The sequence below is a fragment of the Brassica napus genome, chromosome C4, assembly GCF_020379485.1.
Source record: "Brassica napus cultivar Da-Ae chromosome C4, Da-Ae, whole genome shotgun sequence".
Lineage (NCBI taxonomy): Eukaryota > Viridiplantae > Streptophyta > Magnoliopsida > Brassicales > Brassicaceae > Brassica > Brassica napus.
The window spans coordinates 13,308,802-13,369,749 of NC_063447.1; the positions used below are offsets into that span (position 1 = coordinate 13,308,802).

At 36.6% G+C, this 60,948-nt stretch overlaps 4 protein-coding genes across 4 annotated transcripts; 1 reads left to right on the forward strand and 3 right to left on the reverse strand.

The window, feature by feature from the left end:
- Positions 1-12,607: 12,607 nt before the first annotated feature.
- BNAC04G54210D lies at positions 12,608-13,284 on the reverse strand. Its single transcript, XM_013873089.3, has one exon. It carries the CDS (start codon positions 13,078-13,080, stop codon positions 12,721-12,723), a length of 360 nt encoding a protein of 119 aa, XP_013728543.2. The 5' UTR covers positions 13,081-13,284; the 3' UTR covers positions 12,608-12,720.
- Positions 13,285-31,475: 18,191 nt separating this feature from the next.
- On the reverse strand, positions 31,476-32,142 carry BNAC04G54220D. Its single transcript, XM_013873093.3, has one exon. It carries the CDS (start codon positions 32,051-32,053, stop codon positions 31,622-31,624), a length of 432 nt encoding a protein of 143 aa, XP_013728547.2. The 5' UTR covers positions 32,054-32,142; the 3' UTR covers positions 31,476-31,621.
- An 11,959-nt stretch (positions 32,143-44,101) lies between these two features.
- Positions 44,102-47,835, forward strand: BNAC04G54240D. The gene is made up of 4 exons (XM_013873091.3): positions 44,102-46,028; positions 46,353-46,616; positions 46,691-46,782; positions 47,008-47,835. Exons 1-4 carry the CDS (start codon positions 45,450-45,452, stop codon positions 47,699-47,701), a joined length of 1,629 nt encoding a protein of 542 aa, XP_013728545.2. The 5' UTR covers positions 44,102-45,449; the 3' UTR covers positions 47,702-47,835.
- A 113-nt stretch (positions 47,836-47,948) lies between these two features.
- On the reverse strand, positions 47,949-49,678 carry LOC125585431. Its single transcript, XM_048754476.1, has one exon. It carries the CDS (start codon positions 49,217-49,219, stop codon positions 48,245-48,247), a length of 975 nt encoding a protein of 324 aa, XP_048610433.1. The 5' UTR covers positions 49,220-49,678; the 3' UTR covers positions 47,949-48,244.
- Positions 49,679-60,948: the final 11,270 nt, after the last annotated feature.

Genomic DNA, 60,948 nt, shown 5'->3' on the forward strand with positions numbered 1-60,948 from the left:
ACAAGATCATATCGAAAGTTTTGTGTCAACGGCTGAAAATTTGTCTCCCACGGCCAATATCGGAAACTCAATCGGCTTTTGTGGCAGGAAGATTAATTTCGGATAATATTCTTATCGCCCAGGAAATGTTTCATGGACTAAGGACAAATAAATCTTGTCAGAACAAGTTTATGGCGATAAAAACGGATATGAGCAAGGCTTATGATCGGATAGAATGGGATTTTATTGAGGCTCTTCTTTACAAAATGGGTTTTGATCCGCATTGGATTAAATTAATGAGAGAATGTATATCTTCGGTTCAATACAGGGTTCTTATTAATGGACAGCCACGAGGACTGATAATTCCCCAGCGGGGATTACGTCAAGGGGATCCTTTATCTCCTTACCTTTTTGTTATGTGCACGGAGGCACTAATTGCAAACATAAAAAAGGCGGAACGTCTGAAACAGTTAACGGGACTAAAGGTAGCGAGAGCTTGCCCAGCAGTTTCTCATTTATTGTTTGCAGATGATAGTCTTTTCTTTTGTAAGGCAAAAAAGGAAGAGTGCCAGACTATTCTTAGGATTCTTAAGGAATATGAGACGGTCTCAGGGCAACAAATCAATTTCCAGAAATCTTCAATTCAATTCGGACATAAGATTGAAGAATCTTGTCGACAAGAATTGAGAGATATCTTGGGGATTCAGAATATAGGTGGAATGGGATCTTATTTAGGGTTACCGGAGAGTCTTGGAGGATCTAAGGTACAAGTGTTTGGGTTTGTACAAGAGAGATTGAACAATAGAGTGAATGGATGGACTTTTCGTTTTTTCACGAAAGGAGGAAAAGAGGTGATTATAAAATCAGTGGTTACGGCTCTACCAAATCATGTGATGTTTGTATTTAGATTACCAAAGGCCACTGTGAAGAAGCTCACAAGTGCCGTAGCTCAGTTCTGGTGGAGCCCAGGTGGAGGCACGAAAGGTATGCATTGGAAATCATGGGATAAATTATGTGTCCATAAAGATAATGGTGGCCTTGGTTTTAAGGATCTCACTGATTTTAATACGGCGATGCTTGGTAAGCAATTGTGGCGTTTGATCGAGAAACCGAATACTCTATTTTCTCGAGTTTTTAAAGGTCGGTACTATAGGAATGCTTTACCCCTGGAACCGATCCGCTCGTACTCCCCGTCATATGGCTGGAGGAGTATTACTTCTGCTAGATCTCTGGTTTGTAAAGGACTAATTAAACGGGTGGGGACAGGGTCATCTATATCTGTATGGAATGACCCCTGGCTCCCATTCACTCGCCCGAGACCAGCAAATAAAAACCCTAATCACTGTTATCCGGATCTCACCGTGGATTCCTTAATACATTCGGCATCTCGTACATGGAATTTACAGGCTATAAGCACTTTGGTTTCCCCGGAGGATATTAAGATCATTACAAGTATACCCTTGAGTACAAATCAGATGGATGATAGGCTTGGATGGCATTTTACTAACAATGGAAAATATACGGTCCAATATGGGTATCAAGTGGAAAGAGTCTATCCAGATAAGGAAAAACCACCAGATTTTTATGGACCCACAATTGATGTTCTTAAAGCCTATTGCTGGAAATTGAAGTGTCCTCCGAAGATAAGGCATTTCTCATGGCAACTACTTTCAGGATGTATAGCGGTTATGAAGAACCTAAATGCAAGAGGAATACATGGAGATATATTTTGCTCACGTTGTGGTGATCAGGAGGAATCGATAAATCATGTGTTTTTTTATTGTCCTCCAGCACGACAGGTGTGGGCCTTATCTAAGATACCCTCGAATCCGAATAATTTCCCTCTAGACTCTTTCTTTGCGAATATGGATCATCTTTTCTGGAGAGTTAATCCAAAGATGGATGACCATCAGTTTGCATGGATCTTATGGTATATTTGGAAAAGTCGGAATAAGAAGGTGTTTAGTAATATTGATATTGATCCGAGAGATACACTTAATCTGGCTGTACTAGAATCAAAACTTTGGGCTGAGGCTCAGGTTTTAAGGAATCAGAGAGTGGCACCAGTTACACAGAATAGTTCCATCCAAACGAATACAGGACGATGGTGTTTTATAGATGGTTCTTGGAAAGATAAGGATGTGTTCTCGGGGCAAGGATGGTTTAGTACTTTACCAGGCTTTGATGGTTTGTTAGGGGCACAAAATGTGTGTGCATGTCTATCACCTCTTCACTCGGAGGTGGAGGCATTGATTTGGGCAATGGAATGCATGAGAAATTTAAGACAATTTCAGGTTACGTTTGCAACAGATTGTTCTCAGTTGGTGAAGATGGTTTCGGAACCTGAGGAATGGCCTTCATTTGGAGCCTATTTAGAAGACATCAAGCTTTTGAGAAGAAGCTTCCACAACTCAGACATCGTTCATGTACCAAGGACGGCGAACCAAAAGGCGGACAGCTTAGCACGTAGTGCCCGGCATCAACCGTCTTTCGTCGTACACATGGATGCAGAGTTTCCAAGTTGGTTCACAGAGTCAATATGAATCTGTGCATTGTTTGCTGTCAAAAAAAAAAAAAGCAAAAAAATATCAGTAAATTCAATAAATAAGTAAAATTACATAGTTACCTACATCATACGTAAAATACTGGTAATTTTAATTAGATGTATACAAGGATGAGATGTGAATGTGTTTTCATTAAAAACGACATAACAGGAAATAAAGGTAACATCTAAAATAATCAAGACCACAAATTCTAATAGACAACAACTAAAAACGAAATCGCATTAGAAAAATAAACAAACATCAAACGTTAAACAAAATAGATATTACAAGCTACAAATAACGTACCGAACATGGGATCAAGTTTTTATAAAAGAAAACAAAATGAAGACCATTTGAAATCCTAACAACATATCAAAACCACATCTCTTTAATATATAAACAATTATTGTAAACAAAGAAAACATATCTTATCATATATAATTTATGTTCAGCTAAATTTTTCTAAAAGACAAAAATCATTATCATAAATATTTTTTGCAAATGCAAATCTAAAACACAAACCACAAAACCATATAAAAATAAAAACCTAGATTACAACACTACAAGAAAACAGCGGTATTCTGACGGACATTCCGACGGAAAATGAAATCCTCGGAATATCCCGAGGAAACACAAAATTGGGTTTCCTCGGAATTTCCTCGGAATATACCGACGGAATTCTGAGGAAATATCAATCCGTCGGAATATTCCGAGGAAATTCCGAGGAAAAATGGGTTCCTCGGAAAAAACCGATGAATTCCGAGGAAATATTATAGCCGTTGGGGGATTTTACAAAATTCCGAGGAAATTCTGACGAACTAGCCTTTTCCGTCGGAATTCCGTCGGAATTTTCTCGGTCTGTCGGCAGGATTTAAACTATAAATACAAGCACTCCTCTTCCTCTTCATTCACTCCATATCTTCATCCTCCCTCTTACTCTATTTACACACGAATTTGATTCATAAAAAATATGTCTTCTTCAAATTATTTTCGTTCTTGGATCGATCGACCTCATTTGGATCCGAACACGAGATTGCTTATGGAAGAATACCAACGAGGTATAACCAAATTCATGGGGTTAGTTCACCGACAACCGGAAGAAAAAACAGGTATGTTAAGATGTCCTTGCTCTAATTGTAAAAATAGAAAGGTTATTAAAGAGTGGGATGTTTGGACTCATCTATATTTGAGTGGGTTTACACGAAGTTACAAAATTTGGTATCATCATGGGGAAACTGATTATGAACATGGTAGTACTAGCGAACCTCAGCCAGCGGTTAGATTAGAAGAACCAATTAGAACGGATGTAGATTATGGTGTAGGTACTGAGCATATGGTAAATGATCATTTTAGAGGGGAAGATTTACCCAATGCAGAAGCTAGGAGATTTTATGATATGTTGGATGCTGGAAAGCAACCATTGTACGAAGGTTGCAGAGATGGTCATTCAGCTTTATCATCTGCTACAAGATTGATGGGCATTAAAACAGATTATAATTTGGCTGAAGACTGTGTAGATGCGATTGCTGATTTTGTAAAAGGTATTCTACCCGAGGATAATGTAGCTCCTGGTTCATACTACGAGGTTCAGAAACTCGTAGCTGGTCTTGGTTTATCGTATCAGGTAATAGATGTATGCAGCGACAACTGCATGATTTATTGGAGGGCGGATGAACAACGGGTTACATGCAAATTTTGTGGAAAGCCTCGTTATAAAGATACGAGTGGAAGAGTTCTAGTGCCATATAAAAGGATGTGGTATTTACCTTTGACGGAAAGGTTGCAGAGGTTGTATCTGTCTGAACGCACAGCGCAACCAATGAGATGGCATGCGGAGCACTCAACAGATGGTGAGATCAGACATCCTTCAGATGCAAAAGCGTGGAAGCATTTCCAATCAAAGTATCCCGACTTTGCGTATGAGAGAAGAAATGTCTACCTTGGATTATGTACTGATGGTTTCAGTCCGTTTGGCAAGAGTGGAAGACAGTATTCTCTATGGCCCGTCATTCTTACACCATACAACCTACCCCCAAACCTGTGCTTGCGACGAGAGTTATTGTTTCTCTCGATTCTCGTTTCCGGACCAGAGCATCCTAAGAGATCACTTGATGTGTTTCTTCAGCCCCTAATATATGAGTTGCAACAACTATGGGCTCAAGGTGCTGAAACATACGATGTTTCGTGTAAAGAAAACTTTCAAATGCGGGCAGTACTAATGTGGACAATAAGTAATTTTCCAACATATGGTATGTTGTATGGATGGACAACGCATGGAAGGCTATCATGTCCATATTGTCAAGATAACACTGATGCTTTCCAACTAAAACACGGAAGGAAAACGTGTTGGTTTGACTGTCACAAGAGATTCCTACCACCTGATCATCCATATCGTAGGAGTAGGAATTTGTTTACGAAGAACAAGAGGGTGTTTGACAGTCCACCTCCGAAAATTTGTGGGAAAGATTTGAAGATACAACTAAGAGATTTTGGTGCAGAAAGGACGCCAGACGTCGGTGGACATGAGCGTTTTCCGGTAGATGCTGTTGGAGAACTACATAACTGGCACAAAAAAAGTATTTTCTAGGATCTGCCATACTAGGAGGATCATCTGCTAAGGCATAATTTAGATGTCATGCATATTGAGAAGAACTTTTTTGACAATCTCATGAACACGATCCTTAATGTTCAAGGTAAAACAAAGGATAATTTGAAGTCAAGACTGGATTTAGTCGATATATGTGCTCGTTCAGAACTTCATGTTGATGAGAATGGTAGGGCTCCTTTTCCCATATACCGACTTGATGCAGCGGGAAAAGATGCGTTCTTTGATTGGATTTCAAACGATGTGGAATTTCCAGACGGTTACGCATCAAATTTGCGTAACTGTATCGACAAAAAGGAAGGAAAGTTTACTGGCTTGAAAAGCCACGATTGCCATGTAATGATGCAGCACCTCCTTCCGTTCGCCTTCAAGGAACTATTACCACGAAATGTTCATGAAGCAATTGCAGGGATAAGTGGTTTCTTCCGCGATTTATGCACGAGATCAGTGACTCTTGAAGGTATTGAAAATTTGAAGACTAACATAGCCGTGATTCAGTGCAACCTTGAGAAGATATTTCCTCCCTCATTTTTTTATGTTATGGAGCATCTTGTTATTCACCTGGCAAGAGAATTGGAACTTGGTGGTCCTGTGCAGTATAGATGGATGTATCTGTATGAGCGGTATATGTTCCATTTGAAGAAGATGGTGAAAAATTTAAGTAGGGTGGAAGGTTCTATAGTCGCACAGATGATCAATGAAGAAACTTCAAACTTTGCCGAGTACTACTTTCCAGCAGAAGTTCAGACCAAAAACAGAAGACCTGCTCGGCATGATGATAGAGGCGAACGTGCAACATATCATGTTACGGTTCCAGACATTCCCCTTGTATCCTGCTAAGTTTGCGGCCAGCACCGCTCCCATGTTGAAGGCAGTAGCAGGTGGGAATGTAGAGTTTCCAAATGCCGGTAGCAAATGCCTCACACCTTGGTACAGGAGGCACAACTCCCATTGCGTGACTGATGCGGTTGTGGTTGTCCCGTATAGCAATGAGCCAATGAGGCATGTGGCATATCTCAACAGCTCTGAAGTCCAATAAAGACCAGATGTCCTCTCCCCTGCACTCAATCCAAATAGTCTGTAGAGGTCTGTGAAAGATACCTCAAAGTATACTTTCTGCACTACGAATGCCAGAAAACCTTCCTGATGGCTATCATCGGGACGGCTGACGTATGCGGATGCTATGAACAGGCGTACCAACTCCGGATAAGTGGGTTCGTTGAGGTTGCATAGTTGGCCTAGACCCATGTTCTGGATCAGCCCTTCAATGTCTGATTTGATTCCCAATATTGTCATCGTCTCAGGACATGCTAGTTGTGTAGTCGGAACGGTTACCTTCTTCATGTTGTTGTAGTGGGTGGTATCAGACTTATCCCACTTCTTTGGCCTTTTATTCTCTCGCTGAGACGAACCCTCTTCTTGTGTGTTCTTCTTTGCTGATGTTTTCGTGCGCTTCATTCTCTACAAAATAGAATCATTGCTCTCAACATGGTTATAATCAATTAAGAACTCAAAGCAACATGAAAATGAAAGGCGAAATCTAATTGTGATAAAAAAAACCAAATTGAAAAAAATTCTCAATCCCTAAATCATCTCAAATCCAGTTCCAAACTCGTTGATCACAGACAATTGTGTTCTATTCCATGTTTAAACATCTGTTTCATGCATATTTGATCAAGGAATCAACACGGAAATAAGAAATTCACAAAACCCAAAAAATTGCTCAAGAACACGATTTCAGAATGTGGAGATTCGCGGAGTATACCTGTCTTAGGGTGAAAACGAGTGTAGGAATCAGGTAGAGCTCGAAAAATCAAGGGGAATAGAGCCCAAAAATGTTCAAATCGGATGATTATCGAGAGAGAAAGGGGGGGCGAATTATAGGGGAAATCGGAGGGGATGAGAGTTCTGAGGTTTAGATCCAAAAAAGGTCGGGTTTTGCCTTATAATTATGTTTCCTGCACACGCGTCGATCGATGCGTTTTTGAACAAAAACGGATCGATCGATCACATTCTTACGCTTTGGTCCATCTTAGTGATCGATCGATCCGTTTTTGGACATATATCCATCGATCGATCCGTTTATAAAAAAACTTACAAGATTTTCCGAGGACATTCCGAGGAACATTTGAGATTCTCGATCGATCGATGGGATAATCTCATCGATCGATCACATTCTTACGGTCCGGTGCATCTTAGTGATCGATCGATGCGTTTTTGGACATATATCCATCGATCGATCCATTTATAAAAAAACTTACAAGATTTTCCGAGGACATTCCGAGGAACACTTGAGATTCTCGATCGATCGATGGGATAATCTCATCGATCGATCACATTCTTACGGTCCGGTGCATCTTAGTGATCGATCGATGCGTTTTTGGACATATATCCATCGATCGATCCGTTTATAAAAAAACTTACAAGATTTTCCGAGGACATTCCGAGGAACACTTGAGATTCTCGATCGATCGATGGGATAATCTCATCGATCGATCACATTCTTACGGTCCGGTGCATCTTAGTGATCGATCGATGCGTTTTTGGACATATATCCATCGATCGATCCGTTTATAAAAAAACTTTCAAGATTTTCCGAGGACATTCCAAGGAACACTTGAGATTCTCGATCGATCGATGGGATAATCTCATCGATCGATCACATTCTTACGGTCCGGTCCATCTTAGTGATCGATCGATGCGTTTTTGGATATATATACATCGATCGATCCGTTTATAAAAAAAATTGACGTATTGAAACCCCAAACACTAGTTCCTCGGAATTTCCTCGGAATATTCCGAGGAAATTCCGAGGAAGAAGAGGGTTTCCTCGGAGTTTCCTCGGAATAATCTGAGGAAATTCCGAGGAAATAGGGTTTTTAAACCGAAAACAACGTTTTGCGGTTTGAATAACACCTATATAACCCTTATTAAGTGTTTTACGTTCATTATGAAGTCAAATATTTGTTCCTTACCGTATAATTAACACTTTTCCGATTGTATGAACGAAACCCCACAACATAAGATAAACACTTATACCTTTTAATGAACAGTAAAGGGAATACTTTCAATTAGTTTTGAAATTTGTTATTTCATGGTTTATGCTCATCTATACAAACAATCCTCAATGGTATGCATTACAATTGTATAAGAAATGAAATACGGCAAAAAAAATTGATGTTTTGAAACCCCAAACACTAGTTCCTCGGTATTTCCTCGGAATATTCCGAGGAAATTCCGACGGATATTTTACTATCCGTCGGAATTTCCTCGGAATATTTTCATTTTACCGGGCAAATATTTCGCGAAAATTAAAATTAGAATTCCGACGGAATTCCGACGGATATTATCCGTCGGACCCTAGGTTTTATAACCACGAGCCGCTTCTTCTTCCCCATTTCTCTATTTTTCCTCTGCGCGACTCCTCTCTCCTTTCCGGCGATGTCCCCCTGAAATCCGACGATATCTCCGGCGATCTCCCCCTTCTCTTACACAAATCATGTAAAGACCCTATCCCACTCTCTTAGGTTCTATTTGTTAGGTTTTTGTGTAGTTTTGATAGATTTTTGTTAGGGTGATTGGTTAGGATTGTGATTTGGTTGTATAATAGGTTTAGAATTATGATTTGATTGAATAATTTGTTTTGTTGAATTGATTTAGAATTTTTTTATTATTTTTTTATTTTTTTTTATATTTATAAAATCAATTTTTGTATATAAAATCGATTTTTGTATTTTACAAATCGATTTTTCTATATAAATTCGATTTTTTGGATTTTACAAAAAATATTTTGTATATAAATTTGATTTTTTTGGATTTTACAAAACATTTTAAATATCTATAAAACTTTTTTTGTGATTAAAAACTATTATTTGGGATTTAAAAATATTTTTAATATATATATATATTATTAAAACTATTTTTTTTGTAATTATTAAACTATTTTTATTTATTAAAACTATTTTTTGTTTATTAGAACTATTTTTATATATTTATTAAATATTTTTAATATATATAAATCTTTTTTTGTGATTAAATTATTTGAGATTTTTTTTTTTAAATTAATTTATATATTTCTCTATTTATTAAATATATTTTTTTAATTTACAGGTCTCATGATGATCAGACCCGGCCTCGACAGCGTCGTGGTCGTGGTGGTACGGGGAGCCAGTCTCGGGATTCCAGCCATTTTCAGGATTCCCCTTCGCCCCACAGCTCCAACCATACATCTCCCTCTGCTACACCCGCTCCTGCTCCTCTCGCTCCCGCTCCTGCATCCGCTCCTGTTCCTCCGGGTCCTCCGGGAGTGATGCGTGTTGCGGAGTTGGTTCAACAGCCCGGTCGTGACCATCTTCCGTATCTCACTCCGTATCCACATGGACGGGGTCAAACATGGTAATTAAACATTTTTTTTTCTTTAAATTTGGATTCATTATTAACCGTTTATTCTTTTTATTAGGTTCAACCGATCCGGGAACGGGATCAGCGCATGGATCAACCGTATGATGTACTCGGCCCTCGACAGTGGACATCCGACTTTCACTCACTTCCCTACCGACAAGCAGGTTCTGTGGTTTCGTTAGTTTGCGGTAAGTATTCTAATTTTTTACTTATATTTTTAATCTTTAATATAAATTTTCTACTAATTGTTTTTTTTTTCAGCAAGAGTTCAACTGGAATTCCGATGAGACGCTCTTTATCTATCACCACTTCGTCCATAAAGTTATGGACAACTATGGGAAGCAGATCCACGAGTGGAAGAAGAAGTGGGAAATCAATAAGGTTCGATTTAATTTATTAAACAATTTTTTTAATTTATTAAACTATTTTTTAATTTATTAAACTATTTTTTAATTTATTAAACTATTTTCTTCTTTTTTTTTATTAAAAGGTCCCAAAGTCGATGAACGACACGGTCTGGAAGGAGTTGTGTGCGCATTGGGATAAGGAAGAGACGAAAGAAACTTCTTCCACTAACTCCACCAACCGCAGGAGCGACCGTAAAGGGAAGGGCATCTACAAGCATAACTTGGGTGCTCAATTTATTGCCACTCTGGGAGATCACATGGTAAGTTCAACCGCTTTTTCTTCAATTATTTGAGTTTCAGAATTTTAATTTATTGTGCATTTCTTCTAATTTCTGATGTATCTTTAATTTATGTTTTTTTTCAATGCGGAAGAAAATGATGGCGAGCCGGTTGATGATCTCGCCCTAATGAGGAGGGCGTATACCAACAAGAAGACCGGCCAGATTGATGACGGTCTTGTGAGGGACGTGGTCGACCTGGTCCAAACTCAGGTGGTAGACGAAATGTCTCAGCTTCAAACCGAGGATGACGCTTCGACGGCTTCGACCAACTTGTCCCGGTTTCGAATCAACGAAATCGTTGAATCCGTAAGTTCTTTTTTTTTTAAAGTTCAATTCATTTATTTCTTGGTTTAAATTTGTAAATTTGGCTATTTTCTATTCAGTCGGTTCCAAAGAAGAAGGGACGTTTGGTCGGTTTGGGTCGTCGCACCCGGTCGGTTCCTCCTTCTTCTGCACCACCGCCCTTTGTTGATCCAGAAGTACTTACGGCTCAGTTGAAGGACAAAGATGATGGTATATCTTTGTTGGAGACCCAGATGGCGGCTCAACAGGCGGGCTATGAGGCACAGAGGAGGCTGAACCAGCAAATGATGGAGATGATGCAGAGGATGTACCCGAACGAGGTGTTCCCGGACGTGCCAGACCCGTAGTTTTTTTTTTTTTCCAAAAACTCGGAATGTTTTATTTTTATTTGTGAAACTTTGAATATTTATTAATATGATTTCAATTTTAATTTTAATTTCATATTTTCGAATTTAAATTTCAGAAATTTTATTTTTTTGAAAAAATTAATATTTTTTACATTCCGAGGAAATTAATTATATTTTTTACTCGATCGATCGATGCGTTTTTGGACATAAATCCATCGATCGATCTGTTTACAAAAAAACGTTCGGAATATACCGAGGGACCTATTCCTCGGAATATACCGAGGAACTGTTCCCTCGGTATATACCGAGGGACATTTCCCTCGGAATATTCCGAGGAATATGTCCGTCGGTATATTCCTATCGATCGATGTATATATGTCCAAAAACGCATCGATCGATGAACGTCCGAGGAAATATCCCGACGAAGTTCTCCCTCGGTATATTCCGAGGACATTTCCGACAAACTAGTGATCCTCGGAATTTCCTCGGAAGTTTGTTTCCTCGGAATTCCGGCGGAAAATTCCGAGGGATTTCCGAGGAAAGAAAAAATTCCGAGGAATTATTTCCGACGACTTGTTTCGTCGGTATGTCGTCGGAATAACGAAATTCCGACGAAATTCCGACGATTTTTTCCCTCAGAATCCTTGCTGTTTTCTTGTAGTGCAAGTAAAGTATATCCCGTCCGTACGGTGGCCGATCCTAGTAATGATTATACTAATGTTGTGTCAACCCAGAAGTAAAGTTCATGAATATGAATGGCATCGCGTAGATATATACGGACCTCGCCAAAATTGGCGTTAGCCCAGCACTGAAATAATGGAGGCAGGGCGTCGAAAATGATATAACTGTCACACATTCCGGCAACAACTTTTATTTTATTTTTGTGCACGTATTCCGGCGACAACTTGTTGCCAAATAAGGAGTGTAAACTTTTTTTGTGATTTAATTTGTATTTGAGCTTGATCCTGCGGATATTGATTTTTACTATTTTTTTTATAAATTGTCTAACAAAAATTTCAAACACATAGTTTTTTTTGTTTTTTTCTGTTTTTATAAATCAGAACCGAACCATCCGAGCCAGAAAAAAAACCCGACTAAAACTCCACCTAAAATTTATAATATACTAGAACAAAGCTTAATTTCAAAATCCAAAAACTCGATATCCAAAAAAAATTATCAGTACCGAACATATATCTGATACCCATACCTAATTGATCATGTAAACAAATAAAAAATTATTTGTTAACATGTTTAAATTCTTGTCACGGACGAAGAAAAACATGTGAAATTATTATAGCTAACATGTAAAATAAATTATGTCGAATTATTATGGTAAAAATAATTAATAAAATAAAGTAGTTAATAAATTTGAAAAATGAATTTAAAATATATAATAAACACTTACAAATAGGTAAGTTATGTTTTATAATTCTATAATAAATGATATCAAATTATTTGGAAAAATAATAAATAAATTAGTTAAGAGTGAAAATAAGAAATGAAAAGATGTAATAAATCTGTTTAAAATATGGTTAGTTCTATTTTGTACTTTAGTTTTAATGCACCCCTAGTATTAAACCAATCATATTACAAAAACAATTATAATTTGTCCGACAACTATTTAGAAAATATTTTTTTCATTGACATAATTTTTATATATTTCACTGCCCATATTTATTTGTGCTGATACCAAAAAGCCTATATACTATGAGACAATAGATTTAAAAAGTACATAAAATGGTATGGTAAATAAGAAGATCATATAAATATTAAACATACATTATCATGAATCAATTATACTAGATTCAATGAGAAAGTCAAGAAAGTGAAATAAAAAGACACACGATTCCTTTTTCATCTTAGAGGAAACCAACGTTCTTGAAACTGAGATTGATACGAAACCATGAAGAAGAGGAAGACAAGCATGAATGCCACTCCCCACGGCGTTCCTCCAGCTCTATACAAAGACTCTCTCTCGTTCAAAGGTATCAGTGACGTCACCATCCCTCCTCCTTCGCCGTTGGATAGAAAATGAACGGCCAAGAGCAACAACAGAGGAGAAGCCATGAGAGCAAGCTTGAGCTGGTCCGTAAAACCTTCTATTACTGGCTCGTAACTCGCATACCACGAAATCGTTACGAACATTAAGAGGATGAGGACGAAGACGCAGAGATGTAGTGGAACTGGAGGGCTTCCTTCGTGATCTCTTCCCATGGCTTATCTCTTTCCTTCGATTCTTGAGTGTTTGCTTTCTTTTCTTTTCTTTTCTCGTGACTTCTGAGTTTTTTTTGTTTGTTTGAGTTTTGAGATTTTGATGAAGAAGTTGAGGGATGAGTTGGTTTTATAAAGGGAAATTGATTGTTTGCTTAGGATCCTACAATACCTGTGTTTAATTTTATGCACATTGTACCATCTGACATCTGATATAGTATTATTTAAAGTTACACTTAGGTTTGTGGAGCAAACTGAACTAACCGAGTTTTAACCGACATTGCCATGACAAACAATAAAGTAACTAGACCAAACCAAATCAAACCAACTAATCAGATAATTTATTACTTTACGTATTAGTTGTGTATGTACACCACAAAATAAAGTAATGAAAAGAGCTGATTTGGCACTTTAATTAAAGATTCTTGCTTTTTGACGGTGCAATAAAAAGGTTCCTTCGCAAGGTCGGTGAAGCCATGCATCTCCAGTTTTATTGGTAAAAAGCTACCCAATGAAAGTCCGCCATGTACAGCCGACCCTTTCCTTACGTCTGAGGTCTCCTCGTACTTTCTCATTTATTTATTCTCCATGTCCATGTTGTATATTGAATAATAATTTGTTTGAAAATAATATATTGAATAAACTGCATTCAGTATGGCAGTAATAAACTATTTGTAATACGTAATACAGTAGAACTTGATTAATCAGGAATTATATTATTAAAATATAATGTTTTAACTAAAGTTATTTTGCCAGAATTATTAAAAGAAGTCGTTAGATAATGTTATTATATGTTATCTTCTTACGAAATGAGGCATCAGTAATTTGGAGGTTAGGTATACAATTACCACGCGTCGTCAGATTCCATAATAGAAAATATATGTAATTTGGAATGACCATACATAAACTTTATTAATTAAAGAGAAATTGCATCGAGTTGAAAAAGGAAAAACAAAAACTGTGCTGTATATAATACTCGACTTAGTCAGTATCTGACTTTACGGACCAAGTATATATCAAATAGCAAATATGAGATGGATAACAAGAGTGCTCAACCCTATATATATGACAATATCTATATATATAAAATAGACTTTGTTCTAGACATGTAGAAGAGGGCTTTGTTGACATGTGTCTACATATTTTTTCTTTTTTCTTTTTAGATTTTTTTTCTTTTAGATTATTACAATTTGTCCCATCACTTTCTAATTGTGCACTATCTAATCATTATAGTTTGAGAATCTATTTTATTGGTCACTAAAATTTATAAAATAAGTAAAATAATATAAATATATTTTAAATATTTAATTTATTCACAACTTAAAATAGCATAAACTTTCATCATTTTATTATTTTTACTATTTTCTATTATTTCTTTTACAAATTAAATATTTATTTTACTATTAAATTTATAAAATAACCAAACTAAAAATTCGAAACTAGAGCACAACACAAAATTTAAATCTAAAACCTCCATTATCGCTGGGAAAACAAAATGTCATAGTAACCCTAATTCAATAGAGGTTCTAGAGCTGAAAAGAAATCAAGAACGAAGATTAACTTACCTCATTGTACCGTCAAGTGTCTTGGCGAGAACAAGTAAAAAAAAAAAAAGATAGAAAGATAAAATCTGAAACAAAGCAATCCCCCAAACAAAAATAAGCGCGATCAAACACCAACGCAAAGAACCAAAAAAGCGGACCAGAGGGAGAATAATAATCGGAAGCCCAAAGTCACCAAGGAGCAGGAAGATACAAACCTAAAGTACTGGAAGCACAACCACTAGCAAAAAAGTAAGAAACACCTCACAAAGTAAACAAGAACAGACAAAGCACCCATGCAAGTGAAGAAACACAAAGCTCTGGATAGAAGGGACCAAAGTTTTAAGAGACTAACTCCGCACACCTATACCAAAGGAAACATGGGAAGAAGAGAAAAAACCTGAGGGAGGGATAATAGAAATCAACCACCGTGAAATTAGAATAAGCTTGAGACCAGAATAACCTTCAAAGCCCACATAGCATACACACAAACGAAAACATTATCCAAACCTAGAGTGGTAAGCATGGTGAAAGGGAGAGCTACAAGAGATGCGAACAACGATGAAAGCTGCAACGACATGAGAAAACAGAGAAGGAAATGGAGACAAAACAAAATTAGCAAACTGTGGAGCTGTCCTCGAGTTATGAAAGAGAGAATAGAAGTCAGATCCTCAACAACTAGATCTTAAAAACCAAGACGAGCAAGGACTATTGACTGTAAACCAACGACGAGGAAGACAACATCAAACATGACTAAAATCTGACGCAACCCAAGGAGATGCAGTTCTTAACATCAGCCGAAATCTAAGGAAGAATAGGAGCAACCAATATTAACTGGAAAAGCCTACAACATTGTGAGAAACAACCACACAACTGGGAACTCATAAAGTCGATATACAACAAATTCCGTATAATCTCACCGACGAAGAAGGCGAGGAAGAACAAGAGCAGAAGATGAGTTTTTCCGGTGATGGTGAGAAGCACCACACACTAGAAAGGTAAACGAAAAATAGAGATGGTGACGGCTCAAGGTCAAAATATGGGGAGAGGAAAAAAACATCTTAAAAGTTATAATGTTCAAAAATATGAAAAAAATAAAATACAATTTTGACGTTGAAATCATTAATCTTAAAATCGACAAATGCCTAAATGCAAAGTTATTGAAATTCAATATGCTTTTACATTATATGCTCAATTCACTACTAACAAGTTCTATACACACAACAATACATTAGTGGGAAAAAAACACAAAATATATTAACCTATCACCCACTACTACATAACACACTAAAATCACTAAATAATGCTCTTAACAAATAAACGACCACAAAATTACAATATCCAAAAAGTCATACTGTTAATAACAATAAAATAAAATAATTGTGGACTATCTAATCTTTTTCGCACTAACTATTATTATATAAAGTTTGATAATCTATTTTATTGTTCACTAAAATTCAAGATGAATAAATAAATAAATAAAATAATAGAAATATATTTTAAATATTTAATTTATTCACAACTAATGAATAACATAAATTTTTATTATTTTATTGTTTTTACCATTTTCTATTATTTTATTTTCAAATTATATATTTATTTCATTCTAGAATGAATTTACTCAGTAAACTTATTGACATAAATTTACTCAGTAAACTTATTGACATAAAATAGAAAACATAGGTATTGTGATATTGAAACCAATAATTGCTAGGTTTTGGACGGAACAAATACTAAAAAACCATATTGATATATCATATTATATTATTAACCATCCATTCTTCGGTTTGAATTATATTTACATTTGACTTATTTTTAAAAAATAATATTATTTAAATATGATTTAAATCTAATAATATGAACTTTACAAAACGAACAATCTAGTGAATTCCTAATTGTAACATTTATTGATAGTGTACAATACCACCTTTAATAAAAATGACATTAAAATGACAAAATAGCACACATAAAAATAAAATAAAAACATTTTTTCAAGAAAAATAATTATGAACAATCCCGCGCGTAGCACGGTCACCTCCCTAGTATAATATATATGCAAAATGGAAAGACTATTTGATTCACTAGCAAATTAGTTACATATAATTAACATTTGGAAATTAACAGATCTTGCAATTATTCTACTGGTGAAAAGAGAGACGAATGGAGTCGCAGTCAGACAGAGTCGGTTATACTTAGGCCTGGGCGTTTGGGTACCCGTTGGTATTCGGATCGGGTTTTTTGGGTTTTTGGATTTTTGGGTTTACGCTTCTAGGTCCCATACTAAAATTTTATTAGTACGGGTCGGGTTCGGATAATAACACTTCGGGTTCGGTTCAAAATTGTATTGCATCATAAAACCCATAAAGTAATCATATATCGTACGGATTCGGGTTATACCGGTTCGGTTCTGATATAACCAAAGTAAAAAACAAAATTTTTGAAGTAAAACATAAAGAAAAACATCTAAATTAAATAGAAATTAATTTATCACATATAAAATTGATAAAATAACAATAAAATGTTAAATCAAGCATGAAAACAAACATCATTTGTAAACAATATGTATTGCCTTATACAGAGTAGACTTTTTATTTCAATGAGCAAATTATAAAATAATTATTTATAACTAATTGTGTACTTAAAGCATTTATTAGAATTTTAATATTTATTATTATATATAATATTACCACAAATATTGAATTTAATAATTGGAATACTTATATATATTTCAAAATATTTATATTGACTATTAATTTTGGATTTTTCGGGTTACCCGTTCGGGTTCGGTTAATAACACTTCGGGTTCGGATATTTTTTTTACCACCCTACAAGACCCGTTCGGGTATTTTTATGTTTCGGGTCGGATAACGGGTCGGGTTTTTCGATTTCGGGTTCGGTTCGGATTTCGGGTTCTGGATGTCCATGCCTAGTTATACTGTCCATCTATGTCACAATGTGTCCTTCAAACAACTACCTAGAATATTTCTATGGTATCTTTAGCTAGCGTTAACGTCTATTTTACATTTTGGAAATTAGAGTGCATATACATAAAAAAAAAAGATAAATTAAGTTTATACCCATAATTAGTTTCAAAAAAAAAAAAATTTATCCATAACACCACTTTGGCTATGATATATTATATATTATTATGAAAAGTATCAAAAATATCCATTCATGCACATGTAAACATAAATGAGTGCTTCTTCTCTTTATTCTGGAAACTGAGAAAATTGTTTTTACTTTTCAAACTATTGCTAGCGACAAAAAATAAGGGTTTGAAGAGAGTGCGAGGAAATCTGAGTTCATAGGATAGAACGGTTAGCGATGAACAGTTCGGTCGTGTGGCATAAGTAGGATATTGAAAGTTAGGGTTCTAGTGGCTCTTTCAATTTCACGCCGGCGCGATTGAGTTTCCAAAGCCAATGAATCAAGGTAAGTTTGGTTTGATTTCATATAGTCTAAGTTTCGAACCGATCTCGTTCTGTATTGAGAAAAAAATAAATTGGTAACACCTTTGTTTTTTTCAGATTTGGTCAGTTTCAGTGTTTTCTTCGTTTTGTTCAGCAGAAATTTATGGGTTAGGGATTGAGGAGACAGTGATGTTGTGTGATGATAGGAATATACTATATGAGAGATGTTCATAGTATAGTTACCCAAAAGAATTTAAAATAGTATGATCTATATATGTTGTGCTTCCATAATTGTGTTGAATGGTGTGAATGCTCTGCCTATAATAAATTGAAAATGTTAGTTGTCACTTGTATAGCTATGGATATGTCTTTTTTACTCGTATTGGCTATAGTAGACATGCTTACTATAATCTTCTCTCCATTTAATTATGTATGTCTATTCTATATGAGATAATGTAATAGTATAATTTGTTATATATATATGCGTGCGTGATTGTGTCGTATTGTGCATGTTGTCTCTATAGTAAATGATAATGTTAGTTGAAATAGTTGGTTTCGGCATTGTGAAGTTTGTTGGGCATGCTATGTCTATCGTACATGAAAACTATTAGTACTATCGATTACTAGTATTTTATCATATTTTCAGATATGTTGCACAATTTATTAATTTAGTAGAATAACGTCTATACCATAAGCCTAATTGAAGTAGTATAGACTACGGTTTGTTTTGTGTAATTGGTATATTATAGATTAGTTACCAGTGTATTTTGTTATTGGCATACAGTTTCTTTTTTTTTTTCTGACAACGAAAAACTATTCTATTACCCAAAATTGAGGTGGTCTGGATAGCGAGACCGGAATTGAACAACCAATAAAACATAACTCTCTATAGAAAGACCTCGCAATCTTAGCTAAAAAGTCTGAAATACGATTTTTCGCTCATGGGATATGAATGATCTTGAAGTCCAAAAAGCATATCTTCAGAGTCTCTATCCTTTTCAATTATGTTGCAAAGCTTGGCCAAACATGGGGCTCCTTAATCACGGCGATCAAATCTTTGCAATCCGTCCCAAAACACTGACATGTTGAATGCTGAAGCATACTCTCCATCGCCCATCGTAGTGCTTCCACTTCTGGATGCAAGGCAGACTCTCGTTTTAAGTGATTCCGGGTCCCTATAAGTTGAACCTTCTTCAAACTATCCATCCAAACGCATCCACACCCACTGAAATGTGATGTAGATGTCCAAGACCCATCTATCATGCATATATTACCCAAACTTAAGACTTGGGGTTCCTCAATAATGTGAACTTGTGGAATAGGTGACACCATCACATTTGCGTTGAACCATGCTTGACACTCACTTTCCGCATAACGAACTAGCTCCAGTGGATCCCTGTCTATTCCCCTAAAGAGCTTGTCATTTCGGGCCTCCCAAATATACCAGATTATCAAGGGATAAGGATCCCTATCTAATCCTGGCTCGACAGTTTGTTTATGTGGTTGACATATATGATTTACATTTTGCAGGGTAATATGTGTGGCAACTTTGTGCTACTGGAATGCCATACAATGCCTGAACAATTGTGTCTCATTCACATGTGAGTAACTTGCAACGAATACATATGCAGTTGTAGCCTTCTCAACTTCAACCCCGACCAATACTCGTAATGACCTATTGGATGAAACCCATATGTTGTGCTTTCTCTATTCATGCGTTACTTATGAGTTATCGGTTTTACTAAGCTTTGCGACTAATATCCTTTTGTTACTGCGGCAGACAGCTCAATTTGTGTATTATTTTGGAAGTTATGTATGGTCCATCATATTACTTTAATGCACCGCTATATTAATATGGTTTTACATATTATTGTTTCGCATGTTTCCACAGACGCCTAAACACATTATTTTCTGGAAAATGTTGAATGCATGTATAGGTCACAACAACTACAATACTATAATGTTTGTAATCTAGTTTAGTTAACAAAGGCACTTTTCAACCATTTGTTTATTCTCGTGTCTCCTAAAGCACCTTTCTCCATCCATTTCCATATTGGATCTACTTCCCTTTCTCACAACAACTACACGACACCACTTGGAACTTATGCAACAACACATAGGAGAATATAAACATATTGTATTGGAAGTCATTTGTGTTTTTGATAATGTGATCATACTACATTGAATATAATATAGCCTATTGTTTGCGTTTTTTCATACACAACTATTCCGTCATATATGTTTGGTTTAATGGAACCACATTCTTGCTTATTATGTTGCACATGTTACACCTGCACCAACCGTGCAATAATGTTGGAGGATTGCTTTCCAGATCTAGAAATTCCATGTTACATCAACCATTGCTGCCCCCATGTTATGGTAAGAGGTTGTATCACCTGGCATCTGCCATGTCAAGTGCATCCGTTTCCAAAGCTCCATGGCCTGTCGGTGCGGATTCCTCAGACAAGTACCGTCTTATAGTTCAAATACTTTTCTAATTCCCCCTAAATGAAGCTTTTCTAGTTTCCATCTGTGGGACAACCTTTTTGGACCCAAACTTACGCATTTCTTTGTCATGCAACACTCAAGCTTTTGTTTATTCTCTTGTCTTTAAAAGTACATGTCTTCCTTAGGTTCCCTATTTGATATGATTCAATATCTTTCATGCCAAACACTCAATACGTGGGAACTTATTCACCATCACATAGGAAAGTGGAACCTAAACAAAATTGGTGGCCAATAGTTTTTTTGGCAATATGCACATACTAGATTGACGATAGTATAGTCTATTTTGGTGTTTATTCACAAACCAAACATGGGGAATTATCTGTTGCGGTGACTGCCACCCCGTTATTCGTAACTCCGCTGCACTTCTTACTGCTGCTTCTACACTACAAGAAAATAATGATATTGCGATAAAGAAAAAATATTGCAATAGGTCAATATATTGTTGCAAATGTATATTTGCAATGAAACCGTAATGAATTATACGGTGTTGCTGATTGATTGTTGCAAATTCCTTTTGTTGCGAAAATATTGCAAATTTTGTAATGGATTGATTTATTGCTAAATCCATCGTAATAGTGCAATAACATTTTTCTTGCAAATTTGTTGTATCTTTACAACAGATTTTGCAATTCTAACCTCACTCAATTTGTTGCTGTACATAATACATACTACGACAATATAATTCTAACGCAACTTTGTTAAATTTTATTTGTTTTGGAATTATATTTGCTATGTCACAATATTCCAAATGTGATGGTTATTTTCAAATTTAAAATAATAAAAATAAAAATATGAATTAATCAAATAACTAATTTTATTAAATAATCAAATGTTACAACAATATTGAACAATTATTAAAAACCATGCTTCTAAGAAAAATGAACAATTCTATATTGTTATATTTTCTTCTTTTGATGGATTGGAAACACAGGAAAAATATGTTGATTTGGCTGCCATATATATTGATTCTTTGACTCCGTTTTTCTCCATCCTCTAGCACATCGACTAGGATTCATCCTGAATCTGAAATAAAAAAAAGTAATAGTAAAATTTTTAAATGAATATCAGAGAACAAAACAAATACAAAGTATACACCACCAAATTACCAATATTAAACACTTTGAAGTAAGGGTTTTGTTTGTTACCTTCGTTAATTAACTGGCATGCGCTATGTGTAATTCTAGTTTCACAATCTCTCTTTCGTTGAAGAGGAAGCAGAACATGGAAACTTATATAATTCTCCACAAGTATAACAAGAAATTGAGAAATAATATTTATAAAGAACCGAGAAAAGAGAAAATCTTAATTGCTCAAGAATCATATCCCTAAGTTCACGTATATGCTGGTATCCTATTTTAGAAAATTTCTGGCGTGGTGATATACACTGAACTATGAATAAAATGATATATATCAGTTACAAAAAAAGATATATTAGCGTGTTGGTTTCATTTTATAACAAAATGATACTCTAGAATTATAATTCAACAAACTGTCAAAAATATATAGTGAAATTTGAAATATAAGATGAATATAACTAAACAATTAAAAATCTAGTTTACTTTAGTTAGTTAAGTTTTCGTTATTCAGTATAAATTTAATAAATTTTGGTTCGAAATTATATTGATGAAATAATATGTAAAAATATCTTTTAAGGGGGATATATATTAACTTTTAAATTGAAAAGAAATATCCTAAAATACATAAAGATGTTGCAAATACAGTGATAAACGTGTCACATATTAAAACATGGTACTTTCCTTCCTTTCTCCAAAAGCCACATCTCATTTTCTTTGAATTTTTCATGGAAAATTTGCAAGAAAATTTTTATAAGTAGTAAAAAATTGCAAACTGGTAACGGAATTTTGTAACGAATTTCTTTTGTCGTTGGTTTGTGGTGAATTTGTATTTAACTGTTGATATGTATTTATCATTGAAAAAACATGGTAAAATTTGTTACCAAATTTCAAGAAAAGATAACGTTGCAGGAAATATGTTACAATATCACCATTTTCTTGTAGTGCTAATGCTTGCAATTTGCAGCTTACATTCAAACTGGGCGAAAAATTACAGTCCTTTGAATAATTAAGTTTAGTGTTAGGTTATAGAAATGGAAGACTAGTCTATGCAAAATTTTAGTATAACGAAATTAAGCACATGGCTATTACCTTTCGTCGGCTTTTAAACGCTCACCCGCTTGCAGAATGATTTTTGTCAATTTTGGACGAAACCTGTCACTTCAGTGGACATGTACTGTAGCATAGCTATATTATACATTTTGTTACCTCTTATGAATATACCACAAATTCTCCATTTACATTTTCCCACTTGAGATGTGAAAATAGCAAGTGGAACATACAAACAAAAGCTCTTAATCCCTAGAGCCATATTCTTTGCTTGTTTCATCATGTTTTGTTTTTGTTTCTTTAAAAGATTTTAGAATCGTAAACTACTAAACTAATTTTAAAGTTACAAACTTACAATCATAAACCGAATGTCCACCTACAAGTAAGCAAAGATCTACTATAGCACCATAAGATCTCAAAAAGTAGTCGGACAAATAAAAATCTAATAGGAAAATGTTATAAATCATTATGTGGATGGCCATAACCAAATACAAAGACAAGGCCCAGCCGTGTCCAAGAGGAGAGAGAGTCGGCGGCCAAGATCCTAGTCGGCCACGACTTAGGATGTTTTCCATTTATCTGTTTTAGATCTTTTCCTATTTCATGTTGTATTAGGTTTTGGATAATTTCCTTTTTCCTATACTTTGTAATCCTTATATAAGGAACCTCTATTACTCATTAATAATACACAGAAACAATTCCTCATTCTTTTACAACACGTTATCAGCACGATCATCTCTAGATCCCTGAGACAAATCGAAACCTCTCAAACCCTAAAAGCCAAAACCGGCAACCACAACCCAAAACCATAATCTCGTTCTTAGTTCAATCAAGAACTCAGAAGATCCCTCTTGAATCCTTGACGTTCTCAGATCACGTTCCAGCTCAGAAGAACCGTCCAGCTCGCGATCAAACCCGAAGACGCGATCGACCCGAGACGACCCGATCTCCGCGCAGCTCGCAGCCGAGACGCCTCCAGCCCACGATCGTTCCATCCGCGACCCGATTGCATCCGATCGTTCTCTCTCTCTATCTAAAGGTGGTCCGGTTGTAAACCCCTACAAACAAAGGTATAACTTAATCTGAGAACCTAGATTGATCAGAAACCCTAATCCATAATTATGGAAACTTTGATCTTGATCAAAACCCTAAAACCTACAAGATTAAAAATCGGCAATCTCCTAACTAGAAATATAGAAATCGATTCCTTAGAACTTAAATTGATTGTTCCTGATTTGATTTTGAGAAACCCTAATTTAGGAATCGAAACCCTAAACCCTAAAGAACTGAATTCGATTTTTATTGAGTGAATTGATTGATTTGAGGTTTTAGGATTGTTAGATTGATTGAACTAATCTGATCTAGAACTTGAATCCTAAAGGCCTTGAAACCTTTAATTAAAACCGGCAGCCTTAGTTTTAAAGTTGAAACCCTAAATTCATAAATTAAATTGCTAAGGTTGTTTTGCATACATATGAATCTGAATTGAATTGCATTCATACTGTTTGAAATCGACCAGCATGTAGAAACATATGAATTCGAATCTGATTGCGTTGAAACTCATATGGCCGTGTGGCCTTTATCTCTCTAGCACATGTAGAATCATATATTAGGATTGTTCGCACCATGGTCAATTAGTTTTACATGTCTGATCCTATTGCTTGACTACATGGCCGTGCGGCTTGTTTGCTCGCACCATGGTCGATTAGATTGATTGTTTTCTCATAGATGCGTAAGACAAGTTTGTGGCCGAGCTTGTTATACCATGCGGCCACATGATCACATTGTGAACCTAAATTGAAATGATGATGTGATTCAGATGTCGAAAATCTCAAATAGAGACTACGCAACCCTTAATCTCTCTGGAGATAACTACTTGCAGTGGGCGCTAGATACAAAGATCAGCTTAAGGTCAAAAGGACTTGGTGATACAATCATCAAGGGCAACAATAAGACCGATAAGAATCGGTATAGGGCTATAAGTATTATACGCCATCACCTCATTGAAGGTCTAAAAGATCAGCACATTACGATGGAAAATCCACTAGAGCTTTGGGATGCTTTACAGCATAGATATGATCACCAGAAAACGGTGTTACTCCCAAAGGCCACAAATGACTGGAAGAATCTAAGATTCATGGATTATAAGTCAGTGGATGAGTACAATTCTGTCTTGTTTAAGACGGTCTCGATGCTGAGACTTTGTGATGAAGTAGTAACCGAAGAAGAGTTACTCGAGAAAACATTCTCTATGTTTCATTCCTCAAACATAATCCTGCAGCAACAGTACCGAATGAAAGGCTTCCCCATACACTGATCTGATCTCGTGCCTGCTACTGGCCGAGGCAAACAATGAGCTCCTGATGAAGAACAGTGAAGCTAGACCTGTCGGATCTGCCCCATTACCAGAGGCCAATGAAGTTGAAAAGAAAAATCCCAACGAGTGCAATTACATCCAGAATGATAAGAGATCACATGGCAAAGGCCATGGTGGATACAGGAACCGTGATAATTACTCGAACGGTCGAGATAGGTACTTGACCGGCCGTAAAGGAAACCACAATAACCGTGGTCGTGGTTCCAATCTCGACCGTGGCCGAGGCGGTTATGGCTGAGGTCGAGGCGGTATATCCAAACCGTCTTACTCGACCAAATCCGTTTGTCACAGATGTGGGATGAGCAACCATTGGGCCAAGAATTATAGAACTCCTAAGCACTTGTGTGAGCTCTACCAAGAAAGTCTTAAAGACAAGAACCCGGAGGCTCATATGGTCCATGATTCCGGATATGAGGCTGATAAAGAATCTGATGTTGCAAATGACGACCTTATGAACTTTGAGACTTCTGATTGTCTCAAAGACTAAAATTTTCGATACGACTTGTTTTTATTGCTTTATGATTGTTTTATGATTGATTTGGTGTTTTTAATTTTGGTGTTTTGCAACTTTAATAAATGTAAATTTTGAAGTCTCTGAGAAATTAAATCTTATTTATAGAAATGAATGACGAAATGAGCATACTCGTGGTGGATAGTGGCACAAGTCATACAATTCTTAGAGATAAAAGATATTTCTTAAATCTCACAATGCAAAGTGCAAACGTACACACCATTGCAGGTGTAGCCGGACTGATTGAAGGTCACGGCCAGGCTTATGTATTGATGCCTAAGGGCACTCACCTAGAGATCAAAAATGCCTTGTATTCCCCAAGCTCTAAAAGGAGCCTATTGAGTTTCAAAGACATAAGATTGAACGGTTTCCATCTTGAAACATGGGAAGAAGGAAATAGAGAATTCCTTAACATAATTTCGATCACCAAAGGCTATAAAAGGATCCTAGAAACCTTACCTGCAATGTCTACTGGCCTATACTATGCAAAGGTCAGTATGATCGAGGCTAATGCCTGCGACAATTTCACTTTATGGCATAACCGGCTTGGCCATCCCGGTACTAACATGATGCGAAAGTTGATGATGAACTCACAAGGGCACACGTTCAAAGGAGTTTTCCCATACAATCTCACATGTGCAGCATGTGCACAAGGGAAACTCATAACCAGGCCATCACCAGCCAAAGTCAATAAAGAGATCATAAATTTTCTGGAAAGGATTCAGGAAGACATATGCGGACCAATACACCCACCTAGTGGGACGTTTCGGTATTTCATGGTCCTGATTGATGCATCGACCAGATGGTCGCATGTCTGCCTACTGTCCACATGGAACTTGGCATTTGCACGCCTGCTTGCTCAGATAATAAGACTGAGAGCACACTTTCCAGACTTTCCTTTAAAGACTATACGACTAGACAATGCTGGTGAGTTTACGTCCCAGACGTTTAATATTGTATGTCCATGGGGGTAAGTGTAGAACACTCCGTGGCACATGTACATACAAAGAACGGCTTGGCCGAATCATTCATTAAACGTATCCAGCTGATAGCCAGACCATTCCTCATGCGGTCTCAGCTCCCGGTATCAGCGTGGGGACATGCCGTATTACATGCAGCAGAACTGATTCGCATCATGCCATCTAGTGAACATAGATATTCGCCATCCCAGTTACTCACGGGTCATGAGCCAGACGTGTCCCACATCAAAACATTTGGATGTGCCGTCTACGTTCCAATTGCTCCACCACAGAGAACTAAAATGGGACCACAAAGGAGGATGGGAATATACGTAGGATATGACTCCCCAAGCATTATAAAGTATCTAGAGCCAACAACCGGTGATTTGTTTAAGGCCAGATACGCAGACTCACAGTTTGATGAGTCCACATATCTGACCTTAGGGGGAGATAACGGCCGGTTGAGCAAAGAATTGAGCAAAGAAATCGAATGGTCTCGACCATCAATATTTTGGCAAGATCCTCGGAATAAAGAATGTGATATGGAAGTCCAAAAGATTATACATCTTCAAAAGCTAGCTAATCAACTGCCAGATTCATTTGCTGACCCAAATCGAGTGACAAAATCGTATATCCCGGCTTGTAATGCACCAATACAAATAGATGTCCAGAAGGGACAAGGTCAAGTGGCTACAAAGTCTAATCAACGTCTCAAACGTGGCAGACCTATTGGTTCCAAAGATAAACAACCTCGGAAGTCCAAGAGAGGTGCGGGATCCGAGAGCATCAAGGAAACCGTCCAGAACATTCATGAACCGGCCGAGCCGACCCAGACGGTCGAGCCAAGTGAGCCGGCCATGCCAAATGATCCGACCGTTCCAAATGATGGGGTTCGGGACGCCGAACTTCATGGGACACAAGGGCCGGACAATCAAGAGATCTCTATAAATTATATAATGTCTGGAACGAAATGGAACATAAATGATATCGACGTCGATGATATTTTTGCTTATAAAGTAGCACTTGAGATCATGGAAAAAGATGAGGATCTAGAACCCACGTCCATATATGAATGCATGCAAAGATCAGATTGGATCAAATGGAAAGAAGCTATAAATGTGGAGTTAGAATCATTAAAGAAAAGAGGCGTTTTTGGCCCTATAACCGTGACACCTAGAGATGTCAAACCAGTGGGATACAAATGGGTCTTTGTGAGAAAGAGAAATGAGAAAGGAGAAGTAGTGAGATACAAAGCACGGCTTGTAGCACAAGGATTCTCACAGAGACCAGGAATAGATTATGAGGAAACTTATTCCTCTGTGGTGGACGCAACTACATTACGATACTTGATCAGTCTGGCCGTGAAAGAGAAGATTGATCTGCGCCTAATGGATGTAGTAACTGCGTATCTGTACGGTCCACTGGATAATGAAATTCATATGAGAGTTCCAGAGGGTATTGAGCTCAAAGATAAGAAAGGTTCTCGAGAACAGCATTGTATTAAGCTGATTAAAGCCTTGTACGGTTTGAAACAATCAGGTCAAATGTGGTACAACCGATTATCAGAGTACCTAATGAAAGAAGGTTATAAGAACGATTCAATAAGTCCAGGTATTTTTATAAAGAGATTTGACAGCAAGGGCTTCGTGATTATGTCTGTCTATGTGGACGACCTGAATGTGATTGGAACCCCTGGAGAGATTTCCCAAACGGTCGAATGTTTAAAGAAAGAATTTGAAATGAAAGACTAAGGAAAAACTAAGTTCTGTTTGGGACTGCAATTTGAGTATGTGGATAATGGAATCCTTGTGCATCAAAAGACATATACAGAAAAGATACTCAAGCAGTTTAATATGGACAAGGTTCATTCCTTGTCAAGTCCTATGGTCGTGAGGTCCTTAGACCTTGAGAAGGATCCATTCGGACCAAAGAATCCGGACGAGGAGATGCTCGGGCCGGAAGTGCCTTATCTAAATGCCATTGGAGCCTTAATGTATTTAGCTAGCCATACTAGACTGGACATTAGTTTTGCCGTGAGTTTACTGTCTAGATTCAGTTCATGTCCGACAATTAGGCACTGGAACGGAATAAAACATCTGTTCAGATATCTGCAAGGAACAACCGATCTCGGTTTGTTCTATACGAGCCGACCAGGAGATAGCTTGGCCGGGTATGCTGATGATGGGTACTTATCTGACCCACACAATGCTAGATCTCAGACATGTTACGTGTTTATACACGGTGGGGCTGCAGTAAGTTGGCGGTCCACGAAACAAACCTTAGTGGCAACATCATCTAATCATGACGAGATCATAGCCATGTATGAAGCAAGCCGAGAGCTTGTGTGGTTGAGGAACATGACCGGCCATATACTTAAAGAAAGTGGCTTGGCCGTGGGAAAGGAAAAGGAAGAACCAACGATCATCTATGAGGACAATGCAGCCTGTATAGCTCAGCTCAAAGATGGATATGTTAAGGGAGATAGAACAAAACACATCTTGCCTAAGTTCTTCTTCACCCACGACCTGCAGAAGGCTAAAGAAGTTAAAGTGGTTCAGGTTCGGTCCAGTGACAATTCGGCCGATCTGTTCACTAAGTCTCTGCCGACCTCAACATTCAGGAAGCTGGTTCATCAGATAGGAATGCGCCAGTTGAAGGATCTTCAGTGATACCTTCATCAGGGGGAGTGTCATGTGTTGTACTCTTTTTCCTGTCTACGGTTTCCATTTTTTCCCACCTTGGGTTTTTGGTTTTCCTAGAGAGGTTTTAATGAGGCAACGTCGTGCATGATACAAACCCATATGGTTATGGCATCCAAGGGAGAGTGTTATAAATCATTATGTGGATGGCCCATAACCAAAGACCAAGACAAGGCCCAGTCGTGTCCAAGAGGAGAGAGAGTCGGCGGCCAAGATCCTAGTCGCCAAGACTTAGGATGTTTTCCATTTATCTGTTTTAGATTTTTTCCTATTTCATGTTGTATTAGGTTTTGGATAATTTCCTTTTTCCTATACTTTGTAATCCTTATATAAGGAACCTCTATTACTCATTAATAATGCACAGAAACAATTCCCCATTCTTTTACAACAGAAAACATTTTTATTTATTTATTTTGGGTGAAATAGGAAAACATTTATTAAGGCTCAAAACACAACAAAACTAATGTAATGAGATTTTTAGAGCATTCTCAATTATGAAGTTTTCAACAATTTTCTCACAATTTAAATAATAAAATAAGTATAAAAGTAAGAAAACCAAAAAATATTTAGCAAAAAAAAAGAAAGAAAACTAAAAAATGTAGAATCGAAGAGATAATTTTTTGTATGCAAGAAATTCAAAAAGAAATCTGAAAAACTGTTAATGTGTCATTTTGTCGATTATTCTTTATAGTTATTTAAAATTTATTTATTAAATTATATTATATCTATATTATTAAAAGAGAAGTACCCATTAAAAGATACCACTAAGTTTTCTAACTTATTAACACTTCCATGCCACTGAGAATTAAATTAAACTACATATTTTAATGCTTGTCTTTTTCAGTTAAATTAATGAGTTTTCCTTAATCAAATTTAAACTTAATGTCATTAAATGAACCTACCTATTTTAATGCTTGTATTTTCCAGTTAAATTAATTAGTTTTCCTTAATGAAATTTAAACTTAATGTCATTAAATGAACCTAAAAATACTTCATATTTAACGTAGCTTATTACGGACGAGTACGGCCCAATAATGAACTTGAATTTTATTTTTACGAAAACGTGAATCACTTGACTTATGTAATATTTAAAATATATTAACTACAATATAACAAATGCATATAACCTACCTATACTTTAGTTTGAAATGAACATGCTCAAGTTTTATATAGTCAACTTACATCATGCATCGATCGATGTACAATAGTCAAACCACCTATAGTTTTTGTTTTCTTTATAGGATGTATCAACCAACCAATCATCCCACTGATTTTCTAAGCTTTATAAGAAAACAAATCAATAAATACAAACTCAAAATCCAATATCTTCTATTAATCAAAACATAATATCTTCAATGTCGTATCTTTAATGTACCTATTAAATATATAAATTGTAACCATAATTACACTAATTATAAGAATAGATTTGATTCCAACCAATTGATCTTTTACTTCGGTAATTGATTTGCTTGCAGAAGAGGAAACAATAAATTTAAAATTTATAAGAATATAAAGATATAGAGATTCCAACCAATTGCCTATATTTACGTATGATTTTCGCATAATAAGCTTCAAATTGAACATTGAAAAAGATAGAGAGATTTTTTTAAATCTTTTACCGACACAGAACTTAAACAAAACGAAGAGTTAAAGGTAATTTTTTTTGTTACACTTCCCGGAAAAAAACGGTTACAACATGGGCTTTCATAATATGGCATTTTAACATATTAATGTTATGGACATTTAATAATTATCTTGACCAAAAACAAAGACTATAAATAATTAATTATTAACAAAATTATGAAATTATTTACAATTTGATGACTAATTCATCACCCTTTTTTATATGTTAAAATTTTCATAGAAGTTTAAAAATCATTTTATTTTCTTTAAACATGTATAACTAATTTATATTCTTTTATGCCATACTAAGTCATGATATAATATTTCTTCATATTTTACATTAATAACTATTGTTTTTATATATCGTCTACAATTCTCTAATTATGTCTATTTGTTCAATTTTGTATATGATATCGAATATTCATCATAAATAGATGGTTTAAGATGACAAAAAAAATTATTTACTTGGTGAATATAATACATCAAATATTACAAATACATCATTTAGTTAAATAAATAGCCAAAAAGCGAAAATTCATATCCGCGCTCAGGGTCTAGTTAAAATTAAACGATGAGAAACCTTTGTTGAGAAATAACGAAAAACATGCAATGATATTCAAAACCAATTAAAAAGCTGCATGTACGGATGTACAAATAGCGGCTATAATTACATACTCAAAAGTCAAAACAAATATGCAAAACAACATATGTGCTCATCAATAATACGTACGTACGCGAAACATTTTTAAACTAAATACACGTATTAGGCACATGAATGTACGTATATTCGAAATCATGTTTTAAACCGCAAGGCCGATGTTTTGCGGTCACGTTTGGCCTTCATCAAACCGCTCAAAACCTTAACATATCGACCCATCATACCTTTAAATTTAACACCACTTTCCCCACCTTGCTTCTTGACCACCAGTTGCATCGTCTGCTTGATCCCTTCGTCTTCCCCGAAATGTTGACCTAGAGAGTTCTTGTTTTTAACATTAGCTTCTTCATTCGGTTCTTGCTCGCTTCTCATCAGATTATTCAAACTCTTACGATCAATCTCTAGGTCTTTGTCTTGCTCTTTTTCTTTATCTGGTTGTGCGCTTTGCGTGGACAGGTCTTGGTGTTGCATCTCGCTGACGAGACTTGACGACCATGGTTTTCGGGTTCTTCTCGACATGCTCAGATCGAACCGTGGTTTGATCGGATTTATTACTTCACTTCCCATGTTTGATCATACAGAATGATAATCTATTTCTCATGAGGAGATAACTATATATGAGGAGTAGCTAGGAGTAGTTGTTGGTCCATTTATTTTCCTTTTAAAAATATTTGCTTGTCTATGTTACTCTGATTTGTACCGCAAGAGATGAGGTCGGTGAGTTTTGAGGTTAGTTTGCTTTATTAATAAATAAAGAAATGATTTCGATTTTGACACATATATGTTTAGTCTGTAATCTAGCTACATCATCATATTTTCGATTGATTGCCTACTAATATGCATAAAAAACACAATGGTTATCATTTGAATATAACTACTGTAAACTTAATTTGTAAGTAATATAGTATATATTTACTGAGTTACAAGTATATGAAGAGAAGAGAAACCACTCTAAATCCTATATCTTATATAATCTTAATCTCTTGTCTGAAATTTTCAATACAAAAAGAAAATGACGGAAGAAGAGTGGTTAGAGTGAGATATCAATATGAAAGGTAGAATCAAAGCAACTTCACAAGTTTATAAGAAGTTTTGACAGGAGACCCAATAGACAAGTTGGAGTGTCAACACAAACAGAAGTGAATGACTATTGATCGGCTACTTCATTTGTGCCCCCTATTTCAAGCATCGCCATGAGTTTGACATGTTATCAATATTTGTTTTCTTTTCTTTTATTTTGAACAAAATTTAATTATACTCAAGTTTTGTGTGTTTCTGAATTTGATTTTTGCCCAACCGTGAATATTAAGAATATTGATCAAGGGTCGGAAACCTAGAAAGTACACCTTCTTCCATAATGCGAGTAGAGGTACAATTTTAGAGACACCCCCAAATCTACTATAAGCTATAAGAAATTTTTCACTAATACTCAAAATGAAACACAAAGATAAGACAAAATACATAAAGATAGAGGTGAGAAATCTTTCATTAGTTGTGTGATAGGCCATGGATTTTACCCACTTTTAGCCATGGTTTATAGGTGTTTTAATAACTAATTATTATATTATAGAGTCTATTTAGTATGTTTATAGAATCATGAGTGATTTGGAAGAAAGTGATGATTTTGGAGCCTTTTGGAGATATTTGGAGATAGCATCCGAGCTGGCCATCGAACAAGACCATCGGTCGACATTCAGAGATAATAATCGATCGATGCACATCATGTGATATCGGTCGACGGCGAATCGCGCAGAAAGCCCGTTTGGTTTCAGCCGACTTAGAGCCCAAGTTTTCACCAATTTACAAGATTAACCCTGACGAGTTTTAACCTAATTATATAAGTTTGCCAACATGTTAGAGGCAAAGTGTGCTTTCTTGTTTTACTATTTTCACAGCAAAAGGTTTTCTATGATTTATAGTAGATTAGAGAGAAGATCCAAAGAGATTTGTGATTGGAACTCCATTGATATATCTATTTATTTATCTATGCAGTTTTTATACATAATTGATGTTATGAATTGCTTAGCCATGTCTGAGTAGTTCTCTTGTTAGGTTTAGGGTTTAAATAGGTTATGAGGGATTAGCCCCAATGCTAAGTTGTGATATTCATCATTGGGATTGTCATTAAAGTATTTTTCTAGTTTAGCTACCTAGAACTTGATCTAGGAGTTTGAGGTAAAGGTCATCACTTGCATCTCACCCTGAATCCATCCTAATTGAGCTAAGATTGCTAGAGTAAGGCGAGAGCTGATCTAGGAAGCTTAGTGAGCACATTCAATCCGCGCATTAAAGCTTGACCAAACGCGTCGATCGATATTCTAATCGAATAATCGGTTGACGGTTCAACAAGTGTATCGATCGATATTCCTATAGAATCATCGATCGACACTTATATCGGGTCAATAGACAAACCTAGAAAACGAGAGCCTAATTGTTTGTTTATAAGTGTTGAGCTCTATAATAACATGCATAAAACTTATTAGACATCTATAGGATTATAATCTTGATTACCTGAATAAAAACCCTAAGTCTAGCTACTTTTATCTAAGTACTAAAACCCCAATCAAATCAATCGAGCAACTGCCTTGCTCACAAACTTGCAACTTTCTATTTAATCATAATCAACCTAGCTTAATCAATCTGATTAGATTTATTAGGTTCTCTAACTCCCTGTGAATTCGATCCCTAAGTACTAGTTAGGGTAATTTGAGTGAGATCATTGTCATATTCATATTCATCTTCATCCAAAGTGTAAGATATTGTTTAGATCTTAAAACCCAAGTAAGAAGTAAAAAACTTAGTTTTATATGGAAAATACAAACTAAACATGTTATCCAAAAAATAGTGTCAACGTGGGTCAAGTTTGGTCAAAATGTAAATATTAATATTTACTTTTGTGGGAATCGAACGGTCACCGCTCACCCGCTGGAAATGACCGCTGGGTGGATTATCGGAATTTTTCCCAATAAGGGTTGATATATTTTCATTAATTCGGTCATAACTTTGGGGTTATATTTCCAAATGATTTAAAACTACTTTCATTCGATAGATAACTCTATTTCCTATTTCGTTCCAAAAGATGAGCTTCAATTTGGATTGTTAAGAGCTTCACCCAAGTCAAATTTTCAGATATGAAGAACCCCTTCCCTAGCTCTTGTTTCTCCTCTATTCCAAGTATCCATCCTCTCATAAACTCCAATAACCCTTAAAAGGACTCGAAGAGTATGTAAACGTGAAATGCAACCTAACTACAATAAATAAACTAAAATGCATATATACAATCATAAATGATGTAAAATGATGACAACGATAATGAGAAAGAAGGTTATAAATGCATAAAACTGCATGTATTACTCCATAAAAACTGCTCATGCTACTTTGGCCACGTATTATTAATTCATTTCAACAACTCGGTTTTGCTTTCTATTCAAATTAATTTTATTGGTTGATTATAGATGGATTGAGGCAATTATGATATATGAGGAAGATCATATTTTAGATTGAGTGAGGACAAAAATCCCATATTTGAACAATTCTTTCTGTTTGTTACGTTGCTTTTCAAGATTCCTCAATTGAAATGAAACTCAAGGTGTGTGGACACTACAAGAAAACAGCGGTATTGTGACGGACATTCCGACGGAAAATGAAATCCTCGGAATATCCCGAGGAATTTGTGAGGAAATTCCGAGGAAACACAAAATTTGGTTTCCTCGTAATTTCCTCGGAATATACCGACGAAATTCCGAGGAAATACTAATCCGTCGGAATATTTTTATGGAATACCGAGGAAAAACGTATTCCTCGGAAAAAACCGATGAATTCCGAGGATATATTATAGCCGTTAGAGAGCCGTTGGGGGATTTTAAAAATTCCGAGGAAATTCCGACGAACTAACCGTTGGCGTCAGAATTCCGTCGGAATTTCCTCGGGCTGTCGGTAGGATTTCAACTATAAATACAAGCACCCCTCTTCCTCTTCATTCACTCCATATCTTCATCCTCCCTCTTACTCTCTTTACACACGAATTTGATTCATAAAAAACATGTCTTCTTCAAATTATTTTCGTTCTTGGATCGGTCGACCTCATTTGGATGCGAACATGAGATTGCTTACGGAAAAATACCAACAAGGTATAACCGAATTCATGGGGTTAGTTCACCGACAACCGGAAGCAAAAACAGGTATGTTAAGATGTCCTTGCTCTAATTGTAAAAATAGAAAGGTTATTAAAGAGTGGGATGTTTGGACTCATCAATATTTGAGTGGGTTTACACGAAGTTACAAAATTTGGTATCATCATGGGGAAACTGATTATGAACATGGTAGTACTAGCGAACCTCAGCCAGCGGTTAGATTAGAAGAACCAATTAGAACGGATGTAGATTATGGTGTAGGTACTGAGCAGATGGTAAATGATCATTTTAGAGGGAAAGATTTACCCAATGCACAAGCTAGGAGATTTTATGATATGTTGGATGCTGGAAAGCAACCATTGTACGAAGGTTGCAGAGATGGTCATTCAGCTTTATCATCTGCTACAAGATTGATGGGCATTAAAACAGATTATAATTTGGCTGAAGACTGTGTGGATGCGATTGCTGATTTTGTAAAAGGTATTCTACTCGAGGATAATGTAGCTCCTGGTTCATACTACGAGGTTCAGAAACTCGTAGCTGGTCTTGGTTTATCGTATCAGGTAATAGATGTATGCAGCGACAACTGCATGATTTATTGGAGGGCGGATGAACAGCGGGTACATGCAAATTTTGTGGAAAGCCTCGTTATAAAGATACGAGTGGAAGAGTTCCAGTGCCATATAAAAGGATGTGGTATTTGCCTTTGACGGAAAGGTTACAGAGGTTGTATCTGTCTGAACGCACAGCGCAACCAATGAGATGGCATGCGGAGCACTCAACAGATGGTGAGATCAGACATCCTTCAGATGCAAAAGCGTGAAAGCATTTCCAATCAAAGTATCCCGACTTTGCGTATGAGAGAAGAAATGTCTACCTTGGATTATGTACTGATGGTTTCAGCCCGTTTGGCAAGAGTGGAAGACAGTATTCTCTATGGCCCGTCATTCTTACACCATACAACCTACCCCCAAATTTGTGCTTGCGACGAGAGTTTTTGTTTCTCTCGATTCTCGTTCCCGGACCAGAGCATCCTAAGAGATCACTTGATGTGTTTCTTCAGCCACTAATATATGAGTTGCAACAATTATGGGCTCAAGGTGCTGAAACATACGATGTTTCGTGTAAAGAAAACTTTCAAATGCGGGCAGTACTAATGTGGACAATAAGTGATAAGAAGTAAAATTAAAAATAACAGATTTGTTCGACAATCAATTTGGTTGACATTGTGTACATATTACATATATACAGTATTTGGGTTGGTTTGCATATATATGTTAAACATTTTAAGACTGAGTAGAGTGTGTAGGTCCTTTGTATATATGAACGACCTTAAATGCTTCATTCTCTATTTGTTTGGGTATAAATTTTGTTATAGCCATTGGCACAATAAATGGTCTCTTCTTTACATCTCTTTATCTTTATATATAAAATACACTTTTCTTCTCTCTCAGGGGGTCCACGTCGACATCCACGTCATCAATTCGGTCGACGTCGTGGCGACACGTGTCCCATGAGGTTGAAATTCAGCGTATCATTTAATCAAGTGTCTGGATATTTTATGGGCTTCATCTTCATTTGGGCTTTGTTATTGAAATTTAACGTTGGCCCGGTTATGTTCTTAAGGTTCTTATCGTTCTTCGATCTCTGCCATTCGGAGAGACATATCTGCTTCTGTGGCGTCACGGATTCCGTTCCTTGGTGTTTGGATCACGTCCTTTAGCCTTCTTTCGATCACTCGAAACGAAACTACTTCCAGATCCATCCCATTAAACATGTTTTTAATTCCTTTGGCCATGATCTACACTTTAATGTGCGTTAATCTTCGGTGTTTCTACTGGTATAAAAAGATATGCTTTCTTCCTCTCAAAACCATCCTCTCTACAGATGGTTCTCTCTCTTTCTCATCTCTCTTTGCGATTTCTCTGAGATTATAAGTTTCCGTTGTTATTGTTTAGAATTACTACTGTTTATGTATCTGACCGGAGTTAGATACGGCGGTGTTGGGCCATTCCAGGAAGCAACATGCCTTGAATCGCTTCATCTCAACGGCTGCAGTTTCGGCAACCGTAAAAACAACAAAGAAAGCTTATTTCCTTCAAATGGCTAGCTCCTCTGATCTGAAGTAGGTTCCTGTTCTTCCACCGTTGAGGTTAAGTTGCCGCGTTTAGCTCTAACTGGAAGTTCGCCGTATGTCTCTCTTCGGGAAGATGCATCACCTTTTTTGGTAACTGAGCTTACGTATTCCTCTAAGGGATCCCAATCTCAATCACCACCACGCCGTTGCTCATGAAGGAATTGGATCCCTTGTTGGGTTCTTCCAGATCTTATGTCTTTTCCTGAGTGATTCAGATAAGATGCTTACGACAAGGTAAAGTCTTTTGTCCTTTTGGTAGTAGTTGTTGTCTTATTGTGAAGGATTTGGATTGAAGATGTGTTTTTTCAAAATGATTGGCAGCTTGATGTGATTGGTATTGACGAAACAGAGAACTGGAAATCTTTATGAGTTTTGTTGCAAAGACGCTGATGATGATGGCAACACTGTTATTGTTGCAGTCGTTGATGGTGATTATTTAAGGTGTTACTTGACATTTTTACTTCAAATCTTTAACATTTTCCGTTGAGCTTTAACTTTAATGATCCTTTCTTGGTAAAATTTAGGAGGAGTTGGTGATGTTCTTGATATTGTACCAATAGATGATTCTGACACAAAGCTAACTGCAAGGTGTAAGGTTTGTGGACACAAAGGTTTCTTCACTGTGAGGAAGACTTGTGACACCAGAACCGAGCTGATCGGTGGGGTTGATGTCTATATGCCCGTTTGTCTTAAGCACTATATCAATAATCAAATTGTCATCAAAGCTTCAAAGTAAGTTTTGGATTCTAACAAGGTAAGAGCTGACACCTGTATGGAGACAGTTGCTACTATGATCTAACTATGACTTGCTGTGGAACGAACTAAGCATATATTATAGTGAGATTCTGTTCTTTGAAAGTGCCCTGTTGGTTTGTTATTTTCTAGTCTTACAAGTTTTTTTTTGTAAAAGGCTTTCATTTTTTTGAATAGTATGATTATCTTTAGCAAAAAAAGGTATGATTATCATACTAATCTTGATTACAACATTAAAAAATTTAAGAAAATATAAAAAATAAAAGTTATAACACAAGCTTGATAAAACATCTACGTAAGCACCCTAAGTTTTGAGAGAAAGAGTGAAATATTACTAAAACATATCTTATTATTTTTGTTCTGAGAAAAAAATCGAAATAGCTATCTGAATAGGAACAAATTTTTTGATAAAGGTGGGTTAGATTGAAGATGTTAAGTAGTGACTAACTGAAGAAAATAATATTATTATCAACCATCTATATACTAAAATAATTTATGTTTCAATTAACCATTTCATAAAAATGATGTATCAAAAATTACTAAACAAGTTTAACATAATTATAATAAAATCTATACATAAAGCTCGCTAAGTTTTAATAAAGTATAAGTAAACTTTTAATAAAAATTTAAATGTTATTAAGACATATTTGTTTTGTTTTTGCTTTTCAAGAAAATGTTTTTTGGAATAGCTATGTGATTGGGAGCAGAAAATTGACAAAGGTAGATTGGTTGGAAGACTTTACGTGATGAATAATTAAAGAAATAAATAATATAAAACAATAATATATATATATATATATATATATATATATATATATATTAAAATAATTCCGATTTTCAAGCAACCATTTCATAAATATGATGTATGAGAAATTAACCATAACATATTTATTATAATTTTAATAAGTTGGCCAATATAGGCTTCCACAAATTATATTATCAAAGACTACGAAAATTGTTAAATTAAAAAACAAACAAACTCAAATAACAATGAAATTATGTCCTATGCCACTAAATATTTTTAAACATGTATAAGAAACTTAAAATATTTTGTATTTTTTTTCATTTTCATTTTGATAAAAGTTTTAAAATGTGTGTATACTTAGATAATCAATTTTAGATTGTTATGTTATTCAACTAACTTTAGAAATCAAATTGTAAATTGATTCATTTTTCACATTATCTAAATCAATAGGTTTGAAAATGTATAAAAAGTACCAACACATTCAAAACAAATATATAAGAATGAAAAATAATTCATAATTTTTGTATTGAATTTCAACTGTAGTGACAAGTATTTTTATTTTACTTATTTTTATAATAAAAATATAACAAACACTAAAAATGTAAAATAATTACATTAATGAAAAAATAAAAGTTTTTCATTAATTTATTAAACCTTTGATTACTAATAAAAACAACATAAACAATAGTAAAAATTAAAATCGTTTAAAGTTTAGAGTAAACTGTATATTTTTACACGTATATAAAAATACTATATACTTTTTAATTGATTTTCACTTGCTTAACAAAGATTAATATATCATTTATTTTTCTGATACTATTTATGTGATATAATATGATTTGTTTTGTAATGCATCATACATATCTTTTGCAAATGCAAACCTAAAACACAAACTATAAAAACATACAAAAAATAATAACAAAAATCACAAGTAAAGTATATCCCGCCCATAGGGCGGGCTGACCCTAGTTATATATAAAGAAGACTTTGAATCACTCCCAGGGGTCCAGCCCAGATGCCATATCATTAATTCGAGCTCTGAGGAGCCAACACGTGTCCGAGTCGGATGAAACTCACCGTTTCATTTTCCCTGATGTCTGATGGGCTTTGATTGTGGGCTTTTAATGTTTCGCGTGAAATTGTGGGTGCGGGACAAAAGGATTCGTCTTCTTCCCGATGAACGGCGACTACGAAATCTAGGTTTGATCTTCATCTTCTCAGCTTCGTCAATCTCAGACGAGCCGGCAATGGAGTTTCAGGACGTTGTGGGAGACGAATATTCGGGAGGAATCTCTTGCTCAAGTTTTCTTCGTGTCGGTTCGGCTAACTTTTTCCTCTGAAACGTTACGAGATGCAATGATTCGTCGCCGTTAACAACCATCTTTACTTCTTCCACCCACAACCATGATGATTAATCATTTAATGCTTCTTATCTCTTTTCCAGATTGTGGATCTCAACCTATAAGAAGGTCAGCCTTCAACCCTTTAGCATCATCCTCACAATTCTTAATCTTGCTAGAAATTTATTTTCCAGTATAATGGCTAACCATCAATCGTTCTCTCTGATTTGCCGGCTTTCCGCTTTTCTTCAACCGTCAAGGTCTCTGATTTTGGGAAACGAGCGCGGTGGAGAGCTGACGGTGTGGACATGCTCCTGCTAAGGTGATTCTGTTCTTAAACTTCGGGGCTGTTTGTTTCACCATTTGCCATCTCCATCCAAATGATTCATTTGTATGATCTATTCAAATGATCCATTCAGATTTTTGTGATTGTTTGTTTGTCCATCCACATAGCTCATCTAAATGGATCTTATGTTTTTTTCTTTATTTTCATTTCTATTCAAATGAGTTTAGTAAAGAAATTACCAAAATATCCTTGTGTTGATTTAATTATATGTTTAATATTAATTTTAGCTATATTACATTTAATTATTTAGTTTAATATATTTACATTAGAATTATTTCAAAATTAACGAGTTTTCTTTTTGCGGTTTGGGCGGAAAAACAAGTTTTTTCGGTTTTAGCGAGAAAACACATTTTTTATGTTTTGGTGGAAAACAAGATTTTTCGGTTCTGGCGGAAAAACTATATTTTTCGATTTTGGCGGGAAAATACAAATTTTTGGTTTTGGCGAGAAAACAAGTTTTTGCGGTTTTGGCGGGAAAACACGTTTTTGGCGAGAAAACACATTTTTGCGGTTTTGGAGGGAACCACGTTTTTGCGATTTTGGCGGAAAAACGCATTTTTGCGATTTTGGCGGGAAAACGCGTTTTTGCGGTTTTGTCGGGAAAACACGTTTTTGGCGGGAAAACACATTTTTGCGTTTTTGGAGGAAAACACATTTTTGCGATTTTGGCTGGAAAACATGCTTTTGCGGTTTTGGCGGGAAACCGCGTTTTTGCGGTTTTGGCGGGAAACCGCGTTTTTGCGGTTTTGGCGGGAAAACGCGTTTTTGCGGTTTTGGCGGGAAAACGCGTTTTTGCGGTTTTGGCGGGAAAACGCGTTTTTGCGGTTTTGGCGGGAAAACGCGTTTTTGCGGTTTTGGCGAGTAAACGCGTTTTTGCGGTTTTGGCGGGAACACGCGTTTTTGCGGTTTTGGCGGGAAAACGAGATATTTCTGTTTTGGCGGGAAAATTCAAATTTTCGGTTTTGGCAAGAATACACGTTTTTTGGTTTTGGCGGGAAAACACATTTTTTAGTTTTGGCGGGAAAACACGTTTTTGTAATTTTGGCGGGAAAACACGGTTTGCGACTTTGGCGGGAAAACGTGTTTTTTTGTGTTTTGACGGAAAAATGTATTTTGGGGTGTTGGCGTGAAAATATTTTTTTGTGATTTTGGCATGAAAACTTGTTTTCGGTTTTTGCGGAAAAACACGTTTTTGCAATTTTGACGGGAAAACATTTTTTTGCAATTTTAGCGGGAAAATGCGTTTTGGGGTTTTGGCGTGAAAAAATAGTTTTTAGCACGGGAAAAAGTGTTTTTATAGTTTTGTCAGTTTTCGTTTGTGACAAAAATGATATTATGTTTAGGTTTGTAATTTATGAATTACATTAGGGGTATAATAGACATTATACCTTTTTGAATGAACCATCTCCATTCAAATGATCCAAATTGGTTCAGCTGAATGGACTTTAAAATTAAGCCTAAATTTCCAAAAGTCATCCGGATGATCCATCTGAATGAGTTGCACTTTTATTGCCTAAACAAACAAAACTCTCGTCTTCATCCAGATGGAGAAACAAACAGACCCTTCATGCTCATCTTAGTTTAGAACTAACGCAGGGGTTTATACTCATAACAGACAGACTTTTGTTTCCAAATCTTTAACGAGCCTATTAGAGATATAATTATGAATCCGTTTGTCGATTACGTTTCTTTTCTTACATGTGTTTGATCATCTTAGTTTAAAACTAAAGTTGTCGTCTAGGAGGAGCATGATCTTCGTGGTTTGAAAACGGCGTTCAATCTCAGAGTTTTCAGAATCTTATATCAAAATTTTATTTTTACTCTTTGGGAGATAATTTAGTCTCATATATATTCAGACTTCTCTCTCAAATTGCTTGAACTTATGATCATGAGAGCTTACGTTTGTTGTTTGCTGCCATTCATGTGGTACAGTTGGTTCTTCAGTCATGGAAAGTGAATAGCAACTGTTTATGAAATTAAAATGCCAAGAAAAAGGTTAAAAAATTAAAGGTGCCAATCCTCCACTCAAATGTTTTAGTGATTATCTTCAGATCAGGTTATGTTTTCTTAAATGATTGTCTTTCAAGTGTTTTACTTTCGTTCTGCAGGATGAAAAAAGTGTAGAACCGGCACTATGTGAGTCATGCTTTTCATAACAACGTCGCACTCTTGCCAAAGTAATCTTCTCTCTTGACAAGCATTGTCGGTAATTGAGTGGCTAGGAGATAGAAGACGGTAAGGTGAATATCAAACCTGAGCTAAGGCTCATAAATCAAATGAAAAATAACTTTCTTATCTTTTTAAACCTGAAGGTTAATGAATATGAAGTCAGCTGGTTAGTTTGATTTTACACTTGCAACTTTTAAGATTTTCCCTAACTGTTTCCTGATGTTCTTGAGACTACTTGCAGTGATGGTATGAAGGGCTACTTGAGTCCGTGTTCAAGGGAAACTCACCCTCTTATATTCAGGTCTCCAGTGAAGGGTATGGAGGGCATCTTGACCAACTCATGTGAGAACACGGACCTAGATCAGAGGGTTCTTCTAACTCTTAACGCCTCAGCTTCCAAATCTTTTTCGGTCTCACTCGCTCTTCTTCTTCTCCTACGATTAGATGAGCTTCTGTTTCAACTTCCCTCTTGAGATTCTCTCCATATATATGCTGATTGAGTTTTCCAATCTTCATATCATTTTTTTAACTGCGTATGTGAAATTCTTGCGGTTTTTAAGTCGATGAAAAGATCATCTGATGCTCTGTTATACTTTATGTTTATATTTTTGCTGCATTATATGAAACATATTACACGACAAATCCTTTAGATAGATCTATTGAAGAGACTTTATACAGCAGCTCTAAAATAGTTTACTTAAACCAACTTTGTATATAAATCCTAATATTTTATTCGTATACCAAATATCAAAACATGTATTGGTATCTTATATCTAACATAATGTCAAGAAGGTGCCACATCGATGATATTGACAATTTATAAGCAAGCTCTTACTATAAACATATGAAGAAATTTATAAACTTCATATGAAGAAATTTATAAACTTCATCTGATCGGAGATATTGTCAAAATAACTCAGGCATTGCTTTGCTTTAGTTTTTTTATAAAGTTTTTTGTCCAAATAAACAATAACACAAAAAAAAAGAACAGTAAGAATGAATCTAGATGGAAATCAAGAAAGCAAATGAGACAATTGCTTCAGTTTTTACCTCAACTATAGCTTCGGTTTTAACCTTCAACTATAGCGAGAAACAATAAAGAAATTTAAAAGCTAGAAGACATCATTGTACGGTCTAAGCCACTCGAGTGCGAGGATAAGTTACAAACGTACACATGAAATGTTTGTAGAATAAAAATAAAATTTATCCCATTATTTATACCAATATTTTATTTTTTAAAAACAAAGCAACTATACCAATATTCTAAATGTAACTTGAATGGGACTTTTAGAAACTCACAAATAACTACCATACAACGTATATATAAATAAGTTTGAGCGTTTGGATAATCATTCGAGTTCGGTTCGGGTATATTCGTGTTTCAAAGTTAAAATTTTCAACTCTATTCAGATATTTATAAATTTCGGTTTGGTTTTCGGATAATCCGTTTAAATTATTTTAAAAATTTTAAAATTTAAATATACTTAAAATTTCTCAAAAATCAAATATACTTAAAACAAATATTTTGTATCATTTATTAATAAGTGTCTCAAATTGATATCATTTATTTTTTTATGATACTATTTGTGTGATGTAGAATGATTTTTTTGTAGTTCATCTTACACATCTCTTACAAATACAAACCTAAAATACAAATCACAAAATTTTACAAAAAAATAATAACCTAGATCACAAATAAAATATATATCAGGCCGGCCCTAGTTATACTATATCCAATACCTCAAATATCTCTGTATGCTGGTGATTGCAATGACAATCTCATAAAGTACCTCTTAGTATAAAATCTCCCTTGAAAACTGCCTATTATTGTTGGCAAAATCAAATAAAGTAACCTATTATCACATAATCTACGTAGTATAAGATACTAAATTGTCATACTTAACCCAAAAATATTTACAAAACAGTTTACCGCTATGGTTTGCTGTATAACCGAATGAATGGGGGCCAGATACCCTTCACCACTGCAAATAATAGTTCCCAGTTCTATCACTTTCCTAGTTACTAGTTAACAAAACTAATTCAATCCAAGTCTACAGTGTGCAATTAGGATTTTTCAAAAGAAACAAAATAAAAACAATTATTATTTATTATTAATCAAATAAGTCCTCGTGCTTTACACCTGCTACCAACAAAAGCTTCCTGCAACCTTCCAAATCTCCAAGACAGACAGAGAGTCTTTTTAGCATTCTGACAAAACTGTCTGTTTCCCGCCATAGGAACCGACAAAACTCTCCACACTCCCCGAGACATCTCTCTTGAGATTCCCCACACTCTTTGTTCCTTCTCCCCAAAGATGCTGCCTTTCCCCGTCGACACTCAATGGCATCCCTTACTCCCGGAGTTCTCTCCAACCTCCTCGAACTCGCCGCCGGAAAAGTCATTTCTTCTTCTTCTTCGCCGTTGCTGTCTTCGCACCGTTTCCCGCTCCTCCAGGTCATAGAGATCGTCCCCTGTCTCTCCGACAACCAGTGGCGTAGCGAACGGTTCTTCGTCAAAGTCTCCGACTCTCTCCACGCCGCTTACGTCGCCGTTTCCGCCGCTGACGACGCCGATCTGATACGCTCCGACGAGATACAGCTAGGGCAGTTTGTGTACATTCGCGGCGGTTTACACGTGGAGAAAGGTTGTCCTGTTCCCGTCGTCCGTGGGCTTAAGCCGGTCCCGAAGCGGCGGACGTGCGTTGGAAACCCTAGCGATCTCGTCTCTAGCGACTTGCTTCTTGATTTTACTCCGGTCTCGGTTGATTCGATCAAGAAGAAAAGGAATCTTGGTGACACGAGGAGGTTGAGCTTGGACTCTGCGAGACGGAGTTGCTGGGATCATACTAGTCCTCCGGTGACTCGCCGCCGTGACGCAGCATTGCTTCTTTCTTCTTCCCCACGTCTCAAACCCAAATTGGTAACATTTTTCATCTTCTTCCTCTGTTTCTTGTTCTTTAAGTAACTACTATCAATGGTCTGAAATTGATACATATGAGTGAAACCAAACACCTTAGTTTTGAGATATCTTCTTTTAGATATGCAACAACTTAATATTGTCTTCAATGTTCACAATCTTTCTTGGTTTCTTGTTCTTTAAGTTACTACAATGGTCTGAGATTGATACATGTGAGTGAAACCCACAACCCTAGAATTGAGATACCTTAAACGTTACTTATTTTAGATATTGTCTTCACTATTTACAATCTTTCTTACTTAAGATTCTGATGATTTTTTTTTGCAGGTCTTGAGTGATAAGAATCTGCCAAAGAATGAGTCCCCATCAAAGCACCTTAACTGTGAAACCCCTACCTTAAGAAATAGAAATGTGGTTAAGCCTGCATCACCTATATCCATAGCCAAATCTCCAAAAGATGGTATCAAGCCGTTATCAAAGGCGGTGACTCCTCCAGTTGCGTATCATAAGCTGCCTTCAAGTCACAGGACTTGGTCTGACCAGAGAATCTCATGGACTGGACTCCCCAAAACCATTCAGTCGCTTGGAAAGGTACGGTAATTGGATAATCTTACTAGCGACTATGAGAATTAGTAGTCATGTGTGTCTTCAATCTCTCGTTTCAGGAAGTTTCATCACATAGACTAGTAGCAGTAAAGGCCGCAGTAAAAGCACTAGAGGAAGCATCTGCCATGGAGTCTGTTTTGCTCAGTTTACAGTATGTTTTTCTCTACACTAACCGGCTTCTTTTAGTTTCTTTTTTTTGAATTAATGTAAAATTATTTTCAATAAAAGACATTGTCTTATCTAGTGCTTCTTTAGCTTAAAAGAGTGAATTGTAAAAGAATAGAAAGAACAAATGAATAATATCCTAATTGGTTGTTCTTCTAGTTTCATTATACGAGTAATTCATTACTAATGTAGCTTATATATGTTCCTCCAGATCCTTCGCTGAACTATGTGACTCTTCTAAACGTTTATCAGCGGGACAAGTTGTGCGACGGTTCTTGGACATCTACCACAGTACACAGAACACAGGAAAAGCAGTCCATATGTTACTTGCTCACAACGGTTCGTGTAGATCAGCAGCTAAGAAAAATGCAGCAGCTTGGGTTCAAGATGCAGTAGTGACCGGATTTTCTCAGTTCAACTTATTTAAAGAGCCTGGAATACAAGAGGATGCTGCTTCTTCCCAAGACCATCATCACTACATTATTATTCAAAGCTCATCTGAGAAACTAAGTTCCAAGGAGAATACAACAAGTCCAAGAAACCAAGCTTACAAGGGTGTGAAACTGCCTTCAAGAAAACATCGTTCTGACTCTGAGAGATGTAGTTTAGAAGGTAAAAACAGGTTAAAAGAGTCATTGAGTTTAGCGGAGGAGCTACTCCGAGTTTCAAGCCAATGGTTCTTTAAATATTTGGAGAACTCACTGAAGAAAGGGACCTTCTTTGTGAAGAAGGAAGAAGCAACTGGAAAAGAGTCTCTTGTTGTCAGCCTTAAAGCAGTAAACTGTTGGCTTGATGATCTGATAAGAAACAGATGTGAAGCCAGTGAGAAAGTCGAAGAGTTAAGAAAGAAGCTGCAACGTTTTCTACTTAAACATATGGAATCTGCCATTGGAAAAACAATGTAACATAATCCAATGTAAAAGCCTTTTTCTCTATCAGTTTCTGACATCTTATGACTTTATTAGTTACCCTTTAGGTGTTGGCTACAATGAATTTGCTTGTATTATCTTTCCTTGTATAATTCACTGGTTTATTCTCATCTTTTCTTGCGTAAAACGTTTACTAAAAGAATACATAATCACGCTAGTTTGAAATATAAGCTTTTTTTATAATTACATAGTATTATCACACATTCATATATCATTATATCAAGGTAGCTACAACACTCGAGTAATGGACAAAAAAAAATCATTTGAAAGCCTAAAGAAAGAAACTACTTGGGTGACACGGCAAAAGAGAGCTACGGTCAAGAATAAACAAAGATGAAGTCACATAGCAGAGTTGTTTTCCAAGGAATCTCTTATAACCAAAAAGCCAAAAAAAAAAAAAAAATCATTTGAAAGCCTAAAAAAGAAACTACTTAGGTGACACGGCAATAGAGAGCTAGGGTCCAGAATAAACAAAGGTTCAGTCACATAAATAGCATAGCCGTCTTTCCAAGGAATCTCTCATTGAAACCACAGCCGGAGCTCGAGGTCCACCCTCGTCGTCTCTCTGGCTGATTCCTGTGAGGTCTCTTGTTCAGCTTCAAGAGAAGCCATCTCCGTGCGCACTGGAACCAATGGTATATCATGCCTCACTTGTTCAGCTTCGAGAAGATCAATCTCTTCAACCAATGGTATAGTTAGGTCCACAGACGGCCCTAGCCGATCGAGGTCCACCGTCGTCGTCATCGTCTCTATGACTGATTCAAGTGGAGTCCTCCTATCATGCCTCTCTTGTTCAGCTTCGAGAGGATCCATCTCTTCAACGAATGGTATATTTAGGTCGAAAACCTCGGAAACTCTTGGTGGAGATGGAACACAAAATCGAGGAGTTCTACTTCTCGTTGGAATTTTAGGAAGTCGCCTGAGTGCCACTTCACATAGAGATAACTCTCTATGAAAGAAGGCAAGATAGAGCTTCGTCCCATCTTGGGAGTGGAATGACCATAGTCGAAATATCTGCCCTACCTTGTCCTTGAGGTTGTTCTCGCGGACGACGTGGTTCCATCCAGAACATAAGGCGTAATTGGGACAGTTCATATTCCATCTCCTTAGTTTAGCATTCCATCCTCTACCATCCGATGCGACCACTATCACAGCAACACCTTTGTTACTACTATTATCTCTTTGATGTTCATCTATGAGGTTCAACTCTGCTTCGTTCAAGAAGTCCATCTCCACTATCTGGTTAAAGGGAATCAAGAGACGTCCTTGGTTTGGGTTGACATCACTCGTCTGAATCATCTTATCAATCACCAGCTTCGCGTCCACACCCTTTTTTGTTATCATCAGATTATCCAGCCATTCCGGTGTAACCCCTCTCTCTCTTTTGACCGGCTTTTTTCCTCTGACCGAAGGCTTAACTTCCCTAAGAGGCTCAGCTCTGATGGGTTCTTCTTCTTCTTCAGAGCGTTGATCATCATCACCATCTGTCACCATCTTTATCGAAAACTATAGTAGGATTCTCTTTTAGCAATCTCTCTGAGATAATTAACAACAATAAGAAGATGGGAGTATGGAGGCTGATAGAGGGATGAGTAGCACTGCTTATATAAAGATTTTGATATAAGACTAAAGAAGACCTTTTCCTAAGCGGACTCATCATATAAACTATAGTTTCCTTTGTCCTATTTGTTTAGGTAAAGACAATCTCAATTCTGTTAGAAGTTGCATCTTTGCCAAACGATTAGTTTTAATTATCGCTAACAAATATATATAAATTTTAACATAATTAAACTAATCTCAAGAGATTCTTGGAGAACCAATCATATTAATTTGGGTGGCGTTGTATTAGCATAATTCCTTATGTGACAAATACTCTGTTATTTTTATTTAGTGAAGTTAATCTGAAATATATATAACTAGGTAATAATCCGCGCGCATGCGCGGAATGTGATTATTAGTTTCGTTATTTTTTAATAAAGAGCGTTAATCTGTTTAATCTAGATATCGGTTCGGTTTTAGGTTGTTTTTTTTTGTTTTTAATCTCCTAAAATAGAACTATCATTTTAAATAAATATTTATTTGGTTTGTTTGGTCAAAATGTTTGATGTTTTTTTTTTCCTGTGATAATAAAAAATTACTATTATTTGTTTGTTTTCATGTTATGAATCTTAGATAGTCGTGATGTCGAACCAATGGTTTCATATTATAGTTTCTAAACGGATAATAGTTTAAAAAAAAATTATTATTAAGACAAATCATTTTACTACAATTTGGTCGATAGTGAAAGAAGCATTAAGAAAAAGAATATTTTAACTTCCAAAAAAATTAGATATTTCAGTTGTTGTAAATACTTAGTTATACGGTGCTCACGTCAATGTGCAAATATATATGTATGTAAAAGTATATATAAATGGTTGATAAATATATAAAGATACTGTTAATTAATATTAAATGACATTTTTTCAAAATAATACATGAAAAAAAAAATTTAAAATGAAATTATTTAAAAACAAAAATATTGTAAAATTTATATAAACTATAATATATAACTTATATATAACTCTTTAAATATATGTATATATATATGCATAAAACGGATCAAATTGGATATTCATTCCTATAAATATTGATATTTGTGATTTACTTCTTTTTTAAGGATATTGCATTTTAATATTTGATTTGTTTCATAGAGTAACGGATATCCGGATTTTTCGGTTCGAATCAAAATGGATAACAAATCGAATCAAAATTTATGAATAATTTGTCCAGCTCTATTCGTAAACAGTAAAAATAACGTAAAGAATAACCATGCATGTGAGTTTTATATTAAAACAAACATAAAGTACATAGTGTGAACGCATTTATTACAATGCTTGGCTGAGAAGCTCTCTACATGTGACATGTGTCTATTTCAGTGTGAACGCATTTATTACAATGCTTCTACACGTGACATATGTCTAATTTAATGTGAACGTATTTATTACTATTTGTTTCTCCTCTAATATATAAGGGATGACTACCTCTGTTTCCTTTTTTGATTTATTCATACCGGTTAATTTTATTTCTAGTTAACTAAAACATATAATTTTCAACATAAGAGCATTTCCAGTCTCATTCTATTTTCCATTCTAAAATAGAATTTAGAGTTAAAGTGCTCTAGTTGTATTTTATTTTTTCACTTTATAATAGAGGTTAAAATGAGTTTACTCTATATAAAAAGTTTCATTGGAGATGGTCTAATAAGTATTGAGAAATCTATGTCCAATCTGTGACATTCACATACTTATGTTTTCATGGGTTTTGGGGAGGGGTTAAGGAAAACAAAATGAAAACTTTAGTTTTTGAAAAGGTGGAATCACAACAACATTTACTCAGAGAACATAATCACATTCACACCGGTGTGAAATATGAATTTTCTAAAATGAAACATTATTATCAACCACTTAAGGAAGCTAACACTCGGAAAGTAGTGGACAAAAAAAACATTTGGATGACTTAAAAAAACACTTGCATGGCACGTCAATAGGGAGCTAGCGTACAGAATAAAAAATTTCTAATCTAGTGCAAAATATAAACCTAATGAATGAGTAGAGTAATGAGAAAACACAAATTACTTGTTTGAAAAGAAAATAGAAACACCTTATAAATCGTAAAAGACAAGACAAAAGGTTACCATTTGAGTACAAGTTATTCTTTTCTGAAACTCTGTTAATCCCAATTTTCTGTCTGTTTATCCATAAGTATTATTTCTTTACTACACTGAATTGCTTGGATAATATTTCCTTTTGTAATTGGATAAGCATGTAAAGAAATAAGCAATCGGTGTGCCAGATCTTTTCAAAAGTAGTTAGATCTAAGTTGAACAAGAGGATTGAATGCTCAGTCGAAAGACAGAATCAAGCTGATATATTTGAGAGATACACACTATAATGTACCTTTTGGTTACCAACGCTTATCAACATTAATTCTCAGAAATAAAGAGGACAGGAAAGAAAAAAAGTTCATGACAGTATATCGATCCAGTACATAACCCATGGGATAAGACCAGTTTATTAATAGTAAAAGAAACGGTATACAATGGTTGTGTTGGATTAATGAAATACAATACACAATTCACATCTTAAATGACATTTTTCAAAAAAATAAAAACTGTGAGCATTTCCAAAGCCAAACTAAAAAAAATCTCAGATTATGAACTCAAAAACGTTTTGTCATGTACAAACACGCAAACTGATATCATGTGTCTCGTTTCAATAAAACCAAAACGGCACGAAGTGTACCTTTCATATATATTTACAGTCGGATTGGGTTAATTAATCATACGATTGAAGAAGCAAGTGTCCTCCCTCGAGCCATGAATTTACGGCGGCATAAGGTCTCAGAGGATGCTCAAACCAGAAGCAGCTCACTACTTACTTCCGACGAATTACTACTGAAGTTCCCAATCGATCTCGTCATCGAGATATTCTCGAGGTTGCCACTGAAGTCTATCGCTTTATGTCGCTGCGTATCGAAGCGGTGGTCCTCCGTACTCCGCCGTCCCGATTTCACGGACGTGTTCTTCACCAGATCTTCGACTCGCCATAAGCTATTGTTCGCCTGCCGTAAAGAGGATAAGAAGGAGGTGATCAACTTCTCCACACCTCAGCCTCAAAATTTGGGTGAGAATGTGTCTCTTATAGCCGACTTGCATGCGCTTTCTTTTGTTTGTTTCCAGTTTCTAATAGAGTTGCATAAGACCTTTCAGTCATCAAATTTATTTGCTTATGTACAAATTATCGATCCTAGTGTAGTTCATTGGTTTATTCGGATATTATCTCCTTATAAAACATCTACTCAAAGAATACATAATCACACCAGTTTAAATACTGTTTTCCTAAATAAACAATAAATAAAAAATCAATGGTCGTATCTGCTACAACACTCGAGAATAATGGACAGAGAAAAAATATCCTTTGAAAGCCTAAAAAACAGAAACTACGTGCGTGACACGGCAAGAGAGAGCTAGGGTCAAGAATAAACAAAGATGAAGTCACATAGCAAGGCTGTTTTCCATGGAATCTCAAAACGGACACGCTAGAGTAATGGACAAAACTAACAAAAAAAAAACATTTGAAATCCTATTAAAAATAAAACTACGAGCGTGACACGGCAAAAGAGAGCTAGGGTCAAAGAATAAACAAAGATGAAGTCACATAGCAGAGCTGTTTGCCAGGAAATCTCTAATTAAAACCACAGCTGGAGCTGGAGGTCCGCCGTCGTCGTCTCAGTGACTGATTCCTGTGAAGTCCTGCTATCATGTCTTGTGGCCCTATCCCGAGATGGAAGTACACCGCCGAAGTCCTGCTATCATGCCTCTCTTGTACATCTTCGAGAGGAGCCATATCTTGAACCAATGGTTGATTTAGGTCGACTATGACTTGGCCGAGGTTGCCTGAATCTCTTTCTAGAGCCATGGATGAAGATGAAGCTGCATGCATAGCCTGATCTGGATGCTGATCTTGAGCTTGAGGTTGAGGCATATCCGGAGCTGGAGGCTGATGAAAGAAGGCAAGATAGAGCTTCGTCCCATCTTGTGAGTGGAATGACCATAGTCGAAGAATATGCCCTACCTTGTCCTTGAGCTTGGTACCCTGGACGACGTCGTTCCATCCGTGACATAAGGCGTAATAGGGAGTTTTCATCATATCCCATCTCCTTAGGTTAGCATCCTATTTTCTACCATTGGATGCGACCACTATTACATCAACACCTTTTTTACTATTACCTCTTTGGTGTTCATCTATGATGTTCAACTCTGCCTCGTTCAAAAAGTCTTTCTCCACTATTTGGTTAAAGGGTATCAAGAGATGTCCTTGGTTTGGGTTGACATCAGTCTGCTGAACCATCTTATCAATCACCAGCTTCGGGTCCACACCCTTTTCTGTTGTCATCAGATTAACCAGCCATTCCGGAGTCACCCCTCTCTCTCTCTTCTGACCCGCTGGTGTCTTCTGGCCTTAATGTTAGGAAATATGCGGTCAAATTTTGCAGTAAACCAGAATTTATGGGAGCGGGAAAGAAGCACACACACAAAATTGTTAACGGAGTTCGGCCAATGTTACCTACGCCTTCGGACCTGCTACAGATCTTTTATTATCAACCAGAGAAATTTTACAAGCTCACAACTCACACCCCGATCCCAAATACACTCAGAAATTACTCGTAATTTCTTAAAGAAGATTTTTTTGTGAGAAAAAAAAAACTTTTTTTTTTCTTCTTCTTCTCTTCTCTTCTCTTCTCTCGTTCTCTCTGTTTTCTTGTTTTGGGATGCATTTCTTCTTCTCCTTAGCTCTCCTTTTATAAGCATGAAGAAGGTGTTTGGTGAGCTCACAATCTTTGACAAAACCAACGTCAACAATTTCAGCTCACCGTCCATGCCGTCACCGTCCATGCCGACCAACACGTAAAACGTGTTTTTTTGACTTACAATCTCCCACTTGAAGACTGATTTCAATCTGTCTTCACACATTGATCGATGTAGCAGGTCTCCCCAGCTTGTTACTCCAACAAGCCAACTCAGCTTATCATACGGCACGACCTTCATCAACATGTATGCCGGATTCTTGCTTCCTGGGATCTTCTCAAGCACCAACATTTCATCTTCCAACGCTGATCTGATGAAATGATACCGACGATGTATGTGCTTCGTCCGAGCATGGTAAAACGGATTCTTTGCCAAATCGATGGCACTTTTACTGTCACAGTACAACACACCTTTCCCTTGGTCATGGCCTAGCTCTTCTAGAAAAGACTGTAGCCATATCATCTCTTTTGTTGCCTCCGTTACAGCAACATACTCAGCTTCACAGCTTGATAGAGATACAATTTTCTGTAACTTTGAAACCCAACAAATTGCAGTACCGCCAAAGGTGTAGACATACTCGGTTGTGCTCTTCGTGCTGTCAATGTCACCTCCATTGTCAGCATCAACATATCCCCGCAATCCCATCTCAGACTTCGTGAAACATAGCGACAAACTTGGATTTCCTTTTAGATATCTGAAAATCCACTTGACGGCTTCCCAATGTTCCTTTCCTGGATTGCTCATAAATCTCCTGACGACTCCCACTGCATGTGCAATGTCTGGCCTTGTACATATCATCGCGTACATCAGGCTGCCTATAGCAGAAGCATATGGAACCTTATCCATACATGCCATCTCGTCTTCCGTCTTTGGAGACTGTTCTCTGGATAACCGAAAGTGACTTGCCAGGGGAGTACTGACTAGCTTCGCGTCATCCATGTTAAACCTCTTGAGGACTTTCTTCACATACTCCTCTTGTGATAGCTTAAGACCTTCCTTGCTCCTACTGATTCTCATTCCTAGAATCTGTCTTGCTTCTCCAAGGTCTTTCATCGCAAACTCTTCTGAGAGTTTCGTCTTCAAGCTATTGATCTCGTGCAAGTCTGCTCCTACTATCAGCATGTCATCGACATATAGGAGCAATATCAAGTAGGACTCTTCAAGCGTTTTGAAGTAACAACAGTGGTCAGCTTCACACCTCAAGAAACCAACGCCTTTAATAAAGTTGTCGAACCGTTTATACCACTGTCTTGGAGCTTGTTTTAAGCCGTACAAACTCCTTTTCAGCTTGCAAACAAGGCTTTCCTTCCCTTTGATCTCAAAGCCTTCGGGTTGCTTCATATAAATTTCCTCATCCAAATCACCGTGAAGAAATGCCGTCTTCACATCCATCTGTTGAAGATGCAGATCTTCTTGTGCTACCAGCCCAAGAACCGTTCTAATGGTCACCATCTTGACTACAGGAGAGAAGATTTCGGTGTAGTCAACGCCTTCTTTTTGTTGGAATCCCTTCACAACAAGCCTCGCTTTATAGCGCTTACTCCCATTAGGTTCTTCTTTTATTCGGTAGACCCACTTGTTATGCAATGCATTTTTCTCCTTAGGCAAATCTGCTAACTCCCACGTGTGATTGGATAACAACGAGTCCATCTCGTCGTTCATTGCAAGCTCCCACTTGATCGACTCATCAACTTGCATAGCTTCCTCATAACATTCAGGCTCGCCTCTGTCTGTGAGCAGAATGTAGTTGAGCGATGGAGAGAATCTTACTGGCTTTCTGATGATTCTGCTTGACCGTCGTAACTCCGTGACTGGTGTATATGGGACCACTTCAGAATCATCACTTTCTTCAGCCTCACCACTCTCGTCTTGAGAGATTTCTTCTTCTGCTGTTGCGGTATCCTGTGGCAACTCCGGTGTCAGGATATCTTCTAAGTCAACAGCTCCAGGCTCTTTCTTCTCCGAGCCTTCTCTTAGCTTATCCTTGTACAACGCTTCTTCGTTGAACACAACATTCTTGCTGCGGATGATCTTCCGATTTTCATCATCCCAAAACCGGTAACCAAACTCCGCGTTACCATAACCGATGAAGTAACACTTCTTAGACTTCGAGTCAAGTTTACTTCTTGCAGCATCATCAATATGAACATAAGCTAAGCATCCGAACACCTTTAGATAAGAAAGATTTACTTTCTTTCCGCTCCAAACTTCTTCAGGGATCTTAAATCCCAACGGTACAGACGGTCCTCTGTTTATTAAGAAGGCTGCGGTATTGATTGCATCTGCCCAAAACGTCTTTGGCAATCCACAGTGCAATCTCATGCTCCTTGCACGCTCATTCAAGGTTCGGTTCATCCTTTCCGCTATTCCATTCTGTTGAGGCGTTCCAGGAATAGTCTTTTCCATCTTGATCCCATTATCAGCGCAATATCTCTTGAACTCGTCGCTGATGTACTCTCCACCATTATCAGACCTTAAACACTTCAACTTGAGATTCGTCTCAATCTCAACCATGGCTTTCCATATTTTGAAAACCGAAAACACTTCATGTTTGTTCTTCATGAAGTAAACCCACACTTTTCTTGTGGAGTCATCAATAAAGGTCACATAGTAGTACGAACCTCCCAGCGATGCAACAGGAGCGGGTCCCCACACGTCAGTGTGCACCAGCTCTAACTTCTCAGATTTTGGCTCTCTTCCTCCTTTAGAGAAACTAACTCGTTTTTGTTTCCCCAGGATGCAATTTTCACACATCTGATGATTCACCGTCTTCAGATCCGGAAGAGCACCATTTTCCACCATGAGTTTCATCCCTTTCTCACTCATGTGCCCCAACCTACAATGCCACAACTTGGTATGTTTGACATTCTCGACAACAGCAACAATGTCTTGATAACTCGTCGTCATATAAAGAGTGCCTCTTTTATGACCTCTAGCCACCACCATGGAACCTTTCTTGACTCTCCAGGCTCCACCACCAAAATTAACATCGTGCCCCGTATCATCAAGTTGACCTACTGAGATCAGATTTCGCATCAACTTTGGCACATGTCTGACCTTGGTAATCTTTCACACACGTCCGTCTGACATTTTCAGGTTGATATCTCCAATACCAACTATGTCCAAAGGTAATCCATCAGCAAGATATGCCTTTCCGTAATTTCCCGCAACATAATTCTCCATAATGTTATGGTGCGGTGTGGTGTGGAATGACGCTCCTGAGTCAAGAACCCATGAATCGACTGGGCTATCAACATAGGATATTGACACTTTGGTGGTACTTGTAGCTGCATCATGAGCTTCAATTTTCCTCGGGGAATCAACAGACACTACCAATGCATCAGCGATTTCACGTGTCACTACATTGGCTCCGCCTCTAGTGTTGTCTTCCTTCTTCGGTGGTGCTCGGCAATTCTTCTTAATGTGACCTGTCTTTCCACAATTCCAGCACTCTGCAGGCTGTCGGAATTTGGACTGACCCCGTCCATTCCTTGACTTCGATCTGCCATTACTCCGGTTATTTCTATCTGGGTTTCTCCCTCTGTTTTCCACGTTGAAAGCAGAGCTCGTTGATGCCTCCCCAGAGTCTATCCTTCGAACTTCCTCAGCAAGGATACGATCTCTAACATCATTGAATTTGAGCTTTTGAGTACCCACAGAATTACTAACCGCTGCCCTCATTGGCTCCCAACTATTTGGCAGAGATGCCAACAAAATCAGTGCTCGCACTTCATCTTCAAACTCGATTTCAACTGATGACAGTTGGTTGACAATCGTGTTGAACTCGTTCACATGTGCGGCAACCAGGCCACCTTCTTCCATCTTTAGATGAAAGAGTTTCTTCATGAGAAACACCTTATTGTTTGCCGAAGGTTTCTCATACATATCAGAGAGAACTTTCATGAGCCCTTCTGTGGTCTTCTCCTTCACAACGTTGTGAGCAACGTTTTTCGACAGTGTTAACCTTATAACACCCAGAACTTGTCTGTCAAGGAGCTCCCACTCATCCTGATCCATCTTCTCAGACTTCTTGCTCAGCGGTTGATGAAGCTTCTTTCCGTACAGATAATCTTCAATTTGCATTCTCCAAAATGCATAATCTGTACCGTCAAATTTCCCGATACTGTGCGCCGAACCGTCTTCGCCTCCCATCATTTCTAGAACCACCGTGTATTAGAACACCTACGTCGACAAACCGATGTTACCGACAAAAACTTCACTATTCACGAATTACTGTTCACGTGAATATTAACTCCGCAAAAAATTTGACCGATCACCGTAACTCAAGCTCTGATACCAGTTGTTAGGAAATATGCGGTCAAATTTTGCGGTAAACCAGAATTTATGGGAGCGGGAAAGAAGCACACACACAAAATTGTTAACGGAGTTCGGCCAATGTTGCCTACGTCTCCGGACCTGCTACAGATCTTTTATTATCAACCAGGGAAATTTTACAAGCTCACAACTCACACCCCGATCTCAAATACACTCAGAAATTACTCGTAATTTCTTAAAAAAGATTTTTTTGTGAGAAAAAAAAAAGTTTTTTTTTTCTTCTTCTTCTCTTATCTTCTCTTCTCTCGTTCTCTCTCTGTTTTCTTGTTTTGGGATGCATTTCTTCTTCTCCTTAGCTCTCCTTTTATAAGCATGAAGAAGGTGTTTGGTGAGCTCACAATCTTTTGACAAAACCAACGTCAACAATTTCAGCTCACCATCTATGCCGTCACCGTCCATGCCGACCAACACGTAAAACGTGTTTTTTTTACTTACACTTAATAGGGTCAACTTCCCTAATAGGCTCTGCTCTGACGGGTTCTTGAGACACCCCCGAGGACAAACTCGAGGAGGAAGAAGAAGAAGAAGAAGAAGAAGAAGAAGAAGAAGAAGAAGAAGCATTATCGTGATAGTTAGTAGGATTTTGTTGATTCTTGCTTCCATCAATCTTTTGTTTGCCTAGACAAAGTTCCGTAGATACACTATCTTTTCCTTGTGCGGTTCTTGTTTCATCCTCACCATAAGAGCCACTAACGTTCGCCAGAAGATCAAGACATCTCTTCTCACCCATGGAACCCTCCTCTGCGCAGTTATCATCACCATCTTTCGTCATCTAAAACTAAGATATAGGTTTTGTATTTCTTTCTCTTTCGACAATGAGTCAATCTCTGGAGATCAACGACGATAAGAAAATAGTATTATGGAGGCTGATAGAGGGATGAGTAGCACTGCTTATATAGTGATTTTGAGTGACCTTTTCCTAAACGGACTCCTGTAAAGTATAGTTTCCTTTGTCCTTTACGTTTAGGTGAAGACCTTCTCAAATTTTTTTGGTAAAAGAAATTCTCAAATATGTTAGAAGTTTCTTTTTAATCTGTATTTATCTTTTTTGTTTATATTGGTAATTAGTTTTAGTAGTCGCCAACAAAAATATATAATTTTCAACATAACTAGTGTTGAGTTGCTTTTAATGTCTGACTATTAAATACCTATTTTATCATGGGTTTAATGAGAGTTTTAAGAAAGAGAAAATGAAAACGATAATTCTTTAAAAGGTGAAATTACAAATACGATTAAAATTTATATCAAAATAAAATTAAATTAAATTTCTCATCTTTTGGATGTTACAACATTAACTCATATAAATTTCCGTTTCATATTAAGTATCATTGTACCGTAAATTTTTTATTGGAATGAATCTTTAGAATTTCATGAAAAATACTATTTTTATTTTAACCAAATTTAAAAATTGATGATCTAAAATAATTTTTTTCAAAAAGAAATATGTGTGAACATTTTCAAAGAGTGAAAAAAAAATTCAACAACAAAAAGGAGCCAAACTTTTTTAAGAAAAAACAAATCCTCTAATTTTGAAAAGTAGCACGTTTGTAATGGGAAAACGACGCGCAAGCTGATAGCATGTCTTGACTGATATGTAGCTCTAGCACGAGACAATTCTTCAATTTACCCAAGATGAAGACAAGGAAGAGGACTGGGTTGAGAAGCTTTTTAGGGTATGATCCCATTGATAAACAACACAAGGTATTGGCAATGACCAAGCACGATTATAAGGTGAGGAGCATCAGATTCTCACATTAAGAGGAAACAGGAACCTAACATGGAGAAGGATTGAATGCGGCTTACCCCATTCTTTTCGGGAGCGAGAATGTGTATGCATCAATGGTGTTTTGTATTACATTGCTAGGGTTTCCAATCTTGTTGATATGCTAGTTTGCTTTGATGTCAGATCTGAAAAGTACAGCTTTGTTACCCTCATGGAAAGTGGAAAGTATGATGCAACTCTGATAAGCTTCCAAGGTAAATTGGCTTCAGTAAGGTCGTCTGCGACCACTTTTCTTAGTGGAACAAGTACGAGTTTTGAGATGTGTATTTTAGAAGACCCTGAAAAACATGAATGGTCCAAACGTATTTTCAATTTACCTCCTATGTGGAAGGAGGCAGCTGCAGGGGAGTACTTAGGCTTTGTTGGAGTGACTGTTACAAATGAAGTTGTTATTTCACCGCTCTTTCCATCCGACCCTTTTCTATGTCTACTTCTACAATTTCGTCAAGGATGCTATAACAAGAGTTGAAATCCAAGGAATGGGAGCGTTTGATCATGCTTTTAGAATTCACATATTTATGAATCATGTTGAGGACGTGAAGCTTATGGAACTGTTTTAGGACTTTGTAGTGGATGCTTGCTCTTAAGTTATTTTTTTGTAGATTATGTGGTCTTAGTTAGAGCCTTTATCTTTCCACTGCTTTTGTGTTTTTGTTATAAGGTTTTCGGTTCTCGGAATGAATATTTTCAGTTGTCTACCATGGTTTTTCATCTTTTCTAGATACAATGGTACCATCTATCCTCTTGTTTCAGTGGTTC

Bases quoted from the DNA above. Each gene is read 5' to 3' on its own strand.
- LOC125585431 (XM_048754476.1), bottom strand. From the start codon at position 49,219: ATGGTGACAGATGGTGATGATGATCAACGCTCTGAAGAAGAAGAAGAA.
- BNAC04G54220D (XM_013873093.3), bottom strand. From the start codon at position 32,053: ATGGGAAGTGAAGTAATAAATCCGATCAAACCACGGTTCGATCTGAGC.
- BNAC04G54240D (XM_013873091.3), top strand. From the start codon at position 45,450: ATGGCATCCCTTACTCCCGGAGTTCTCTCCAACCTCCTCGAACTCGCC. The intron at 46,029-46,352 runs GTAACATTTTTC...TTTTTTTTGCAG, and splicing joins CACGTCTCAAACCCAAATTG to GTCTTGAGTGATAAGAATCT. The intron at 46,783-47,007 runs GTATGTTTTTCT...ATGTTCCTCCAG, and splicing joins TCTGTTTTGCTCAGTTTACA to ATCCTTCGCTGAACTATGTG.
- BNAC04G54210D (XM_013873089.3), bottom strand. From the start codon at position 13,080: ATGGGAAGAGATCACGAAGGAAGCCCTCCAGTTCCACTACATCTCTGC.